Below are 57,202 nucleotides of genomic sequence, written 5' to 3' on the forward strand. Positions count from 1 at the left end.
GCTAACTATAATAGCTCACAGTTAGGGTTCACGGAACATTGTCTTGCAGTAGAATCAAGAGTTCATTAGTGAGACAAGTCGTTGTATGAATCTTTCCATAAATGTCAAGTCTTCATAGTGACCAGCATGGACTCTGACCCACAGTCTTTAGTAACTCCACTCCCTGAAGAAGTTAAGCAACAGTGATGGACAGACCAGGAGGGTGAGGCTAGGATGGGCTCATCGAAGGCCAAGACCCAGGATTATTGTCAAGTAGGAGGGAGGAAAGGAGCCCAGATGAACACATTATTATCTGTACAGAGGGAAGGGCAGTCAAGAGCAACGAGACAGAAATGAAGCCAGAAACAACCATACCAGGCAAGGAACTAAGGAAAGAGGAAACGGAAATGAGAAAATCAACGACAGAAAGAAAAGAGCACCTGTTTCTGTGCTTCACTGGGATTATCTCAGGCATGGGCTCTTCACACTGTCGGACTCAACAGCCCTTCTCTTGGCAGAAAAAAGGAAAATGGTGGACAGGATGTGAGAGCCCAGCCTGAAGCCACTGCCACAACCCTCACTTGCTTATTTGTTAAAGTTTATCCATGTTACCTTCTTCTCCATGATATATGCATTTATTAAACAGAAAATTACTTTTTCTTCCCAGATCTTCAAATGGATGTCATTCCAGTCATAGTGTCAGGGAGCTAAATGTATCCCAGTCTGGAAAGCACAGTATAACGGAAAACCTCATTAACAATGAACAACTGGGACTCTCCTGGTGGTCCAGTGGTTAGGACTCCACATTTCCACTGCAGGGGGCATGGGTTCGATCTCTGGTAGGGCAAATAAGATCCTGCATGCCACAAAAAAAAAACAAATGAAACAATGACCAACAAAATAGATCTCAATTCCACTGTAGATGGTATCATTTAATCAGTGTAATACACATGTGTATTAGTCGCTCAGTTGTAACCATCTCTTAGCGACCCCATGGACTGTAGTGTGCCGGACTCCTTTGTTGATGGAATTCTCCAGGCAAGAATACTGGAGTGGGTTGCCATTTTCTTCTCTGGGGAATCTACCTGACCCAGGGACTGAACCCAGGTCTCCTGCATTGCAGGCAGATTCTTTACCACCTGGACCACAAGGGAAGCCCTTAATACACATATGTAATATAAAATAGAAAAATTTAATCTATCTGTATATCCCTTCTTTGTCCTGGAAAGCACCGTTTAACCAAAATTAAGTGAGCCAACCTCGTCTTTCTCATCCTTTAATTGTCCACAGCCCTGTTTCTCCGCATTCTGCTCCTGGGGCCTGCTCCAAGCCATGCCTCCACCCAAGCCTTCTAAGACTGAATATCCTTCATTCCCTTATGACTCAACATGGGGTCTGGTTTCCAGCAGCATCAGCATTACCTGGGAGCTCGTTAGGATTGAAAACCTTCCCTGCACTCTCTGTCCAGATTTGCTAACTTAGAACCTGCCTCATCCGGAGAAGGCAATGGCACCCCACTCCAGTACTCCTGCCTGGAAAATCCCATGGATGGAGGAGCCTGGTAGGCTGCAGTCCAAGGGGTCACTAAGAGTTGGATACGGCTGAGCGACTTCACTTTGACTTTTCACTTTCACGCATTGGAGAAGGAAATGGCAACCCACTCCAGTGTTCTTGCCTGGAGAATCCTAGGGACTGGGGAGCCTGGTGGGCTGCCGTCTATGGGGTCGCAGAGAGTCGGACATGACTGAAGCGACTTAGCAGCAGCAGTAGCAGCAGTCACTTGCCTCATCACAAGCTCTCCAGGTGCTTCCTGTGCTCATCCGTGCTGGGGGCGGGCAGCTCCAGCTGTCTCCCCCAAGTTCCTTTCATGGCTCTTCGTCTGTAGTCATTCCCTCTCAGCTGTCTCAGAGGAAAAACTTTCTGATAAAAGCGTTGTTCCTAAGGTGTTTCTGATAATGACCTAACCTGACATGGAAATCTGACCTACCTGCTTATCCTAAAAGCCCCAATCCAAAGATAAGAATAACTCATTGTGGGGCTTTACCACAAATTGCTGAAGAAGGAATTTTTGAGGAAGGAGATTCCCTCCAATGCTCCTCAGATCATACCATGGAAAACATTTTAAAGCAGTGGGATGAGAACTCAGAAAACAATCATAAATAAAAAACAGTTAAAGGATATAAATAGGACAGACCGCTAAGAACTGTGTCTCTGAGGAAAATCAGTTTCCAACCATAAATTGCTTTCGAAATATCAGATAAAAAACACAATTACAACATCTCAGGGATTCTATTGTGAAATTTGCTTTTCTGATCTTGATCCAGAAATTAAGCATTTCTAGAGAAGAGAGCAAATGTTTTTGTCAATCTATTATTGGACACTTTATGTCCACTCATGTATTTTGTAAGGCGCCATGGTTCTATAAGTTGGACTTTAGAGTCACAAAGTACAGAGCTATAAAAACAAATTAAACCAGACCACGTAAATGAGAAAAGGCAAGGATTTACACCACAGAACTATACTAATCTTCATAAATACTCCAGCCTGTGGGTCCAAAGCTCTAAACTTACACACAAAGCTTGACTCTCTGAAAGATAAAATTCTGCTACACTGAAAATCTAGCCAGGTGATTTTTTTATTGCAACACGTGCCTTTCCAAACCAATGAAATTTAGGGGCTTTTTGAAGCAGTTATTTTACACTTAATCTGGCTACATGAGACCAGAACATTTTGTGAAAAGTTGATCTAGATGCTGAGGAAGAAGATTTGAAATATGATTGCAAGTTACACAAAAAGAACTGGTAGTTAAACCAAGATAAACCACCAAATAAAAACTTATGGATGTCTCTTGTACTTAGGATAATGTAAGACATTACTACTGGGAAAGCCTGGCTGAAGAGTACAAGGAATCTCTCTGTACTATTTTTGCAACTTTCTGTGACTCTATTATTTCAAAACAAAAAAGTTTTAAATGTATGGATATCTACTCAGTACCAAGGACTGAGGAACACACTCAGTGCAGGGATACAACCCTTGTACTCCGAGCTGGACAAGAAGGAGATCAGTACATAAACAAGTGCCTCAAGGCAGACTGGATTACAAGGTATAAGAGACTCTGTGTAGAAGCAGGAGAGATCAAACTGGAAGAATATGAGAGGCCTTTCAGAGAAGGCAGAATTTAAGCTGAACCTTGACCAATGAGCAATGTTGTGGGGGTGATGAGAGATGGAGGGTACTCTCCAAGCCCAGGAAGCCAAGTGGGGCATGAGGAAGTGCTGTGTGTACTTGGGAATACCTAATGCATCCATGAAGCTGGAGCATCAGATTAGGGAGAGGAGTGAGGGAAGAGACACCCGGGAAATAAGACTGGGAAAAGAAGACTGGGCTTTCGAATGCCAAGCTAGGGAGGTTGGACTTTACCAAAGTCTTCATGCCAAGAGAATCCATCATTGATTTTAGTAAATTTAGTAAGATAATTTTTTTTAAGAAAGAACTTTGGGGTATAGGAAATGTGTTTATTTTTTAAAATAGCTTTTGGCTGCACTGCACAGCATGTGGGCTCTTAGTTCCATGACCAGGGATCAAACTTGAGCCCTCTGCATTGAAGGCACAGAGTCCCAACCACTGGACCACCCGGAAATTCCTTATATGATCTGGGTACTATTCAGTCTGGATTTTATTCGAGGGAAATACCTTTTCCCAGCTTGCCCTTTCATTCTCGCTATGATGTTTTTTGATCTATAGTTAAAATTATCTGTAACATAGTTAAATTTATTAAACTGAAAAAGGATTTTTCCTTGACTCACTTGTGACCCTGCCAAGTTAAAAGACAGATATCTCCAAGTTTACTGTACAAAAACCCCAACAGAGTTAAGAATGAATCTCTATCATTCTGATTTCTTTCCTGCATTTGTATCATTTTTCACATAAGAGACTAGGAAATGGATATTCCATGCATGGTTTGGTCTACAGACACCCTCCTATTCCTCCAAAGAAGGGATTGCCAAACTTTTTTCAGTAAAATGCTAGACGGTCAATATTGCAGTCTTTTCAGGTTATATGGTGTCTGTCACAACCACTAAAATTTGCCCTTGGAGCATGAAAGCAGTCATAAATAGTATGTAAGGCATAAACATGGCTTTATTAGTGGCACTGAAATATGAATTTCATGTTATTTTGCATCACAGAAAAAAATTCTTTTTTTAATTTTTTAAAGTCTAAAAACCAACCGTAGTTTATAAGCTGTATGGGAACAGGTGGTGGGCTGGGTAGTAGTTTGTTAGCCCATCTGCAAGGTGTTGTGGTGGCATCTGTCCTACCCGCTGATAACCACTGCCCAACATGACTGTCACTAAGCAGCTTCTGAGTTAGTTCACTTAGAGAAGTGCCTACTGCTAAGAACTCTGAGGTGAAGAAAAGGCAAGTGGCAGGCTTGTCGCCGGTTGTGCAAAATGATATGTTTATGATAGGCTGTCCCTGGGTCTAAACAGTGCATTGTGAGGTAAGGGGCTGGTGAACTGCCATTGTGTGGCGGGCAGTGGAAGGAAGGTACCACCTGGATCCTTGTCTTTGGGGGGAACGGTGTGTGTAAAAACAACAACATGGTTATCCGTATGGGCTGCTCTGAAAAACAGGCATTTGAGTTCTAACCATTCAGTCCCCTTGTTAGACGGTGTTTCTAAATCCTGATTGGTAGTTCCCATACCTTGGACTCTGAACCCTGAACCTTGATCCTTGAACCGGAAAGTGAAGGTTCTCTAGAGCTAATACACGGCCAGGGCCCCCAGTCCTGGGGGTTGGAAGGAAGACCTATCCTATCCCCGTACGTTTATCAAACAGGACCTCTCTATGGGCCAACGGATGGGGCCTTCAAACCGGTGACCCAAGATGGGCAAAAATCATGTTCTCACACAGTATCCTGCCGACCCCAGGTCTGCAGGCAGCGGCGTCCTTCAGTGTGGCTGAAGACCAGGGCGTTCACCAAAGAGGAGAGCCGAGCTATGCACACCGTAAGAGTTAGAGGAACCGCTACTAACTGTCCCGCGGGCGAGACTTCCCTCCGGGGAGCGTCACCAGCGGTCCCGGGAGAAGAATCGGACCTTAGAGGCAGGTGCATCGGGATCTTGGGGTAGTCTGGACCCTTTGTGCGCCAATTAAAAAGTGACGGTCGGTGGAGCCCCAAGAGGTGACCCGGAGGCCTGGGCGGACAGGTCGCGCCGGCCGGACCCCTCACGAGGCGGCCCCGCCCCCTCCCCGCGCACCCCGTCAGGCCCCGCCCCCTGCGGCCGGCGGCTCTAGGGGCGGGGGCCCCCGGACCAGGGGCGGCCCGGCCTGACCTCGACCTCGGCCGCGGGCCGGACCGGCGAGTCCCACCCGGCCGGCGCAGGCCCGGGCCCGCGAGCCCCTCCTTCCACCTGTCCCCGCCCTGGAGCCCCGCGCGGGCGGCGCTCGCTCGCAGCGGCGGGGCCCGCAGGCGGCCATGGCGGCGGGCGCCGGGGCCAGGCCGGCGCCGCGCTGGCTGAAGGCGCTGACCGAGCCGCTGAGCGCGGCGCAGCTGCGGCGGCTGGAGGAGCACCGCTATACCGCGGCGGGCGTCTCGCTGCTCGAGCCGCCGCTGCAGCTCTACTGGACGTGGCTGCTCCAGTGGATCCCGCTGTGGATGGCCCCCAACTCCATCACCCTCCTGGGCCTCGCCATCAACATGCTCACCACGCTCGTGCTCATCTCCTACTGCCCCACGGTCACCGAGGAGGTAGGGCCCGCCGACCGCCCGCCGCCCGCGGGCCCCCAACTGCTGCCCACCTTGAGCCGAGCCCCGGCGCAGGTGCAGCCCTGGAGGCTCCCGGAGCGCCCCACCTCCCCAACCCGCGCACGCGGCAGAGCCGCCCGGGACCGCGGAGGGGTGGACACCGCCTCTGCCCCCGCGCCGCGGCCGCCGCGAGCCTTCTCCGCTCTGCCTGGAGGCTGTCACGCCGCTACCCAGTCCCGCGTGTACCCCGAGCCTCCTCCGGACGGCGGAGGGGCTCTCAAGGTCACTGTCCAGTCCCGTCCACCCCCGGGGCGGCGGACGGGCTGTCTCGGCCACTGTGAGCGAGGGGCCTGCCTGTCTGGCCGCCGCCTCCTTCTGCGCCAAGTTGGGGGTGGGGGTGGACAAGCAGTCGGTGACTTTGCACACTGGTCACTGAACACCCCCAGGTCCCTCCCTCCTGGCCTTAGGGCTTGTGGTTGGGTTGGCCAAGCCCGAAATGCCCTTTGGACACTTTTGTACTTAACCGTCTGTTTCTCAAAGGTTGTGCTAGTGATTCTGTAATTACTGATAGCGCTGATCAAAGATAAGTTACTTTTAAGAGATTAACTACTTCCTCTTTCTTCCTTGACTTATTCGTGGAAAGCAAAAGTATTAGCAAGGTGTAAATGCTTATCATCATGACCCAGGGATCGTAAAAGCCAACGGCTTTTATTAACCATATTTAACCTGTGTCAGAAATAAGAGTAAATAACGTGGGCTTTTGACACCTGTTAATCAGAAGCGTCACTTGGACTGAGTGTGATGGGGGGAGGAGGCAGAGGGGGCCACTCCCATCTATGGCTTTTTAGAATACCTGGAATAAAGACTACATTGCACGTTCTGTGACACTGCTTTCTTTTCTTTGCCCTCCACATAGAGATTCCGTTTATAACCATATTTGAGTATATGGTTCGTTGGTTGGTTCGTTGGTTGGTTTAGTGGCTAAGTCGTCTCCGACTCTTGAGACCCCATAGACTGCAGCCTGCCAGGCTCCTCTGTCCATGGGATTCTCCAGGCAAGAATACTGGAGTGGTTGCCATTTCCTTCTCCAGGGAGTATAGGTCCTGTGGAGAACTAATTTGACTTGAGGTTGGATAGGAATACAGTGCCCTCCATACATGGATCCTTTTTTTTTTTTAAGTATTTGATGAAGCCTATATTTTAAACATAGATTGATGGATATTTTAGTTATATTAATATTGGATTTTTCGGCAGGCGTTCCCATTGTCAATTCATTTACATATTGTTTAAAAAGTGTGAGTGGAAGCCTGTTTGCAGAATTCCCCAGAGGCAGGGTGCCAGAATGGAAGGTGCACTGGGCCAGAAGGGAAGGCCTGGTTCTAATGTGGCTTTGCCACACCATGGAATGACAGACAACATAGGCCTGCTTTCCTCATGTAAAATAGAAATAATACTTGCCAAACCAATTTCACAAGAATGCACTGAGGACTAAATGATATATTACATGCAGATAAATGTAGAAAATTAGAATTTGTTCAACCTGTTAAAAATATTACTGTTAGGAAAATGTCCTGCAAACTTATAATAAAGTTTAGCTTTTATTGGGCCTTGGTTTGGCTAACAACATTTGAATGTTTCTATTTGCCAGTTAAATCACGAACTCTTCAATATTAATTTAATAACCATCTGTTGAGCACTTCCAAAGAGCAGGACATGCAGAAAAGTCCAGGAGATTCTGTTCAGGGATGACAGGGGGTGGGGCCTGATGGAACAGGTTAAATTAATTTTTAGGCTATGCCTCGTTCATTCAAAAAAAAAAAAGGAAAAAAGGAAAAAGGTGGCAGACAGGGAGGATCTGAGGGACTTAAAAAAAAGAAATCAGAATGACCCAAAAGCAGGAAGTAAAGTTTGAAAAAACAAGATGAAACTGAGAAGTATTTCTGAAGTGTAATTAGATCCTACACATGCTTCTAAGTGGCTGTAGCAGTGAGGAGAAACACCATTACAGGAGTCATGCTGCCTATCTGATAATAGCTCAGCAAGACCACAAAAGGAGCGTCGCAGTTCACAGGCCACAGAGACAGGATCTGACAAGGTTCAGCTCTAAGAAGGCCTGACTACCAAGCCCGATTCTTTTTACCACATATCACCACTGTCTCATCTGCAGTTCTTTCCTTTCTGGGTGATCTGCAGGAAAAATACCTTGTGTTTTATGTAATGCATATCAGGTGTGTAATATGCTTTCATATTCATTGTTGCATGTTCCTATATCAAGGGTATTTCTTGGGACTTCTTCTGGCGGTCCAGTGGTTAAGACTCCATGCTTCTAATGCAGGCTGGGGCTGGAGAGAGGGGTTCAATCCTGGTTGAGAAATTAAGATCCCACATGCCATGCAGTGCAGCCAAAAAAAATTTTTTTTTAAGATTTCTTTACTTCTTGTCCCTCTCTTTTCTCCTTCATCTTTCTTCCTCCTGTCCCACTTCATCTCTCAGTGTCCATTCCTAACACTATCTCCTTAGGAAATTTTTCTTCCTTCTCTGAAGTCAAATCAACTACTTAATCCTATGAACTTCCATAATAATAGCAATGATAACTAACATTCTGGAGAAGGAAATGGCAACCCACTCCAGGACTCTTCCTTGGAAAATCCCATGGACAGAGAGGAGCCTGGCAGGCTACAGTCCATGGGGGTTGCAAAGAGTCGGACACGACGGAGTGACTTCACTTTTTAACTAACATTGACAGGGAATTACTCACGTACTTGGGGCTTCCCAGATGGTGCTGGTCTCTTACACCTGCCTGCCAGTGCAGGAGATGTAAGAGACATGGGTTCGATCCCTGTCGGGAAGATTCCCCTGAAGGAGGGCCTGGCAACCCACTCCGTTATTCTTGCCTGGAAAATCCCATGGACAGAGGAACCATGTAGGCTGCAGCCCAGAGTGCTGCACAGAATCAGGCATGACTGAAGGAACTTAGCACTCACTTGCACACTCTTATGTGCTAGGCATTCATTTAAACTGCTTTTGTCTATTATCTCATTTAATCCTCTCTACAACTTTATGAAAAGGTACTACTATTATCCTCATTTTATAGATACGGAAACTAAAGGGAAATAAATTAACCTCTTTAAACTGAGTCCAGGATTCCAAACTGGAAAACTATACTTCTGCTACAGGTCTTTGTAGCCCTCCTGTGGAACTTCTCCATTTTATTTTGGTTATGTGTGTGATGTGTTGTTTGGTTATATATGTCCTTATTGAGTAAGACAGTCTACCATATTTTAACTTCAGACAGCAATTGCCCATTTATTTGAACATTCTCCACAGCACAGTGCCTTGTGTAAAGTAGACGCTTGGTAAATATTTGCTAAACTTTTGACTGCTTGCAGGAAATAGCAGTTTATAATCTTGGGAGATTATGTTTTTCCATCCACATTCAGTTTTAGCTTGTTTCAGATTAAATACTTATCAAATTGGTCCAGGGAGTTTTGACATGAGTATGCAAGAGTCAGGGCAAACAGAAAACAAGAACTGAACTGCTGAGAAAATTTGGTGATTCGAGTCTGGTTCTTCGGGCTCCAGCTTCGTAGCATCCTCTACCACAAAACACTCCTATGCTTATTTTTGACTGGCATAAACTGTGGCTCCATTCCCTTTTCGGTTTTCTTGAGTAAATGTTTTTGCTCTGCCCTCTTGCCATCTGTATATAAATCCAGGTGACTGCTATTAAGAGTGTGTTTATAGCAGATTGGTGCCCAGCATCGGGCTGGGTCAAAGGGCCTTGAATAATTTCTTTCCTTTATGATATGAATCGAAAGCAAGTGTATCTGAGGAGATATTTATAACCTTAAGAAATGGTTTGTTCCCTGTCTAAATAATTCAGATTCAAGTGGCCTTTGGATTATAAAGAATTATTTGTTGGAGGAATAGTAAGAAAAGGCAATAACCTAGTCAAATTCTGTTACAGGTTTGGTTTCTTTGAAATCTAGAATATTTCTTTCCAGTTCAGTAACTTATGAAGCGTCGTTTATGAAGGCAGGACTCTTGTGAGAGAGTGGCCTCTCGTACTAAAACAGGCTACCTCGCAGGAGGTGAAAGTTCTAGAAGCAGGGCAGGGAGTAGAGTGAGGCAGGCAGGCACAGACGACCCTGAGAGTCGAAAATGCCTCCTTCACTTCTGCAGCCACTGTGCCTTGCTGGCCTCACTCTAATCCCGTGCTGTCCAGAAGGAGCCTCTGCCGGTGATGTAGAAGTAGCTCTGATGCCTGGCTCTCCTGTACTTGATTCCCAAGGAACAAACTGTGTCCCCTTTAGAATTCTGGTTCAAGTGTGGATAAAACATGGCCTTGTGAGTACGGAAGGAGCTTTCAATCCTGCTCCTGGTGGGTTTGGCCTGGGCAGAAGCTCCAACCACCTGGGTTCTGTGAAGTTACAGAGCGAAACAGGTGTGAAGGTACCCAAAGGAGTTGATGGTGACGGTAGATCTGTCCAGGGGTTCTCTTCGCTCCCCTCCCTGCCTGTTTCCCTTTGCCTAGGGAGAGGCTGGCATTGTCAACAAGAATTCTAGTAAATGCTCCAAGAGGCTTTTAAAAAGAATACAACTGCTTACACTAAGCTTAAAAGAAGGAATGCTGTCTTTCAAGTACAGATTTCTGAAGTCCTGAGAAAGCCCCCCTGGCCCTGGAGTTGGTTGAACGCTGTGGGGTGTTTGTGTCCTGCCTGGTTTCCACCCCCAGCTGGTGACCTGCCTCGTTTTATGAAGGTGGGTGTGCTCCTCTCAAGCGCTGGCCCCTGCCCTGAGCTGAGGCCACAGGTTGGGGTAAACCAGTGAGCTGCCAGGGCCTTCCTGCTGGGAGGGATGGAGAGGGACTCTTGGCTTCCTGTCCACCAAGCCTCTGGAGCCTCCCCAGCCTCGGTTCCAGTGGGAACCCTCCCTCTGTAAACAACGAAGTGCCTCTGGTCACAGGCTCAGCTGTGTCACAGGCACATAATACAGGTTAGAGCAGTCAGATTAGCAGTCTATTAAAATTCCGTGAGTTTTCTCTCAAAAATCACTAGACTCGGGTATACCTGTGGCTGATTCATGTGGATGTTTGGCAGAAACCAACACAGTACTATAAAGCAATTCTCTTTCAATTAAAAATAAATAAATTTAATTATATTTTAAAAAATCACTAGATTCACCCAACTGGGTACAAAGTCCACCTTCTAACGCTGTACCAGCATTACAGTTTTTCACACATGCCTGATCTTTGTCTAAATGCAGTTTTTATTTTTTATGGAGAGAGAAGTCAACTGATGTTTGGATAATTGAAGTCTCTCCATTACCAGCTGACCCAGTGGTTACTGGTTATGTAATATCTTTTGCATCTGTATCAACTTACACCCAAGGCCATTTAAAGCAAAGAGGACTTTTTAAGTGTGAAAATTCATATAAGCAAGTATGTATAGTTTCAGTATTTCCTAAATTTTAATTTGGGAACATTTTTGCTTTTGTGTATTACCTATACTGTTTTTCTTCACATAAACTTTAAATCTACTCCTTAAAAACTTAGACTCAAAGCCTTAATAGCTGTACAATTATAGGTTTGATAGCTATGCTAGCTAGTTTTTAAATTATTATTGTTAAAATAGATTAAAGATATAAGTATTAAAATGAAAAGTTTACCTAAGAATCACTCAAAAAGTATCTTATATAGTATCAGAAATAATAATAACTAAAATTTACTGAGCTCTTCCCATATGCCAGGCACTTTTCTAAGCACTTGACATGTAATAATTCCTTTAATTCTCACAATGAGCTGAGAACAGTGATTATTCCCATTTTTCGTAAATGGAAGCTGAAGCACTGAGAGGTAAAATAGCTCATTCAAGGATCATTTGCAGGTGGAGTACAGAGTATATACGCCTATCCAGTCTGCACAAAAGCCCCAAGACGTGTATTCTTAAATTTGGCAACCATTTTACTGAATAGTTATGAGGTAACCTGTTACTTAATCATCAGTTGATTTTAATTATCTAGTTATATAGTTCCCATGGTATATATAGCAGGTTTTAAAACCAGAGAACACACCTCCTACCCTGGAGAGGATTCTATTCTCATATTAAAGATGGGGCCTTGGAGACTACCTAGGTTAGCCTTTTCATTTACAGAAAAACCTAAGAATGTGTTCCTCCAAAATCCAGTATTCTAGGGTCTGAGCTATAAGTTAAATTTGTCCAGTGTGCCGAAATGTGTTCACTGATCACTTTCTAAGTCTCTTTTTCCTTTTCCTGATGTGTGTGCTCATTCAAACACACAAATAAAAAGGAGTACAATACCCGGAATAAATAATTGATCTATATATGAGTGTTCTCTGATCCAGAGTTATTTTGAACAAAACAGTTGCCACATGTTCTAGTTCAAATCCCTGATTTCTCTAATCCTTTAATTCAAGTAGCTACAAAAAGTAAAATTTCCCAAATACTTAAGTTTTATATAGTTCTTTTTTAGTGATGTAACTGACAAGCAATTTAAATTTATTAGTGTTTTTTTAATGACATGAACTTATAATTATTTCTTAGTAATTATTTTATTTTCTAGAATAAACTTATAATCTTCCATACAGTCATGTAAGATTCATCATTAGTAAGATTGAGATTGAGTGAAGTCACTCAGTCATATCCGACTCGTAGCAACCCCATGGACTGCAGCCTACCAGGCTCCTCCGTCCATGGGATTTTCCAGGCAAGAGTACTGGAGTGGGTTGCCATTTCCTTCTCCAGGGGATTTTCCCGACCCAGGGATCGAACCCCGGTCTCCGGCTTTGTAGACAGACGCTTTACCACCTGAGCCACCAGGGAAGTCGGTATTATTTAAAATTGTGGTTTACCCACATCATTGAATACCATGCAGTCATGTAAGCAAATGGAATACATCTTTATGCTTGACTTGGAAAGATTTCTATGATGTATTATAAAGTTCTGATCTGAAAAAATACAGTAGATATTTTTTTTTTTCTGGCCACACCACATGGCATGTGGGATCTTAGTTTCCTGACCAAGGATCAAACCCATGGCCCCTGCAGTGGAAGCATGGAGTCTTAACTGAACCATCAGGGAATTCCCAGATACAGTAGATACTATAAAGATAATATAATTTAAAACCTAAATGTTAAGGAGCTCATCTGATCTGGAGAAGTTCCACTTTTTGTAATAGCCTCCTTCTATAGAAGTATTCTGATATTAACATATTGCTTATGACTTTATAATTTGTAATCCGTGCCCTGATTTTCCTGGGTTTACATTTGAAAATTTTGAAAATAAGTTTTGTTTTGTTTTTAAACTGGAATTGAGTTGGGATGGCTCTGGAAATCCTGTGTCCACCTGGAGAACTTTCTGGAGTGACCCGCATTTAAAGCAGACTCCTGGAAGGAAGAGGCCCACTGTTCCTGGCAAGAGGATCTCCCGCCTGGGGCCTGTTTTGCAGAGATAACATAATCTGCAAACTATTTCATAGCTCCCAGGTGGAAATGGAGGTGATGACTGCAGGGAATAGAAAAGATAGGTCCAGCCCCTGCGGCCTTGGGAAGACTGGAAAGGGAATGAACTGGCAGCTAGTGGACTAGTGTGCCTTCGTGGGTTTAAAAGGAAGGAAGTCTTCTCTCAGCTTGCAGCCAATTTCCCACTGCTCTGGTTCACTGAACTTGAAATAGTATTTGTGGGGGCAGGAAAGTGCTTCTCAGCAGGTTTGAAAGAATAGATAAGAATCCAGGTGGGAAGCTGCACCTAGTCTGTGTAGCCTGCAGGGCAGTAAATCTGATAGATCTCATCTCATGGGCCAGGTCATAAAACTAGGGTTTGCTTCCTGGATCCAGTCTAACTCTTCTTGATGGAACTTTATCACCCCTCCCTAAGTTTCACTTTTATCTGTAATAAAAAGAACATAATAGCTGCCTTGTCTCTGTGGATTGCTGTTTCAAACAAGATAATGCATTTTTGAAAGTCCTTTGTTGTACTGTTTAAGATAACATTACTACCTTTCCAGTCTCTCTTGTAATGACCTGTGGATATCTGTTCCAGAAACATGAGCTGGTCATGGACTCATGAATAAACCTTTCACTTTCAGGCCTCTACTTTCATTCCTGCTTAGCCCTCCTCTCTGTCTTTCCTGTTGAAATTCCCCTGCCCCTCTTTCCCTATTTAAACTCTAAATCTTAACTCCATTGATATCCTAGTGAAGTCATGTTAGGCCAGTGAGCCAGTTTTCATTTCCTTTCTCCAAATAAGGGGCAGAGTCCACCCCCAACCGTGGTATCCACGAGTAGCCAAATTTATTTTGGCATGGATTTCTGTTAACACCTTGACCTTTAGACTTGTCTGTTAGATTAGAAGATAGAATCAGGAACTTTTTAATGTGGACCTTTGGGAGCTGCTTCTTGAGAAGCTCCAAATTTTCCATATAAGAAGGTTCTGTATAAGAAGGGAGAATTGGAACATCCTCAAGTAGATGATTTACTTTCTGTCATTTAGGGGGAAAAGGATTCAGTGGAAAGGAGCTTCCCAGGTGGCACTGTGGTAAAGAATCCACCTGCCAGTGCAGAAGATGCAAGAGACATGGATTCAATTCCTGGATTGGAAAGATCCCCTGGAGGAGGGCATGGCAACCCATGCCAGTATTCTTGCCTGGAGAATCCCACGGGCAGAGGAACCTGGCGGGCTACATTCCGTGGGGTGGCAAAAGAGTTGGACACGGCTTAGTGACTAAACAACAACAGCAATGTAGCTATTAATACTGGAAATCTAATATTAACAAATGATGAAATGTTTGTTAAAGTTCAAAGTAAACTTTACTTTGAAAGATTGAGGAATGAGGTAGCAAGTTGATTGGTTATTTGCAGAATTACCACATAAGCCATACCCACATTGATATGTCAAATATCATTTTAGAGTGTTTAATGACAATAGCTAAACTAAGATCCCCTGGAGAAGGTAATGACATCCCACTCCAGTACTCTTGCCTGGAAAATTCCGTGGACAGAGGAGGCTTATAGGCTACAGTCCATGGGGTCGAAAAGAGTCAGACACGACTGAGCAACTTCACTTCACTTCAAACTTCTTTGAGCACTTATTACATGCCTGGTGTGTGTAAAGAACTATCTTAATAATTTTTTCATTGTGTACAACTACAAGTTTTATTTGTATCTTACAAATGAGATAACCAAAGTTTAGAAAGTTTAAATGACTTGCCCAGGGTCACTTGGCTATTAAATAACAGAGCCAAGAACTCAAACACAGATCTAACTTTGAAACCCTAGGTCTCAACACTTTTGCTATACTTCATTTCTGAGACAGAATTCTGGGTTGGCCATTGCTTTCATCACATGGGTCCCTGGGGAAGCAGAATACATTTTTAAAGAAAGAAAAGAACAGTTGTTTTAAAATCTTTTTTTCTCAAAATAAGTAAATAAAATCCTTTTTCTCTCTTTTGTTGAAATTGCATCATTTCTACTGACCTACCTTCAAGTTCACTGACTCTTTGCTCTGTCATTTTTATCCATGCTTCTGTATGTAATATGTCTTTTTCTTCTGGCTTCTTAAATGATTTTCTCTTCATCACTGGTCTTCAGTGATTTGATTATGATGCGCCTCGGTGGGTTTGGGTTTGCTGAGCTTCGTGGATATGGGAGTTTATAGGCTTTATCAAATGTGGACATTTCCAGCCATTATTTTTTCTTGTATTTTCCATGTCCAACCCTTTCTCTTTTCTCCTTCTGAGACTGTAATTACATACATCCCACAGGTTACTGAGGCCCAGTTCAATTATTTTTAGCCTTTTTTCTTTCTATGCACAGTATTGGATATTTTCCTCTAATAGTCTGTAAATTCACTGATATTTTCTTCTGCAATATCTAAAATGTTGTTAATCTCATATAGTATATTTTACATTTGAAATATTGTACTTTTCATTCTAGAAATTTCACTGGAGTCTATCATGCTTTTCTTCTACCTTCTTGAACATATGAGGCATATTTATCAGAACTTTCAATGTCCTCTTCTGCACATTTCACTCTCTCTGTCATTCCTGGGTCTGATTGTTTTGATTGATTTTACTTCTAGTTATTTTTCTGCTTCTTTGAGTGACTAGTAATTTTTTAATTGGATGCCAAACATTGTGAATTTTATATTCAGGGGTACTAGGTTTGATGGGGTTTTCCTTTAAGATGTACTTTGCCTTGGCTATAGGTAAGTTACCTGGAATCAGTCAGATCCCTTTGAGGCTGGATTTTACATCTGTTAAGGCTATCAGAGAAACCTTTAGTCTAAGGCTAATTTATCCCCACTGCTAAAGCATTACACTTCTGAGAACTCTACCCAGTGCCACAAGTATTACAAGGTCTTTCTGCTGTGCCTGGTGGGAATGTGGTTCTTTCCCTGGCCTTCATTAGTAGTTTTTTCTCACTAGGCACAGGTCACTTCTCAGCCAAAGACTCAAAGATCCCCTCTGTAGATCTCCACAACATGTGCCCCTCTCCTTACAAGTGCTCTGAGCCTTGACCTTCCTGAGTTCTGCTCTGTTGCTCCTCAGCACAGCAGGATCACTGGGCTCTTCCAGGTCCCCACTCCTGCCCTGCGGGCTGGACACTGCCCATCGGCACTAAGCTGGAGTACTCAGGGGGCTCATGTCACTTATTTCCCTTCTGTCAGGGATCACAGTGCTGCGCCGGCTGCAATGTCCGAACGTGGTTGTTCTGTTTATTTGATCGCGTTTCTAGCTATCCAAGGTGGGAGGGTAAATCCAGTCCCTGATATTCCATCATAAATGGAAGCAGGGGTCTGTGGTTTGTCTTAAAGTTCTTTTTTCACAGTGGAGACTTACCGAATAATTTCAAATCCAGTGCCATATATGAATAGTATTATATTAAAGGAGCTGTGGACTAAGAATCAAAATCAGGGTCCTAATCCTCATTCAGTCATTTAACTTTCTGCTTCCCACAGTATAGTCTGTGACCTCCTACCCAATCTAGAGCAATTCATTTGTTAGTTTAATTCATATCTGTAGAAAGAGGATTATGAATGTTCTTTATATCATGCTGAGGTGCTATAAAGTGAGAACATAAGAAAATGTGTTGGTTGGCTTGAGTTGAGCTGTTTTCAAACAGAAGCTGGCTTATTGTCACTCACCAGTCTTCACTGTTAACATTTCATGTTAGGCACCATACTGGACATACCTTTTATGTGCATTAGGACTCTTCATCTACCAGTCACTGGATGCTATTGATGGGAAACAAGCCAGAAGAACAAATTCTTGTTCTCCTTTAGGGGAACTTTTTGACCATGGTTGCGACTCTCTTTCCACAGGTAAGTTAGTGGAGATTTTTTCCTACAGTTGTTTTTTGTTCGTTTGTTTTTTAACGATGGCTTAAAAAATTAAATGAACTGAGCTGTTTGGTTTGTTTTGGTTTACATTTGGGAGCAATTTTGCATAGTGTATTTTTTTGTAAATACACTAAAAATGTATGTTCAGTAATTTATTCTTGCCTAATTTTAATGCCAAGATTATGCACCTTAAAATTCTATATTTTTAAACATTCAGTGCCAATTATTTAACATATTTTAAATACTTAATGGTTTTTAAACCTTATTTCTTTCAGTTTTCATGGCAGTTGGAGCTTCAATTGCTGTTCGCTTAGGAACTCATCCTGACTGGTTGTTTTTCTGCTCTTTTATTGGGATGTTCATGTTTTATTGTGCTCACTGGCAGACTTATGTTTCAGGCGTGTTGAGGTTTGGAAAGTAAGTATGTATTTTAAGTTGTATATTTTATAAGATATAATCAAATTCATTTTCACTGTCATACTTCATTTATTCATAATAAAGGGAACAAACTGTCAATCATGAATTTAAATTACCTTTTAATTTATTGAAGCATCCATAAATGTTATATCTTAGGTTTAGTCTTTTAGGTGTTCTTCTTGTTATAGTTACATACTTGATAATTTTATTTTTTCTTCCTCTCCAACTTACTAGCCCAAGTTCACATTGACAGGAGGAAAAGAAAAATAAGGGATGTGAATAAAGTAGAAAAAGGATATAAGTACCTAAAAAAGAAGCATTTGGCTAAAAGATAAAATAATGAGATATGAAATCTAAAGGTGTGTCCATAAAGGGGAACCCCTTTACAGCAGTCCCGAACAACAGTAGTCGTGAGAATCTCAGCTGTGGTATACAGTTGGTGAGATAGTGTAAAAGCCTCTTGTAATATTTGCCCCTGATGCTTAGACACCAGGAAACAGTGCACAAGACTGGAGCTCTGTTCTCTCTCTTTCTCATCAGCTCCCTCTTTGCCTGATCCTTTAGTAGCCATCTCCCTTTGGCTCATTCTCAGCTTTGGCTTCCCCCGTCTTCAGATTCTTTCCTGCAGCACTTTAGTGCTTCCTGGGAGAAGCAGTAGCTCTGCGGGGGGCGGGGGGGGGGGGGGACAAGAAAACAACTTCTGACAATGATAACTGAAAGGAGAAGCTCAAAACAATGGATCATTTAGCAGAGTGAAAACCACTGGCAGTTTTACACATTGACTTTACAGAATAGTCACAGCCATCAGAGGTTGAGCACTTGCGTGGTTCTGGTGGTGTACTCAGTGCTTTTCATGCCTTTTCTCATTTATTCCTCACATTGACCCTGTTGAGGCTATTACTGCCACTGTACCAGCGAGGCGGAGAAGTTCTGTAACTTCTTATACTGCTAGAAAAAAGTGTGGAGCCAGGGTTAAACTCAACTCTCCAAACCCCACACTCTTAACGACTGTTGTTCAGTAGCAGCAGTTATTTAATGACTTAGACTTTATCTCTTTGACTTTCAACTTCATTAAAAATCTTTCTGAAATGAATTATTTTACATTCCTGACCTAGTTGTACACTTTATACTCATTTACTGTTGGCTCAGAGCTTAATGTGTGCCTAGAATTGGACATAGAAAGATGAGTCACTTGTGAGTGGAATATGCCAGACAGATTGGGCTAAAAGCATTGTAGGCAGGAGGATGAGGAGAGGAAGTACTCAGAATATTAGGGAAGTGGTTGCTGTGACTGAGCACCAGACATGTGAGGGACTGGAGGAGATCCTGCACTGCTCAGGGTTTCAAGCGTGTAAAATGCTTACTCTCCATGGCACAGATCCTCCTCTGTATGATTTCACTTTATCAAAGTAAAAGCATCACTGAGCATTGAATAGGATACACATGGATAGTCCAGTTTAACACTATAAGAAGGATCTATATGTGGGACATCAGCCAAGCTTCTGTAAGTACTTACAAAGTCAGTCAGTATCAACTGTCAATTGGCTAGGATGGATGTCCTGAAAAATCTGTCAATAAACAATAATAAATTCCCCCCCCCCAAATTAGTCATTTATATAGTTTATCCTTAAAAGAGGAAGAATGAAGCTTTCTGTGGTATGAATGATGCATGTGTGAAACCAAGGTTCCTAGCTCGATCCCTGTATATGTCGTTCAGTTCACTGAAAGTTTGTCCTGTAATTTCTGTCAGCTTTCCTAGTCGCTTCTGGTCACTAGTCATACCCTGGAAAAATTATGGATTAACTTAATGGAATTCTGCACTGTTACTTGAAAAAGAGTACAAAATTCTGATAATAAATCATAGGTGTAGGGGAAAGAATGTTGTCTCTGAAGTCATTTTTCCATAGCAGTATCCAGCTGTTTTCAGTATAAGCATGGAAAAATCACTTCACTTTCTCTTTCCCAAAAAGCAGGTATAATGTATATATAGCTCATAAGACTCATAATAGATGCTCAGTAAATGTCAGTACTTTTCCTCTTTTTTCTTCACAAAATACCATACATTATATTACTTAGTTTACCTTTTTCAACTAACTTGACTATTTCTCCATGCAGTCTGGAGGCCTTGATTTGCCTGTCACTGATCTTACAAATACTGGGTGTCATTACATTTTCCTTTTTTTTGTGCATTAATGTTCCAGTCACCTTTTCCCTCTAAATGCCCTCAAAATAACTCAGCTGAGAAGTCTTTCCTTCCATGCTACTGCTAAGTCACTTCAGTCATGTCCAACTCTGTGCGACCCCATAGACGGCAGCCCATCAGGCTCCCCCATCCCTGGGATTCTCCAGGCAAGAACACTTGAGTGGGTTGCCATTTCCTTCTCCAATGCGTGAAAGTGAAGAGTGAAAGTGAAGTCGCTCAGTCGTGTTCTACTCTTAGCGACCCCATGGACTGCAGCCTACCAGGCTCCTCCATCCATGGGATTTTCCAGGCAAGAGTACTGGAGTGGAGTGCCATTGCCTTCTCCAATAGCTGGATCTATTTGATCATCTAATGCCTACATTTCTTGTATTTGCAGAGCAGTAAGTATTGCTCTAGCAGGGCATCTAAGAGATGCAAAGGAGGTAGACACATAAAATCTGAAGCTCAGAAAAAAATATATGGATTTGGAGAAATGGATTTAGAGGTCATTGGCATATAGATGGTACTCTTAAGTATAGATATAATATTCAGAGAATCTAAAAAGAGAAAAGAGGAATTCTGAAAACAGTAGCATTTAAGATGTGAAGGAAGGAGCCTGGGAAGCTCTTCCAGAAAGGTAGGAGAATCACAAGAGAACATGGCATAAAAACAGTAAAGCTTTTCAAGAAAGAGGGTGTGATCAGCGATCTAACTATTGGGAGGAGTTATGTGAGATAGTAACCAAAATGTATCCCTTACGTTCAACAAATTGAAAGTCACTGTTTACCTTAAACAATTTTAATAGAATGGGGCCAAAAACTGGACTGTAGTGGATTATGCAGCAATATGAAGAGGAGGAAATTACAAATGTGGACTACTTGCTAGCCTGTTTATGGAGCAAAGGAGAGAGGAATTGGTAGCTTCAGAGGATGCAGATTAGAGACTGATGTTGCTTGGTTTAGTGGGTTTTTAAAAGAAGTTTATGTTTAGGGCTTCCCTGTTCACTCAAACAGTAAAGAATTGCCTGCAGTGTAGGAGACCTTGGTTTAATCCCTGGGTCAGGAAGATCTCCTGGAGACGGGAATGGCTACCCACTCCAGTATTCTTGCCTGGAGAACTCCATAGCCAGAAGAGCCTGGCAGGCTACAGTTCATAGGGTCGCAAAGAGTCAGACAAAACTGAGTGGCTAACACTTTTACGAGTATGTTTATATATAGAGGGGAAATGTCTGTGGAAACCAAAAATTATAATGACTATTAGCAACATAATGAGAAAAACTATTGGAATTTTCCCTACTTTTTAGTGAAATTGACTTGAGAGTGTTTATGAATTTGCCTTAAATCATCTGGTTGTTTTTATGTTACTATTAAGTTTTCCTTATTACAAGAGTAATACATAATTGTTATTAAAAATTCAAACTTTGCAGAAGTATATAAAGTAGAAGATAAAAGCCTTCTGTAATCTCAGCGGTAACTGTTACTAGCAATTGTATATATGCTATACAAGTTTTTTACCTATATGTGAGCACATTGTTCCTGTAGGCTTTTTCACTTAACAGTGTAGTTAATTGATAATTCAGTGATGGAACTAAAGGTAAAAATAAGCCTATGGAGATTTTTACATCTTTGATTTCAGTATATGGTTAATGAACCTTCATATTCAGGAATTTGATTTACAAACCTCTATTCTTTATCTTTCCTTTTTAGAGTGGATGTAACTGAAATTCAGATAGCTTTGGTGATCGTCTTTGTGTTGTCTACATTTGGAGGAGCAACAATGTGGGACTATACGGTAAATCTAAGTGTTTAAATTTGTATTTAAGTACTTTTTAAACATTTGGGGAAAATATTGTATTGTTAATTTTCTTCAGATAGTCTTAGAGCTATATTTAATATTCATTCAATTTCTTAACCTTTTTTCTTCATTTTATAATATTACTATTCTATATACCTTATTACAGCATGAATATACTACCCTATTCATGAATATACTACTACATAAAAGACAATGACTCCATTTCCCAAATACACAATTAGACTCGCTAGTTGAACTACCTTTTCAGGCCAAAATTTATTTCATAAAAGAGATTTATAAAAAGTAAAAAAAAAAAAGTAAATTCAGTCAAATACTTTATGTTTGAAACTTGCCCCTCAATATTAGGAAAGTTGCTAATTTGTATTTTTTATAATTTACTATGAGTGAAGTTTCTCATGTTGAATGTTTTTTATTTTCTGCTTGGTTGGAGACCTCAGATAAAAGTTGGCTCTCAAGGAGGCCATTGTTACAAATTCATGCTTTCCAGAGGAAGGAAATTTATGAAGAAACAAATTATTTTCTCACTACAACCTAAGTTTACACTATTGGCTGACTCAAAACTTCATGTCCATAGTTAAGAAGAATAATAAGGATAATATCAGCTGTCAGCAACTAATGCTTATTCAGTACTTACTATGTTCTTAAATATTTTACTGTCACTCTTTTCATCTGACCCCCAGAACAACGCTATGAAGTAGATACTGTCATTATTCTGATTTATTAATAAGTCTTAGAATGATTGAGTAATTTGTACAAGGACACATAGCTAGTAAGTACTGGAGCTGGAAATTAAACAGACTAATTCCAGACTCTGTTTTTAATCACAAAGCAATATACCCCTGGTAGTACAAACAGTAAGAAATGCAAAGCTAAACATACTCTTACCGTAGGCTCTAGTGACTGTGCTCTTTAGTGTTTACCCAAATACATTAAAAATTAAGTCTATTCAGGGAATTCCCTGGTGGTCCAGTGGTTAGGATTCAGTACTTTCACTGCTGTGGGCCCAGGCTCAAACCCTGAGCAGCGAACTAAGATCCCACAAGCCACATGGCATAGCCAGAAAAAAATTATGTCTATATAAAAACCTGATTATGGATCTTTATTGCAGCTTTATTCATAATTACCAGAACTTGGAAGCAAGTAAATGGATTAACTGTGGTACATCTAGGCAATGGAATATTATTCAGTGTTAAAAAGAAAGAGCTATCAAACCATGAAGAGACATGGAGGAAACCTAAATGCATATTATTTAGTGAAAGAATCTAGTCTGAAAAGGCTCCATATTGTATGATCCCAATTATATGATATTTTAGAAAAGGCAAAATGATGGAAACACTGAAAAGATCTGCTATTGCCAGAGGTTATGGGGTTAAGGGAGAATGAATATTTTAAGGGATGTGAACCCATTCCGTGTGATACTATAATGGTGGATACCTGTCCACCTGTCAATATACATTTGTCATTTATACATTACGTATTATCACAGAATGTACAACACCAAGAGCAAACTATAATATAAACTAGGGTGATTATAAGTGATAATGACGTCAGTGTCAGTTCATGGATTGTAACACATGGATTCTATCGCTCTGGTGGAGAATGTTGATAGGGAAGCATGTGTGAGGGCAGGGAGTATATGGGAATTCTGTGTACTTTCTGTACAGTTGCTTTGAACCTAAAATTGCTTTAAAAATTATATCTATTTTTAAAAACTGGGGGAAATTTCTCTGTGGCATTTAGTTTCAGAATTGCCAACTGTAATTCATATTACTAGGCTCAGAAATAGACTTTGAGCATATTTTTAAGTAGTGGAACATTCTCTGTGATATTCACATTCCTTCTTATCATCTAAGAATAAATAATAGAATCAAGGATGTGCTACACAGGCCTCTAAAATATTATAGATGTGTCTTTCATGGTAGCTGCTCTGCCAATACCCATTAGAAGGTAAATGTGGACTTAGAGGCAGTTAGGCAACTCTGGTCATTGTCAGATGTGGTTGTTTTAGTTTGGAATTCTGATTTAGTTATACTGTGGAAGAATTTAATCTTAAAATCATTTCATTCAATATTTTGGCAATACCATAGGAAGAAAGCATACCTATTTATTCCCATCAATAAGAATACTTGTTTTAGATATAGATTTTCTAAATTGAATTGTTATTGTAGTTTTCACAAATTTTGGTACAGTATTTCAAAGTATATTTTCAAACACAATAGCCTATAGCTTTTGGCAATTCATTGTTACTGTTTTTTAAATCCTTTGCTGCCTTTGGAAGTTTTCTTGAACAGCAATTGACCAACAGGTAAATATATATTGCTAAAGAGATTTAATCCTGGATGTTAACTACACAAAATTTTTGCATGCACACACATTGTGATATTTGTCACATTCGTGATACAGATCACAGATCACAGTGTCTGACTCCTAAGATGCTGCCTTTTAGAGGTACTAGAGTCAAGCGAACATCCTTTTTCATGTTTCCTTTAAGCAGATGAAGGCTTGCAAGATGAAATGCTTCATCACAGTTATTTAAGAAGACTTAGCTAAATTTGGTGCATTCATTTAAAAGATAAAACCATTAGAAGAAAAATTAACACTTGAGGTTACATTCGAGAAGTTAGGGTTTGATTATAAGAAAATGGGTAGCTTATTATATAGGGTTCTATTGTAATGTTGGAGAAGGAAATGGCAACCCACTCCAGTGTTGTTGCCTGGAGAATCCCAGGGGCAGGGGAGCCTGGTGGGCTGCCGTCTATAGGGTCGCGCAGAGTCGGACACGACTGACGTGACTTAGCAGACTTAGCAGCATTGTAATGTTGCTTTACTGTTTAATAGGAAAATACCTTTTGTTTTCTTAATGAAGTGTTTCTTTCTTCTACCCTAAAGATACCCATCCTAGAAATAAAATTGAAGATCTTACCAGTTCTTGGCGTAGTAGGTGGAGCAATATTTTCCTGTTCAAATTATTTCCATGTTATCCTCCATGGTGGTGTTGGCAAGAATGGATCCACTATAGCAGTAAGACATAAATTTCATCATCATTCAGTATTAATTTTATGATAAATTTTCTTAACACCCAGCTATAGAGATACTAAAAATATGATGATTTTAAAAATAGGGAAGGAAACTAAATATCTTAAAAGAATCCTTTTTAGGCACATAATACAAAAAGGCATTTTTGAAACAGTTTAAACTGATTTTACAGCATTTTTCCTCTTTCTTTACAGCCTTTCTTAGAGTAGGCTTTGGTGGCATTCCATGTAATCATCTGCTGTTTATTGTACATAATTAAGAGCTGCCATTTGTTTTCTTCCTTGTTGTGCCTGGCCCTGATATAGGAGAGGAGGAGGAAGGAATGAGTTCCTGATTGAATGTCAGGAAAGCAGTCCAAAGTCATGGTTTCACATATGGGACAATTTATTATGCATGAAGTAAATTTAATTGAAATTCCATCACTGAAATACATTTTTAAAACTACCCTAATATTTTAAAAGGTAAAAACTTCAGCCTCAGTTCTTGAGTGGGTACACCTTGTATTTGTTGTGTTATTTACACTTTGCTCATCTATAATTCTTCTGTATTTATTTGTTTTTAAAAACTCTTTCAGTACTTTTGCAGAGAAAAGAGGCAGAAAGAATTCTGCTCAGTTTTTAAACAAATATAATATCTATGTTTTTTTTTAAATGTCATCTTCAAGGTAGTTGAACATTATGAACTTCTTCCAGTGATGCCATCTTCTATCAAAACATTGCATGCCTTTAAGCTATAGTTCATTCTCTTTAATTTGCTGTAGTTCAGAATTTCTGTCCTGTAAGGATGGGTTTGATTTTGAGAAAAATTAAAGTCACTTGAAGCCAGACCTAATAAATAAGAGGAGTAAAAACCTGAAATATAGCATTTTTACTTAAAAAAAAAAAAACACCTCATTCCTTTAAATGACATATACTGGCTCTTAAGACAATTTGAAAGGAATCCACATAATTCATATATTATTGATTTTTATGAATATATTTTATATACATAATTCAAAGGCAAAGTATAGAACCCAGATATATAAGTTCTGATATATTTGGAAAAATTAATTGGTTGTTTTTTGAGGTGTTTTGTCAGTTGACTTCAGAATTGTTTTAGAAATGTTAGAATACTCTACATAAAGGGTTTAAGAGTACTTGTTGCTTGACCATGGATGATAAAATATAGCACTAGCTGGAAAGTGAGTTCTACTAAAAATGATAAAACTTAGCGAGGATCAGTGTCCATTTTAGAGAATATTTTACTAAGAAATAATTGATTAAATGTTTGAAGGGAGACAAGAAATCAAACACTATTTCTAAGAAGTGGTTGATTTCAAATTCTTGAACCAGTGGTTTTTCAATGTTTTTTTAGCAGCAGATTTCCCTGAATAAAATTAACAGATAAAAGCACCATTTTAAGGGCTTCCCCTGGTGGCTCAGTGGTCACGAATCTGCCTGCCAATGCAGGAGACACATGTTCGATCCCTGGTCCAGGAAGATCCCATGTGCTGAGGTACAGCTAAGTCCATGTGCCACAATGGTTGACCCTGTGCTCTAGAGCACGGGAGCTACAACTACTGAAGCCCACACTCTAGAGCCCATGCTCTGCAACAGAAGCCACTACAATGACAAGCCTGTACACCACAGCCAGAGAGTAGCCCCCGCTCCCCACAACTAGAGAAAAGCCCGCACAGCAACAAAGAACCCAGCACAGTCAAAGTAAATAATTTAAAGCAGCATTTTAATAGCATAAATATTTACGACATTACTATATAGTGTTTTATTGACATGACTTTAAAATATTTGTAATATTAGTGTAAGTTCTAACTTATTACATATAAACTTAATAGACAAGAATAAGGCAGTTTTAATAGGTACATTTAAATTGATGGTTATGTATTTAGTAAGCCTTAATATCAAATTTATTGCAGTATTTTGTTCAGAATAAGCAATCCTAACAGAATCCCAATTCATATAGATAAAAATATAATGGGTTCAGTTGTACAGTGCTACATAAGAGGGCACTTGTGGTCTAAATGTAAAAGGCAAAAAAAATTAAAAAAAAAATGTAAAAGGCAGGGCAGGGTAGGATGTTGGTATAGAGAGTGACTAGAATTAAACTCCTCCTAATCAATGATTAAGATATTGTATAAAAGTGGCAGGTTAAGCTTTATTTCAATATCTCACAAAAATATGTTAACTTGGCAACTGGACTGTTGATGGCCTTTAACAGGGTAAAATTTAGTATAAGATAAAAGATGTCAATTTTTAGTGATTATTAGCTTAAAATGTATATTCAATAAAATTGGAATGAAACATCTGTAGCACCGTATTACCTCTCTGTAACCCTTGGAAGTGTTCTGTAGAAGTTTGAAAAGCACAGCTAAGGTCTATATACTCCTTTAGGCCATATACTGTCATACTCTTCTCTAGGTCTCTAGTTCCTAACACAAAGTAGATGCTCAGAAAATATCTGCATTGTAATAAATGCATTGTTAAAATGTGGTGCTGATTTTTCTGCTTTATCCCTTAGGGTACCAGTGTCTTATCACCTGGACTCCACATAGGAATAATTATTATACTGGCAATAATGATTTATAAAAAGTCAGCAACTAATTTGTTTGAAAAGCATCCTTGTCTTTATACCCTAATGTTTGGATGTGTCTTTGCTAAAGTCTCACAGAAATTGGTGGTAAGAAATTCTTTTAATTTATGATTCATGGTATAAATAATGTATTTGTTCCTCAAACACAAAACTGGAAACTCTTTCATATAATGGGTAGGTTTTTTATGGTGTTATCACAATAAATAGCTATTTGTGCTCCAAGTAATATTGTAAATGAATGTTTTATTCAGAGACAAGACTCCTTAGTGTAAGTTTTCTTAATTATTTAACAATGATTATCAGTTATAACCTTCTGATACCAAGGAATTTAAATATTGGAAACTTTAACAAGCTACCTAGTCCTGAATTTGAGAGATTTTAGATTCAATATTCCCATATCAAACGTGAGAGTAAATGGTCTCTTTGGTGGTGGTGGTGGTAGTGGTAGTGGTAGTTTAGTTACTAAGTTGTGTCCAACTCTTGTTGATACCATGGACTGTAGCCTATCAGGCTCCCCTCTGTCCATGAAATTTCCCAGGAAAGAATACTGGAGTGGGTAGCCATTCCCTCTCCAGGGGATCTTTCAGACCCAGGAATCAAACCTAGGTCTCCTGCATTGCAGGCAGATTCTTTACTGACTGAGCTATGAGGGAACCCCAAATTACCTTTTTATCCTTATCTTAACAGCAAATTAAAGATTTAGTTATTTCTATCCTGAAAATAAAACATTTAAAATTTAATAGTGAAATTATTTTGTTTACTTTTTTATAGATAGCTCACATGACCAAAAGTGAACTGTATCTTCAAGACACTGTCTTTATTGGCCCAGGTCTTTTATTTTTAGACCAGTACTTTAATAATTTTGTAGACGAATATATTGTTCTATGGATAGCAATGGTAAGTACCTTTTTGCTAAGACTTTTTATTTATTTTTAACAAATGTCAGATAATACTATGCTTAAGAGTCATTTCAGTGAGGTATTAGGTAGCCTTACCTTTCTAATCTATTAAGCATTTCTGAACATTTAAAATTATTTCTTTAAAGTTCTTTTATATTGTGTTTGAATATGGCCCACATATACATCGAGATACAGTTCCAACAATGTAAATCCTTAAAAACAAAACTATGTGCCTTAAAAAAAAAATAGTACCAGAAAACAGTACAAGTGGCCTGAGGTGACCTCTAAAAATGGTACACTATTCACTCGACCTAGAAAACCCCACAAAATCATGCAGATCAAGAGGTTCAAATCTTCGTGTTCACTTTAAGAACACTCTTGAAACTGCCCAGGCCATAAAGGGTATGCATATCCAAAAAGCCACCAAGTATCTGACGAATGTCACTTTAAAGAGGCAATGTGTGCCATTCTGTCATTACAGTGGTGGAGTTGGTAGGTGTGTACAGGCGAAACAGTGGGGCTGGACGCAGGGTCGGTGGCCCAGAAAGAGTGCTGAATTTTTACTGCACATGCTTAAAAATGCAGAGAGTAATAATGCTGAACTTAAGGGCTTAGATGTAGATTCTCTGGTCATTGAGCACATCCAGGTGAACAAAGTCCCCAAGATGCAGCGCAGGACTTACAAGAGCTCACGGTTGGATCAATCCTTACATGAGCTCTCCCTGCCACATTGAGATGATCCTTACTGAAAAAGAACAGATTGTTCCTAGACCAGAAGAGGAGGCTGCACAGGAGAAAAAGATATCCCAGAAGAAACTGAAGAAATAAAAACTTATGGCTGGGAATAATTGCCGCAAAAAATAAATGCAAATAAAAGTAAAAAAAAAAAAAGTACAAAAATGTCAAAAATCACTCTCTGGCAAAGCTTTACAAACATGAATTAGTGTCTTATTTAATCCAGGTTATTAAAATTACTCTGAACTTATAGCAGATAACAGGTAAATTAAATGGAATTTGTGTTAGCAGAGGGCACTACTGCATCAAGAAATGTCAGCCAATACTGAGGAAACAGAACAGACAGTACAACCAAGTACAGGATTCCAGGACCATTTGTGCTAGAAGTAAGCAACCATATGTATGCGTATGGCCCTTGAGGATAGTACAAAATTTATATTAATAATGATGATTCTTATCAAGCAAATTCAATTCTCATAGCTTGCATCCTGCTTAAGAAGTGATATAGATAATATATAAGTTCTATTCAAAAATTATAAAATGTAGAATTATGGCGCATAAGAAAGCAGCTTTAGCCATCTAAGGAAAAGAAAATCATTGTTTCTAACATTTTAATCACAAGTAAATAAAGGAGGCAATATTAACTTTTAAAAAAATTTTACTGAGACATTTATGGCTAGGCTTCAATTTGTGCTATTTCTGGACATTTTTGCCTCATTTTCCCCTACCTCCAGACCTCACTAGACTCCACCAAATTATTAGAGATATACAAAAATTAATATTAAAGTGAGCTAAAAGAAACATTGAACTTTTTGATAATTTGAATAATCTCACACTATTTACTAGAGATAGGTGTTTTTTAAAACCGATCTGTTCTGTGCATGGACCAATGGGGTACATGTGATCATCCTTTGTTCTAGGTTTTATAGTATTATACTTTTTTGGAGTAAATTAATAATATCTATTCAGAAGTCTTCCATTCTTCAAATGCTGGTGAGATATAAATCTTAATCCTTGAAATGTTCTCATGCAATATTCTAAAAAATGTTTAAAAGTCAGAATGATTTAAGTTACTATCCACTATAAATATTATTAGTGCTACAAAACAATCTAAATTTAAGAAATACGGGGTGATTTTTCAAAGTATCTGAAAATTCAATGTAGGGTTCCTTTGGGTGAACTTAAATAAGTATTACCAAATAGAATGAGTGTAATTAAAATATCAGGTGTTAAAAATTCAAGCACCTAACTTGTAAATGAGTGAGTTGGCCTGGTTTTACATCAGTGGTGGAGATTATGGTAAGGAAGTTAAATTCAGTTTTTCTTTAAAACACTTTGTTAATAACCACAATTAAAAACAAGCAAACAAAAAAACACCAGATGGACCAAAACCAACATATTGTGCCCTTTGGCATCCTTAGAGAAAAGGTTCTTGCTTCAGAGAGAAAAGTCAGATGGACTTTTTCAAGTAAATAAGATTTTCCTCTTATCAGTGAGAATTTTCTACCAACAGAGCCACGAGGCTCCTTTCTATGAAAGGAAGCATTTGCTCCCAGTCTCTGGGAAAGTTCTTAAATAGTGTGCCTTCCTCCTTAATTTTGTAAAGAACATAATTTTTGTATGCCTTTTCTCAACTATGGTGTCTTTTCCAGGCCTTTACTTTCTTACAACTACTTTCACAGGAATAAGGAATAAGAAAAATATATGATGGAGTGATTTCAATTCTAATGACCGACAGCCCCTTCTAGTAGAAAATTGGTGGCTTTGTTGCACAGCATAAAACTGAAAGAATGTGGAGTCAGAAGACTTGAGTTCTGTTGCTTTTCAGCTTTTGTAATTTAGTCTAGACCTTTTATCACTCTGAGCTCAGTTTCTGAATCTGTGAAATACCCTGCATATTCCAGAGGACTACAGTGAGGGCCAAATACAAACTATAAAATGTAGTATTTTTGATGAAGAATTTTTGGCTAAGGTTTGAGATTAGGGGGTGGAGGACAGCAAAGAATAGCTGCTACTTCAGAAAAGATAGACCATAATCCATTTTATATTTTCTTTTTTGCTTTTAAAGGTCATTTCTTCACTTGATATGATGAGGTACTTTAGTGCTTTGTGCCTGCAAATTTCAAGACACCTTCATCTAAGTATCTTCAAGACTTCATGTCATCAAGCACCTGAACAGGTTCACAAGCATATTGACTAATATCCCAAGGAAAAGAGGAGAAGCAGTTAGGGGAACCTATGAGTGAAGGAAATCCCTCTTTGCAGGAGGCCAGTATATTATCAAATAAGGTTATATTTTAGTATAAAAATTAAGTCCTATAGATCCATTGTATCTGTCTTAGTTGCAAATCTCTCATTATCAACATTTTTTTATCAAGGTATCAGAGTAATACAAACCTATAAATTAATTCTAAACAAAACCAAAGAAAGAAATTTCAATCTTCTAAGTATAAAACAGTTCTAAAGAGCAATCTGTTTGTCTCATAAATCCTTTTCAGACAGTTGTGGTTTTCTCTGCCAAAGGATTACATAAAAATTCAGGACAAAGGATTTTAGGCATCTTGAGAGAGATGCTTACTTTGATTGCTAAACACTGATAAATGAGTTCATAATATTGCATAAGTGCATAGACTTATAATTATTGAGTGAAATGTAAGCATCTTTACAGTGAGAGCCAATTATTCCTTGATATTCTAAGTTTCATTGTCACCAAAAAGTGGATATTAAACATTTCCATTTGTGAAAAATAAAAACAGTAGCCTAAGCACAATTGACATATAAGAAAATCAGTAATTTATGAAACCATGACAAAAGTATCTTTCCTTTAGAATATCAGCTAAAGCTACCTCAAGTACACTTTCACTCATTTGAGATAAAATGGGGATAAAATAAGTATCTTCTATTCAGTCACTAAGTACATTATATATTGATTCTTATCTTTCCACTCTCAAAATGTTTCTATTGCTCATTATGAATAATAGAACTGTCATATGGTTCTTCGGTGACCCAGATCCTCAATTCTCATCTTACCTGTTTATAATTTTTATCTAACAGTTCTGTAGACCATAAGCCATATGTTGAAAACATTTCTTTAAAAAAGAAATAATGAACATGTATTCTATCTTATGGAGAAGGAAATGGCAACCCACTCCAGTACTCTTGCCTGGAAAATCCCATGGATGGAGGAGCTTGGTGCAGGCTACTGTCCATGGGGTCGCAAGGAGTCGGGCACGACTGAGCGACTTCACTTAACTATATCTTAAGCAAGAAAAAGGCATATTGTAAAAAGAGCAGAAGTTGATATTTCTTAAAAGGAAATATGTTACTTAAGTACAATGAAAATACTTTGGAGTACTTATTTTGCTTCTAAAACAATTTGTAAATTCAGTAAGAACAGCTTATTGAATAATTTGAATAGTACTTAAACAATTTGAATAGTACTTAAAATGTATATTCCAACATGTACTTTGGCTTAAAAGGGAAATCCTTTACAAAATACAAAAACTTAGGAAGTAAACTCCTAAATTTTGTCAGATATTTATTAACAATGGAGGACTAATTTCTTCCAATATAACTGATCACAGAAGAAGATAATCAGTATGTATTTGTTTTTTAAAATTTGGAGAACCTAAAATAAAGGTGGATTATGAGACAAAAATTAAATTTAAAATATGGAGAAACAAGACAAAGTCACTCTTCTCTCCTTCTATCGGGCATATTGTTTTGAATGACTCAGGGAAAGTATTTTCAGCAAAAAATAGTAAGTTTAACTCAAATATTTCAAATTTATTTTGCTGAAACAATATTTATTAAGTGTTCAATATATTTTTCTCTGCTTAAAGAGTGTACATTTTAAAATACCAGGTATAAGAATTAACTGTTAGTTTGGAAATGAATATAAAAACTTCCATATATTTACTGAATATTGAAACTGGAAAACAAAACATTCTGTGTAATTTATAGTTAAAGACAGATGTGAAGTACTTAAACCATAGTAATTAGGTATGTTGATGAAATGTTCTTAATATTTACTAAGAGCATGTGTCATTTAATTATGGACTGAGCCAAGTTAAATGGCATTTTGATGTCATTGTAGAAGTAACATTCACAAATCCATGCCTTAAAACAGTATTTATATATCCTGTTTGGTTTTTTAAAATGGATTTTAGCAGTTTAATTTATTCCAGAAGGGAAACTTAAGTTGCCTTTAGTAAGTTTTATAAGTCAATAGAATGTATTTTTTGAAATCTTATTTTCATTAGAATTGGCAGTGTAACTTCCTGAGTATGCATGAAAGGATGTACATATAATAGATTTTGGGTTTTTTTTTCCTTAAATAAGAACATTAACCATCTATACTTGTGTTTTCTACCTTTTAGAAGTGATACAAATACACGAAGCCAAAACTTGCAATTAAATCATTTTTATTGCTAAAAGTTAAATGACAAATGTTAGAAAAATTCACTATTGCTATATTATCACTAGTACTATTAAAGAGCTGAAGCACAATGGTACATATAATTTAGGTATTGCTGCTCCTCACAGAAGTTCATATTTGGAGGTGAACAAAAAAAAAGAATGGTCTTGCAATGATTAATACTATATAATATTTTAAACCAGAATCTTAAATCACTCTAACGACTTATTAGCTAACGTTATAATTGTATCATATTACTTAGGTTCAAGTTCTTCCTTCAAAGAGTCATCAGAATAACATGGATTGAAGAGACTTTCGGACACTTGCCATCTCTTGCTGCTGCTGTTACATGAAAGGAGATATTAAACACTGGTTTAATTTTTAGATAAGTGTTAATACATATTTCAGCAAATAAAATATTTCAGTGCTTACATTAATACTTTTTTTTCAGTTCTGAATAACAACTTACAGTTTCCATCATAATTTTTTTTTGCAACAAAGCCATTTCTTTTTTAAGTTCATTTTGTGCGCCAGTAAGTAGATTTTCATGATTCTTCTCCAAGTCCTCCATACTCTAAAACACAAAAAGCTAGGTCAGTTACAAACCACTACTTTTCATCTCAGTTTCAAAACTTAGGCAGTTAATTTTCAAAAGTAGGAACTTTTTAATATTCAACAATGCACATTATTTATCTCAAATAAAAATATTCTAATACATGAAAACCAAAATATCCACTAAAGGAATAGAAAACATCATCATAAATCAAATATTATTAAAGGAGTTACAACAGTAATATACCTTCTCACTGGAAGAAACAAAAAATAACAGAATTTTATAAAAGGAATAGAAGCACAACTTGCTGTAGCTATGTAGTAGAAAATGGGGATTAATTCCAATTTAGTTGCCAAAAGAATAAGATTGAAAACGTAAGGGAAAAGGAGTTAAAAGTATTCTAGGGCAAGCGCATAAACAACAGCATGAAAGTGCAGAGTTCAGAGAAAGCAATTATGTGGAAGGGTGGAAGTAAAGTATGAATGTAGTAACTGAAGCATAAAAAAAGGATCATATTATTGGGGGGTGGGGGTAAATCTTGAATACCTAAGAATTCAGAATGAGAATCTACTGACAGTTTTTCAGGAGGGAAAAGATAATGTTTTCAGAAGATAGTATGGCAAACCCATGAAGGATAGGTTGGTCAACAGAAAAATCAGTTAAGAGTTTTTATAGTATAAGCAAAGAATAACAAGGTTCTGAACTAGGGCAGTAGCAGTGGTGAAGAATAAGGGAAATGGAGGTGTCAAATATAGTACTAAAGTTCCTACCCCAAGTGATAATAATGTCCAGTGATAGCATTTAGCACTTAAATAAAATATAATGAATTCAGAATGGAAAATAGCTAAGAATTTAAAATGTGTAAGCAAAATGTTTTCCCCTTAAACTGAGAAAAAAATTATATTCTACTTCCACATATAAACTATATTTTATAAGAATGTATTATGTTACCAAATACAACAAACCTTTATGAACTGCTCATACAACTGTCTAATTGTTTTCAGTCTCTGGCTCTGAACAATTCTAGATTGTTGGAAAACCTTTTGTTGCTGTCGAAACAGATTCTGCAAATGTAAAAGAAAAAATTATGTAATAACTATTCGGGTAAATTTTAGGAAAAAAATAAGTCTATGTTAAACTTAAAAGGAATAGTTTTCTAATCAGTATTTTTAAGATTTTTTCTTAACGTTTACTATGAGTTTAGATAATGTGTTTACCACTTACATACAATAATATAATAATCCAGCTAGTCACTGAATAGGAAATCTCAACAGTGCTCAAAACATGTCTTAATTTTTCTTGCTTTCTAAGTCAACACAGATGATCCTTCCAATACTGCTGATCTTTCAATTTCTTGACCTGTTTTCAACCAATGGTTTTTGCCCTTCACCCTACTTTATCTATTACTTACATACTCATAACCTAGATTTTGTCATTACCAATAACTATAACCTCTACACAGTATTAATAATAGCAAACTTCATATTAACAAAGTGTTAGGTAGGAAGCAAACACCAACAGCTTGTATATATGGTATGTGCCTGTACTTACAGTTTACCATTCAGCAGAACCAAACTCACAGCCAGCAATAGGTAATGGAACCTGGCTGAGTTCCATGAGTGTACTACAAGGCCAGGCTCTCCACTTCTACTTGAAACTTGGTTATAATAGATTAATTATAAAGCTACAAAGCTAAACATAATACTAACAGCAAGTTTTTCTTCTTGTTCCTCAGCTTTCTGCATATCCATATCCCACTGCTGGAACAAAGTCAGAAACTGCTGAGAATATTCTTGGTTAAGCTTTTGCCTGTAAAACATAATATTATTATACTTCATATCAGCATGGAACAACTATCAAAACAAAATTGACTTGATGTAATTATGCTATAATAAAAGAGAAAGTATCAAATTTCCAGATGTGAAATCAAGAAGTATGACTTACGCTGATTCCAGAAATATTTATTTTCCTAACCAACTAACAGAAAAACCCTCAAAATCCTCTCACGCACTTTAGCTCTTGAAAACTAGTGGTGTTTTATTATATATATACATTTTCCCAGAAAAGCCCATTTTATCTCCAAGCAATTTACTTTTCATTTTCTTCTATTGAATATAGGTTATGATATGATAGATTCACTGAAGTTACTGTAGAAGATTTTCAAATAGAAATATTTCACTTAATTTTCCCCCATTTTGGTACAATGATTTTGTACAAAAGAATAGTTAATTCAGCTAAAATATACAAATTGTTTATAATATATAAGGTTGATCATTTTATACACTGTTAAATAGTTAATTGTTATAAGACCAATGGTTTATATGACACTGACTTTTTATTCAGCTAGCATATTTTAAAATGAAAATAAATTACTTTTATTGTTTAAAAAAAGCCTCAATCATTATTTAAAAGGGGGAAAGAGGTCATTTTTATTGATTTCTAGGAAATGTATCTGAAGTCTGTGAAGAAATAAAGTTATAGGACTAAAAGACATAGAGGAAAATAAAATCAAATATAATTTTTACTAGAGATCCCAATAAATTGAAGATGATAATATTTCTCATAATTTGTACCCATGAGTAGTAAGGAATGATACAAATGTTGTGGCAGTGAAAAAACCAACAACTTTACCTTTGCTCTTGTTGGATTTTCCAAACATTTTCAAGTTTCTGGTTACTGGTTTTGAGAGAAGCCTTGGTATACATTTCTAGTCTCTTTCTCTTGGCAAGAAGAGACTTGTTAATATCAGCTATAATGAAAATATATATTCATTACATTTAATGTGAAAGTAAGTTATTTATTCCCACATATTCAAATAAATATGGATAAAGCTGGTTCAAGAATTTTGAAGATATTTTAAAACTACACATACTATCAAAAAGCATGATTAGTTGCTTTTTTTCTGAGAAAAATTTTAGTTATTGCTATCTCAATTCTTATTTTCTTAACTAGAGATAATTTTAATTTAGAGATGATTAGAAAGAGCTAATGACAAAAAAAAGGTCTCAAGGACAGACTTTAATTTTTTTCATAAGAAGACACTAATAAAGACTAAATTTAGAACTCATTATATAAAACACAGAACTTTTTTAAAAGCCTAAAAATAAAAACAAAATGTTTTTAAAAATATAGTGATACTATTAAATATATTTTTTACTAAGAGACAAAGCATAGGAAAATCTTAATTTAAGTAGGTATCTAAATAAGTTCATTCAGGAACTCTTTTAAATATGTTCATGAAGCTTTTTACAGGCCATTTTTTACCAATAAGTACTGCATTTCATAAAAATTTTAATACTTCTAATAATTCTTTGCTAGGCACATGCATATGGATCTACTGTCAATGGTCATTTTCAGCAACCATGATGAGGTTACCTATACTATTGGATATTTGGTATTTCCAAGTGAAAGTGAAAGTCAGTCAGTCGTGTCCAACTCTTTGTGACCCTGTGGACTATACAGTCCATGGAATCATGGAATTCTCTAAGCCAGAATGCTGGAGTGGGTAGCCTTTCCCTTCAGGGGATCTTCCCAACCCAAGGATCGAACCCAGGTCTCCTGCATGACAGGTGAATTCTTTACTAGCTGAGCCACAAGGGATTTCCAATATCTATCTCCAATGATACATTTAAAAGGTCAAGTATTTTGCTACTACCAAATAGGACAAAGCTTTCAAAAAATATTTGATTATATGAATGATCTATAGAGAAGAGCCAAATATTTACTCTTTTTCCAGAATACTCTCCCCAATACAGTTAATGTAACTAATATTTGACATACAATTTAATGATTTTTTTTTCAATTTAATGATCTTTTTATCTGACTATACATCTCTTTGGAGAAGGAAATGTCAAACCACTCCAGTATCCTTGCCTAGAAAATCCCATGGACAGAGGAGCCTGGCGGGCTGCAGTCCATGGGGTCACAGAGTTGGGAGTGATTGAGCGATTAACACTTTCACAGTTTCATACATCTCTTACTAGCAACACTGTCTTTAATTCTCAATTACATAGTTTGATAATGTAAAAATAATAATAAAGTTATTTTAAAGGTTTCAGTTTATAATACATTTAGTAAAGAACACAAGAATGTCATAGAAAATAACCAAAGAGAGAAAATGAAAAACTGACACATATACAGATATGCGTGTGTTTGCATCACTTAGTCCATGAAAGTCATACAAAGAGGGATAGATATTTTTCCCATCCATTTTTGTTCTAAAATTCCATAATCTATTAAACCCACACATGTATAAAGTAACAGGACCATTCTTAACCCACCATTGTTGGTACCATTCTCTTTTTCACATCAACAACTGGAAAAGGTTAATAAGGAAATCTATGAAGCTGAGTCACATATATCTGTGCAAAATCTTACATATAAAAACAAAGCATTAAAAAAGCCTTACAGTCCACTGATTATTATTTACTATTATACAAGTTATATGGTTTAAAACAATGTTAAACACAAATATCTCCTAAAACATACCTCCAAATCTTTCCAGCATATTCTGTACTTCACCCCTATGAAAAAATTACATCAGAAAAGTTTTAAGGATCCATAAAATATTTATTGTTTTGGAAGGAATATCACATACCCAGTATTTTACATGCAATACTCATTGGACAACCAAATAGCTGCTTCTTAACAGGTGAAAATTGTTTGACCATATTACCCCATATCTTCAACTACTGCAGAAGTCCTTTTCTTCCCATGTTTCTCAAGTGTTGAGGTCTTCTCTGCATGACAATAAAAAAAATTTTGAAATTAAGTGTGTTATTTTGGTAGTTTTTTAATGGTATCATATCTTAATTTTGAGGGTTTGTGTTTTTAAGCTTTCTGCCAAGACAAGTTTTTAAAGCAGATTTATAAATGCAATACTTTGTCTGCAGGTTTGTTGTGTTGTTGTTTAGCTGCTAAGTCATGTCTCTTTTGCGATCCCATGGACTGCAGCCCACCAGGCTCCTCTGTCCATGGTATTTCCCAGGAAAGAATTATGGAGTGGGTTACCATTTCCTTCTCCAGGGGATATTCTCCTGACCCAGGGATCAAGCCCTAGTCTCCTACATTGGCAGGCAGATTCTTCACCACTGAGCCACCAGGGGGAGCCGCCTCTATGTAGGTTGCTGCTAAGTCGCTTCAGTCGTGTCCAACTCTGTGCGACCCCAGAGACGGCAGCCCACCAGGCTCCCCCGTCCCTAGGATTCTCCAGGCAAGAACACTGGAGTGGGCTGCCATTTCCTTCTCCAATGCATGAAAGTGAAAATCAAAGTGAAGTCGCTCAGTCGTGTCCGACTCTTAGCGACCCCATGGACTGCAGAGGAATTAAATCAGGATCAAAGACCATTTTATACGAACAATTTTGCAAGTCTTCCTATGTTAATGTCATAATAATCTCTGTACTATTTATCAGACATCAGGTGAAAGATACTATAGAAGCTTCACTAGCCCCAAAACAGAAACATGAAATACACGAAAATGCAGGACGTCAGTAAACGTCAGGTCTGTACCTTCAATGGCATCCTCCTCTGAACCACTCAGATCTTTTTTGTCTTCTTGCTCAAATTCATAGGCTCTTATAGCCTGATCCCCCACGGATGGTTTCGCAGACTTCCCGGAATGTTTTCTTCCAGAAGGCACCATTTTTCAATGTTTTCTGATTGGGAAAAAAAAAAAAAAAAACACGAAAAAAACCCTTCTGAATCCAAAGACACGATTTAAATAGACTGGCAAATTTCAAAATGAGAATATCAAAGATAAGTTTAATTGAATTACACTTTAGGAGTCTCTTCATTTACTTTGGTGGACCAAAATTTAACAAGATAATGACAGCACTGCCCCTGACTCCTGGGGTGCCTTAATGGAGAGTTCTCCTCTGAGGATGGGGAGGGCGGCAGAATTCTAGATCCGCTTTTGCCAGCTTCTGGATAAATAAATTGAGGCCAATCTAGATTTTGCATTTCAGTCACAGAGTGAAATCAGCGACTGACAGGATCAATCACGACCCCACCCCAAAGAAACTGCTAGGGACAGAAATACAAAATAAAATCCGCAGAAAAAGACATCCAGTAAGAATTCCACGACCCAGGCCTCGAGAACCAGTGAAGGGGAGCCCTGAGTTAATCTAAATGGTTTCCGTGGATTAGCGGCGAGGGGTGGGGGAGGCGCGCGCGCGCGGAGACTAAAACCCACCCTCTTCCCCTGCGGTCAACCTGTCCACCCGCCACATTCAGCCCCAGTTGCCCAACCTGGGCCTTCCCGCCCGCTCCCCGCCACTCACAGCTCTGCCCACTAAGAGCTTTACGGCCTTCAACTTCCTGTCAGAGGCTCCCGGGAGAGCCAGCAGGAAAACTTTACCTGGTCAAGAGGAGCCACTGGCTCAGACTCCCACGCAGGACAAACACTTCCCTCGTCACGCCCGAAAAGCACCTCAATGGCCGAGGACCGCAGTTAATGTCTCCGGACAGGCGTGCCCTCCACTCCCGCTGCCCGCAGCCCAAGTACCTTACCTGAAAGGTCCACTTCGCAGGCCCGACACTCCTCTGAGGAAACTCCGAATTCCGGCGGGAGAAAAGCCAGCCTCGCCTCCCGGGAGCGTCGCTGATTGGCTGGCTGGAAAGCGCACGCCTACAGTGGTCCGAGGGCTCCGCCCCTTCAGACGACGGACTGTGTGAGGCTGCTGATCCTGAGTGCGTTTTGGGCAGCAATTTGTGGCTAGTATAAATGAGGCATGGCGCTTTCCAGTAGCTTTTTCTAATTTAAGTTAAAATTTTTCAGAATATTTTAATAAAATGGCGAAGTTCAGTTCAGTCGCTCAGTCGTGTCCAACTCTTTGTGACCCCATGAATCGCAGCACGCCAGGCCTCCCTGTCTATCACCAAGTCCCGGAGTTCACTCAGACTCACGTCCATCGAGTCGGTGATGCCATCCAGCCATCTCATCCTCTGTCGTCCCCTTCTCCTCCTGCCCCCAATCCCTCCCAGCATCACAGTCTTTTCCAATGAGTCATCTCTTCCCATCAGGTGGCCAAAGTACTGGAGTTTCACCTTCAGCATCATTCCTTCCAAAGAAATCCCAGGGCTGATCTCCTTCAGAATGGACTGGTTGGATCTCCTTGCAGTCCAAGGGACTCTTAAGAGTCTTCTCCAACATCACACTTCAAAAGCATCAATTCTTCGGCGCTTAGCTTTCTTCACAGTCCAACTCCCACATCCATACATGACCACTGGAAAAACAATAGCCTTGACTAGACGGACCTTTGTTGGCAAAGTAATGTCTCTGCTTTTGAATATGCTATCTAGGTTGGTCATAACTTTCCTTCCAAGGAGTAAGCGTCTTTTAATTTCATGGCTGCAAGGCACCATCTGCAGTGATTTTGGAGCCCAAAAAAATAAAGTCTGACACTGTTTCCACTGTTTCCCCATTTTTTTTCCATGAAGTGATGGGACCAGATGCCATAATCTTCGTTTTCTGAATGTTGAGCTTTAAGCCAACATTTTCCCTCTCCACTTTCACTTTCATCAAGAGGCTTTTTAGTTACTCTTCACTTTCTGGCATAAGGGTGGTGTCATCTGCATATCTGAAGTTATTGATATTTCTCCCGACAATCTTGATTCCAGCTTGTGCTTCTTCCAGCCCAGCGTTTCCCATGATGTACTCTGCATTTAAGTTAAATAAGCAGGGTGACAATATACAGCCTTGACATACTCCTTTTCCTATTTGGAACCAGTCTGTTGTTCCATGTCCAGTTCTAACTGTTGCTTCTTGACCTGCATACAGATTTCTCAAGAGGCAGGTTAGGTGGTCTGGTCTTCCCATCTCTTTCAGAATTTTCCACAGTTTATTGTGATCCACAGTCAAAGGCTTTGGCATAGTCAATAAAGCAGAAATAGATGTTTTTCTGGAACTCTCTTGCTTTTTCCATGATCCAGCAGATGTTGGCAATTTGATCTCTGGTTCCTCTGCCTTTTCTAAAACCAGCTTGAACATCAGGGAGTTCATGGTTCACATATTGCTGAAGCCTGGCTTGGAGAATTTTGAGCATTACTTTACTAGCATGTGAGATGAGTGCAATTGTGCAGTAGTTTGAGCATTCTTTGGCATTGCCTTTCTTTGGAATTGGAATGAAAACTGACCTTTTCCAGTCCGGCGGCCACTGCTGAGTTTTCCAAAGTTGCTGGCATATTGAGTGTAGCACTTTCACAGCATCATCTTTCAGGATTTGAAACAGCTCTACTGGAATTCCATCACCTCCACTAGCTTTGTTCATAGTGATGCTTTCTAAGGCCCACTTGACTTCACATTCCAAGATGTCTGGCTCTAGATTAGTGATCACATCATCATGATTATCTTGGTCGTGAAGATCTTTCTTGTACAGTTCTTTAGTGTATTCTTGCCACCTCTTCTTAATATCTTCTGCTTCTGTTAGGTCCAGACCATTTCTGTCCTTTATTGAGCCCATCTTTGCATGAAATGTTCCCTTGGTATCTCTAATTTTCTTGAAGAGATCTCCAGTCTTTCCCATTCTGTTGTTTTCCTCTATTTCTTTGTATTGATTACTGAGGAAGGCTTTCTTATCTCTCTTTGCTATTCTTTGGAACTCTGCATTCAGATGCTTATATCTTGCCTTTTCTCCTTTGCTTTTCACCTCTCTTCTTTTCACAGCTATTTTTAAGGCCTCCTCAGACAGCCATCTTGCTTTTTTGCATTTCTTTTCCATGGGGATGGTCTTGATCCCTGTCTCCTGTACAATGTCATGAACCTCATTCCATAGTTCATCAGGCACTCTATTGATCAGATCTAGGCCCTTAAATCTATTTCTCACTTCCACTGTATAATCATAAGGGATTTGATTGAGGTCATACCTGAATGGTCAAGTGGTTTTCCCTACTTTCTTCAATTTGAGTCTGAATTTGGTAATAAGGAGTTCAGGATCTGAGCCACAGTCAGCTCCTGGTCTTGTTTTTGTTGCCTGTATAGAGCTTCTCCATTTTGGCTGCAAAGAATATAATCAATCTGATTTTGGTGTTGACCATCTGGTGATGTCCATGTGTAGAGTCTTCTCTTGTGTTGTTGGAAGAGGGTGTTTGCTATGACCAGTGCATTTTCTTGGCAAAACTCTATTAGTCTTTGCCGTGCTTCATTCTGCATTCCAAGGCCAAATTTGCCTGTTACTCCAGGTGTTTCTTGACTTTCTACTTTTGCATTCCAGTCCCCTATAATGAAAAGGACATTTTTGGGCGTTAGTTCTAAAAGGTCTTGTAGGTCTTCATAAAACCATTCAACTTCAGTTTCTTCAGTTTTACTGGTTGGGGCATAGACTTGGATAACTGTGATATTGAATGGTTTGCCTTGGAGATGAACAGAGATCATTCTGTCATTTTTGAGATTGCATCCAAGTACTGCATTTTGGACTCTTTTGTTGACCATGATGGCTACTCCATTTCTTCTGAGAGATTTCTGCCCACAGTAGTAGATATAATGGTCATCTGAGTTAAATTCACCCATTCCAGTCCATTTTAGTTCGCTGATTCCTAGAATGTCGACGTTCACCCTTGCCATCTCTTGTTTGACCACTGCAAATTTGCCTTGATTCATGGACCTGACATTCCAGGTTCCTATGCAATATTGCTGTTTACAGCATCAGACCTTGCTTCTATCACCAGGCACATCCACAACTGGGTATTGTTTTTGCTTTGGCTCCATCCCTTCATTCTTTCTGGAGTTATTTCTCCACTGATCTCCAGTAGAATATTGGGCACCTAATGACCTGGGAAGTTCCTGTTTCAGTATCCTATCATTTTGGCTTTTCATACTGTTCATGGCGTTCTCAAGGCAAGAATACTGAAGTGGCTTGCCATTCCCTTCTCCATTGGACCACATTCTGTCAGACCTCTCCACCATGACCCACCCGTCTTGGGTTGCCCCGCAGGCATGGCTTGGTTCCATTGGGTTAGACAAGGCTGTGGCCCTAGTGTGATTAGATTGACTAGTTTTCTGTGAGTACGGTTTCAGTGTGTCTGCCCTCTGATGCCCTCTGGCAACACCTACCATCTTACTTGGGTTTCTCTTACATTGGGCGTGGGGTATCTCTTCATGGCTGCTCCAGCAAAGCACAGCTGCTGCTCCTTACCTTGGACCAGGTGTATCTCCTTACCACCTCCGTTCCTGACCTTCAACGTGGGATAGCTCCTCTAGGCCCTCCTGTACCTGCTCAGCCACCTCTCCTCCGGTTGCTCCTCCTGGCCACCGGCCCTGACCTCGGGCTTGGGTGGCTCCTCCCAGCTGCTGCCCCTGGCCTCAGGCGCGAGGTGGCTTCTCCCGGCTGCCCCTGATCTCGGATGTGGGGTGTCTCCTCCCGGCCGCCACTGACCTCGGATGCAGGGTAGCTCCTCTCGGCCGCCGCCCCTGACCTCGGGCTCAGGGTGGCTCCTCCTGGCCGTTCCTGCCCCGTCGCAGCCTGGCACTCTGGGCCGCTGTCCCTGACTTTGGACGTGGGGTAGCTCTCAGCTGCGCTTAGTGTGGTGGCCCGCCGCCACCGCCTGTGCTTAGTCCTAATCTATAGTCCTTAGTCCTATAGACTAGATGAAATAAGGCAAAATTGGTTTCCAATTTATACTCCCACCAACAGAATGAGTTTCCATTGTTCAATGTACTCATCATGAGCTGGTATAGTCAGATTTCTTAATTTTGCCATTCTCAGAGGTGTAAAATGATATTTCTTTAGGCTCTTCTTTTGTATTTCTCCAATCACTCATAAGATTAAGCTCTTGTTATGCTTATTGGCCATTTGCATTTCCTTTATCCTAAAATATCTATTTGAGTTTCCTGCTCATTTTTCAATTGGATTATGTGTTTCTTATTGATTTGTAACTTTTTATTTATTGGTGAGTGTTAATAAATATTTGTGACTGCTTTCTGTATCTTTTATCCTGAAGCCATAAAAAAACAAAAGTTTGAAGGTTTTATTTTTCTTTTTTAAGCCTTTATTCATATAGAATTTTTGTGCCTGACAGGTAGGATCCAATTACTTTGCTTCACTCCTCACTGTGGAAACCAATTTACTGAATGGTGCATCCTTTCCCTTTAACAACTTCATCATCTGTCAAGTTTCCATATGTCCTTGAGTCTGCTTCTCTAGCCTGTTCCACTGGATCAGTTTGCCTATCTCTGTGCCATCATTCCATCTTTATTAAAGTTTTGGCATCTAATAGGGCAAGTCACACCTAATCTTTTTCTTCAGGAGAATCCTGTGTATTCTTGAACTTTGCTTTTCAAGCAAATTTTATAGTCAGTTTTCCAAGTTCCAGGAAAAAACAAAACCAAACAACTTCTTGGATTTTAACTGGAATGGCAATAAATCTATAAATTTAGAGAGAACTGAATCTTTCTACTCTTGAATGTAGCATATTTTCCATTTATTTATAACATCTTAATATAATTCAATAAAGTTAAATTTTTTTCTCTGTGCAGAGTTTTCACTTTTATTGAATTTTTTATAAATAACTTATTTGTCTCTATTTTGCTCTAATTGTTCAGTTGCTCAGTCGTGTCTGACTCTTAGCGACCCCATGGACTGCAGCCTGCCAAGCTTCCCTGTTTTTTTTACCATCTTCCAGAGCTTGCTCAAACTCATGTCCATTGAGTCAGTGATGCCATCCAACCATCTTGTCCTCTGTTGTCCCCTTCTCCTCCTACCTTCAGTATTTCCCAGCATCTAATATTGAATTGATTTCTGATATGGGTCTTATTTCTTTTAAAATCTGCATTTTTAAAAGTTTATTTATCTGTTTATACACAACATTGTTCCAGAAAGGGATTAAGGTGGCTTAAAAGACTCTATAAAATACACGAAGGAATTAGTAATAGAAGAACCAGGAATGAAGCATATGCAAAATGCATATACAATCCTACTCCTTTACTCTGGGTGAACCGACCACAGATTTGGCTCTAAGGTTTTTAGCAGGCAGTCAGAAAAAGAAACTTAATTACATCATTTGCAGTATCCAAAAAACAAAAACAAATCAATTACCCATGCAAAGCAGTGTTATTCCTAATATTAAGACAGAGAAAAATTTCTCTTGAGAGGCTTTATAAAGAGGTCAGTGAATGATGTAATTAATAATCAGTGTTCTCAGTAGCAACCTAATGGGAGACCAAAATTTAATTTCATAGGGTTCTTTCTTCAATACAGGCTGATGGCATCACATCACATCAACTTTTTCTTTTTTCTTCAGGGAAAGCAATTTTATCATGACTCCATAGGAGTCTTGAAACTCTAAAATTCTATTCAACACTTTCTGAATAGTTGTGTTTATTCTTCTTGGCAGAGCAAACATAGTTTATCAGATGCACGCACGGTATGAATCATTTCTTTAGACAATTGAGAGAATTAGACTACAAATCATTCATGCTATTCGGATACTTACGGTTTTTTCTTAACAGCCAAGCATTTCCCCCCCCCCCCCCCCCCGCCCCGCCCCGCCCCGCCCCCTTTTGCAAAAGGAACCTTTCGTGTTTCCATTTGGTGCCATGGCTTGGGTGAAGGTTTCAGAGTGGTTAAAAAGTTGCCTCCTGGCTGGAGGCAGCGGCTCTGGCAGAGATCTTGGGACCAGGGAAAGCAGAGGGGTCCAGCCAAGGCCACCAGATTCCGGAGATGCCTAGTCGCGCTGGCAGGAGAGCCTTGGAAAGAGATACTCGCCCAGCCCGGCCTGGGGGCGGCCAGCCTGCACAGGTTGGTCAAGTGGACGCCCATCTTGACACGCTTCTTGACGAGCTCCTCCTCCAGGAAGTGGTGCTCCAGGAACTCGGAGAGCTGGGCATCTGCGTTCGCAGAACCCAGGACGTGTAGATCCTAGAGAGAGCCTGGTTTGGGCTCTTCTCGGGGGGCCGTGGCGGCCTCCGTGGCTTCCAGGGCGGTGCTCCACTCCTCCGGGGCCAGCACCTGCCGGTCCTGGACCAGGGCGCGGCCACCCCACTGCTTCCGCGCCTTAAGGAAAAGCTCAGCACCCTTGCACTTCTCTTCGGCCAATGTCCAGAGGAAGCGGCCCACACCTTCCAGAGCCACCTCGTTGCCTTCGAAGTAGAAGTTCCAAGAGGTAGGTGGAGGAGGCCCAGAGGTGTGGCTGATGGCGGCCTCCTCCTTGGTGGAAGAATTGCGCCGGATCTGGGTGCTCACAGGTAGCAGTGAGGACTTCTCTCCACTGTACGCTGTGAGGCTGGTCCTGGAAGCAGGGGATATGGGGCTTATTTTTCTATCCAGCATCTTGCTAACCGCCTGTGTTACTTTTAATGATTTGTCTGTAGAGTCGGGGCTCATATCTGTGAATGGTGACTTTTTTGTTTCTTTCTAGTTCTTAAGCTTTTTTTTTTTCCCTCTCACTTTCTGCTTGTATTGATTAGGCTCTTCAGTAGAAAGATGAATAAAAGTATCACTATTAGACACCCTTTCTAATTTTAAAGGGCATGTTTCTAAAGTTTCTATTAACAATAATGCTACCAAAACCTACGTTAAATCCATTTCACCTGCCATCACTAATCAAAGTCGTTTTGAGACTCGAAGGTCTTCTTGGCTACACTTATACCAAACAGTAAGGTGTCTGCCCAAGTTGTTTTCAGGAATTTGGAGTCAGCTGGTATAGTTTGAGCTAAGCTGGATAAGTCTGGACCACTGACCCGTCAACTAGGCATTCAAGAGTGGTTGCTTGGTGACATTTTTGACACCAGAGGAGTGAAAACTCTACCCTTAAAACTTGCAGAGGCCTGTAGCCTAGTTAACAGATGCTCAGAATGGCAGATTCTATACCTCTTTCCAGTCATCTTTCTCCACACTCCCCATGCCTTGGACCGCCCTGTGTTTTTATTCTTTATCCCATAAATAACTGAGCTCCTTGCCTTGGGGAGGCAGAGCTGAGACTGGTTTTCCTGTCTCGTAGCTTGGCTATCTTGTGTATAAATTCTCTCTTGGCTGCAAACCTCGGCATCTCAGTGTTTTGTCCTGCTGGACTTCAGGCAAGACAAACCTTGTTCAGTAACAGTACTGTTTGTGTGACTTTGGTATTTGCCCTTTTTGAAAGCTTACTTTCTATTTTCAGTTGCTAAGAGCTTTCTTGCTTGTCTATCACTTTGTTTTTTAAAATCATGAGTAAGTGTTGGATTTTATTAAATTATTTTTCTATATCTATTAAAATGATCTTTTTAATTGGTAATGTGATGAACAAAATGTATATATAGTTTTCTAAGGTTAAACCAAATTTACATTCCTGTGATAAACCCAAGTTGATCACAAGGTGCTAACTTTTTTAAGCACATTACTATATTTGGGTTGTTCAGTGTTTTGTGTACATTTTCATGACTAAGGTTGGCTTGTGATTTTCTTTTGTCCATGCTTCTGCTCAGTCGTGTCTGACTCTGTGACCCTTTGGACTGTAGCTTGCCAGTCTCCTCTGTCCATGAGATTTTCCAGGCAAGAATACTGGAGTGGGTTGCTATTTCCTCCTCCAGGGGATCTTCCCTACCCAGGGATCAAATCCACATCTCCTATGTTTCCTGCATTGCAGGCAGATTCTTTACCACTGAGCCATCCGGGAAGTTTGTAATTAAGACTATGCACAAAGCTTGCTGCCTCTTCAGGTCTTTGCTTAAATGTCACTGTTCATCTTAATAAGGCCTCTCTGCCCCCATTTTTCGGAGAAGGCAATGGCACCCCACTCCAGTACTCTTGCCAGGAAAATCCCATGGACCGAGGAGCCTGGTAGGCTGCAGCCCATGGGGTCGCTAAGAGTCGGACACGACTGAGCGACTTCACTTTCACTTTTCACTTTCCTGCATTGGAGAAGGAAATGGCAGACCACTCCAGTGTTCTTGCCTGGAGAATCCCAGGGACGGGGGAGCCTGGTGGGCTGCCGTCTATGGGGTCGCACAGAGTCGGACACGACTGAAGTGACTTAGCAGCAGCAGCCCCCATTTTTAGATATTGTAATTGTAAACTCTGCACTGTAATTCCTCTTCTTTCCCTAGACCTCTTTCCCAGGTACTTTTGTTAGGCACTTACCTCTTTTTAATGTAATAGTATATAGTTTGATAATTTACTAATTCTTGGCATCTGGTCCCATCACTTCATGGCAAATAGAAGAGGAAACAGTGGAAACAGTGGCTGACTTTATTTTGGGGGCTCCAAAATCACTGCAGATGGTGATTGTAGCCATGAAATTAAAAGACGCTTACTCCTTGGAAGGAAAGTTATGACCAACATAGACAGTATACTGGGAGAAGGCAATGGCACCCCACTCCAGTACTCTTGCCTGGAAAATCCCATGGACCGAGGAGCCTGGTGGGGTGCAGTCCATGGGGTCGCGAAGAGTCGGACACGACTCAGCGACTTCCATTTCACTTTTCACGCGTTGGAGAAGGAAATGGCAGACCACTCCAGTGTTCTTGCCTGGAGAATCCCAGGGATGGGGGAGCCTGGTGGGCTGCCGTCTATGGGCTCACACAGAGTCGGACACGACTGAAGTGACTTAGCAGCAGCAGCAGACAGTATATTAAAAAGCAGAGGCATTACTTTGTCAACAAAGGTCCATCTAGTCAAGGCTATGGTTTTTCCAGTGGTCAGGTATGGATGTGAGTTGGACTATAAAAAAGCTGAGTGCCGAAGAATTGATGCTTTTGAACTGTGGTGTTGGAGAAGACTCTTGAGAGTCCCTTGGACTGCAAGGAGATCCAAGCAGTCCATCCTAAAGGAGATCAGTCCTGAGTGTTCACTGGGAGGACTGATGTTGAAGCTGAAACTACGATACTTTGGCCACCTGATGCGAAGAGCTGACTTATTTGAAAAGACCCTGATGCTGGGAAAGATTGAGGGCAGGAGGAGAAGAGGATGACAGAGAATGAGATGGCTTGGTGGCATCACCAACTCAATGGACATGGGTTTGGGTGAACTCCGGGAGTGGTGATGGACAGGGAGGACTGGCGTGCTGCAGTCCATGGGCTCACCAAGAGTTGGACACAACTGAGCGACTGAACTGAACTCCCATTAGAATATAAATTCCAAAGGACCAACAGAATTGTCTATAGTGTGAGGAAGAGATCTAATTTCATCTTTTTGCAGATGCCTATCCAGTTATCCCAAAATCATTGACTAAAAAGTCAGTCTTTGTCCCCAGTGACTAGTAACACTTCCTTTATTAAACACACTAGATTTCCGTAGAGTTGGGTCTATTTCTGGATATTTTGTTACTGGTTTATCTGTTCATGTATCAGTACCACACTGGATTATACAAATTTATGAGTTTATTTTCGTATCTTTTAGGCTACTTTCTTCCCCTCAGAGCTATTCTTTTTCAGGGTTTTTTCTAACTAGTATTGGGTTGTTTTAAAAACATGAATTTTAGCATCATCTTGTCTCTCTCCAAAAGAGAGGGGAAACCAGATATTTTATTGGGATTGCATTAAAATTTGTAAATTAAGGAAAAATGACATTTTGGTGATGTTGAAATGTCCTAAAAAGGAAAAGGGATGTCTTTCCACTAGTTCAAGTTTGCTTTTGCATCTTGACGAAGCATTTACAGTGTTTTGAATATAGATTTTGAATGTTTCTTATTTAGGTTATTCCTAAATATTTCATCATTTTTGTAGCTAGTATAACTCAGGTTTGTTTCCATTTCCATTATATCTTCTAACTTGTAATCATTTGTGTGTATGAAGACTTGAGGTTTTTTAATTTTTTATTCTTAATTTTTATTGGAGTATAGTTGCTTTACAGTGTGTTAGTTTCTGCTGTGCAGCAATCTATATTATTTTTTGTTTTATTTCTTTTTTTGAAAACTTTTGAGTTTCGTGTGTTACTTTCATGTCCTGCTACCTTAATAAAATTAATGTTTGAGTTTATTCACTGAGTCTGTAGAGTTCTCCAGATGTATTTTCATGTCATCTGTAAATAGAGATAATTTTACTTCTTTCTGATTCCTATGTCTCTGTTTTCTCATCTAAATTTCATTGGCTAAAGCCTTCTGTACAATGTTAAATAGTAGTGAAGGTGGTGGTCAATTTTTCTTTGTTGTTTTACTTAGTAGGAATACCTCAGGCATTTCTCCATTATTTTTTTTAAATTTTAATTTCTTTTAACACCAAAAACATTTCTTACTGGGGTATAGCCGATTAACAATGTTATGGTAGTTTCAGGTGAACAATGAAGGGACTCAGTCATATGATGACTTTACGGTTGAATGTTGTAAATGATTATTAGATTTCTTTCAAAAGTTTTTTTTAAACATCCATAGAGATAACAATACATTTTTTCCCTTACACCATTATTTTGGTAAACTATATTAAAATGTTAATATTAATCTATCTTTGCATTTCTGGAATGAATTCTACTTGGCTATAGTGTATTATTTTCTTGTAGTATTGGAGTTCAGAATTTTTGCATTAACATTTATAAGGGATGAAAGTGAAAGTCTCTCAATCATGTCCGACTCTTTGCGACCCCATGGACAATACAGACTGTTGTATTCTGCAGGCCAGAATACTGGAGTGGGTAGCCTTCCCCTTCTCCAGCAAATCTTCCTGACCCAGGAATCGAACCGGGGTCTCCTGCATCGCAGGTGGATTCTTTATCAACTGAGCTATCCGGGAAGCCCAATGGCCCGTAATTGTCTTTTATGTGTGCCCCTAACAAGTTTTGAGAATAATGTTATACTTGCTTTATAAAAAGAATTTAAAATTTTTGTTTTTCATTTTCTGTTCTCTGAAACAACTTATTAGTATTGGAAATCTTTGGTGCCAAATGTTTGAAATTGTTTTGTGAAACTTTGTGAATCTGATGATATCATGTATATAATGACTCAAAAAAAATTATTTCTTTTGTAACAGTACTGGGCAAGTGAACAGGTCCTTGGGGCAGTTTCCATAGGACCACAGTTCCAGTGTAGTCAGGGGCTCATGCTGGTGGAAACCGCAGTGTTCAACATGTGACTTACAAGTTTGCCCTGGAAGTGGTCGCCATCCCAGACATCTAGAAGGGGAAAAGAATATGGAGGTTGTTATGAGAAAGGCTTGGAAGTGACACAGATTATTTCTGCTCACATTTTATTGGTTAGAGCTCAGTCACCTGGTCAACACCTAGCAGCTGGGAAGGCTGGCAAATGCTGCCAAGCTGAGGACCCAGGAAAGGACGAATGAGTATTTAGGTGAGTAGCAATCACTGCTTCCTATTAAGAGGAATTCCAAAAAGAATCTTAGAAGTTAAGTATATTCAAGAAGTTATAAGTTATAATAAGAAGTTATTCAAGGAGAAACTCCATAAAAATGTTTTAAGATGTGACATGAAAATCTAGGACAAAATTAAATTTGGCTCTGCCACTTATTTGGAGGAAATGGCAACCACACTCCAGTATTCTTGCCTGGAGAATCCCATGGACAGAGGAGCATGGCAGGCTACAGTCCATGGGGTCACAAGAGTTTGACACGACTTAGTGAATAAACCACTGCCACTTATCAACTGTGATACCATGGTCAAATGACTTTAAGCCTCCATTTATTTCTTCGCTAACATAATGGCCTTAAGAATAGTATTTATCTCATAGAATTTTTTATTTTAAAAAGTGAAGTAGGGGGACTTCCCTAGTGGTCCAGTGGTTAAGATTCCATGCTTCTGCTGTCTCTGGTCAGGGAAGCTCCACATGCCACAGGCTGCGGCAAAAAAAAAAAAAGGGGGGGGTGGGAATGATGCATAAAAAATCTTAGTAGGCACTCAGCATATAGCAAATAGTAGATATAAGATATCAACACTGATAATATAATGGGTACTTGAGTCTCTGGTATACTGTTTCCTGAATATTAAACACCAACACCAGAAATATTTAACATAAAAAATAAAATTTTTATTTTAAAAATTTGAATATTTTATCAACAAATGGAGATTTCTTTTAGATGTAAAATATAACAGTTCTTTCAATATCAGTTACTTAGATTATATAGAATGTCACAAGGAATTTCAGTCTTTGAGGAAGTATTTCTCAAAAAAGATCGAAAAGTTGGCAGCTATTTAATGAAAAGGAAAATTGCGTGCATAGTCTGGTTTGGAAGAACCCTATGGTAGTCACCCTGCTCTCACAGTCTTAAAACTAGTCTCGCACACGTTGTCCCATCCAGTTCCACCTATGATTGGCAAGTTTATGTTGATTTGTATTAAGTTTAGTGAACTGACTCTTTGCACATCAAAGAGAACAGCTTCCTAGATATCCCTTTAACTGGAGAGTCCTTCTCCTCTAAGGCCCCCTGGGAGAGCTTCAGGACAGCTGCCGGGCCCCTCCCACTGTGTCTCTTCCTTGCTCGCCTTCCCACTATACCTCAGGTTTTCCGTTTCCCCACTACCCTGGTTCTTCCCTTTCCAGTCCTTCTATCACTTTCTTTCGTAAACAACATAACTTTCTCATGCTTTTGCTGCATCCCCCCAATAACTCCACTCACCAAAACAAAGGAGCCTCCTAAGAAGGTTTGAAAAGGACAAGATTATATATAACTAGTTGATATTTTTGCAATCACAGTTTAAAAGAAAGCTTAATTTGGAAAATTGAACTTGGCAGACATTCCAGTCAGCCTTGATAATTGGCCTCTTGGTCACCCCTGTTCATTCACTGAGTACTATGACATCTGGCACAGTCTTCTCAGCTTGACTCTTTCCCTCTTCCTTTAGCCTCTGAGTTCTTTAAATGGCCCTCTACCCCTGCACTCCACGCAAAGTCCTCCAACTCCTATGGACGCACCTGAAGCAGTTCCACCTTCAACATTCCTTTCAGATATCCTGCTGCTGCTGCTAAGTCACTTCAGTCGTGTCCGACTCTGTGTGACCCCATAGACGGCAGCCCACCAGGCTTCCCCGTCCCTGGGATTCTCCAGGCAAGAACACTGGAGTGGGTTGCCATTTCTTTCTCCAATGTGTGAAAGTGAAAAGTGAAAGTGAAGTTGCTCAGTCATGTCCGACTCTTCATGACCCCATGGGCTGCAGCCTACCAGGCTCCTCTGTCCATGGGATTTTCCAGGCAAGAGTACTGGAGTGGGGTGCCATCACCTTCTCCTCTTCAGATATCCTACCCTCAGACCAATTCCTCCTACCTTGCCAGCTCATTCAGTTTCATCTGTTCCCACTGTAACCATTTGCCAGATTCACCAGAACTTCCCATCCTTTACCTTTTTACTTTTCCTCTCTTCATGTCTTAGATTCAGAGTCCATCATTTCACTCAGTTTCTTGCTAATAACTACCTCTGCTGCCACTGCATTTGTCTGGCAAAGTGTTGCTTCTGTAGAAATTCAGTTATCTTTTCTCTGTGCCTACCCTCAACTTGGGCATCTCAGAATAAACTTACCCAATGGGGCAAATGTGTAACATATAAATTTACGAGTCCTAGCTTCAACTGAGCCCTCAGCATTGCCCCCAGACTGTTCCATTTCCCTCTAGCTTATTCATTCTCTCCAGTAAGCCTTTTCTACCCTATTTCATGTTCAACCCTGTCACCTCCCTTCATGCTTAGTATTTGATCCTCTTCATATTTTTTTCCTGAGGAAATAGTTCAGACTGAAACCTCCAAAACTCCTGCCACCCAGCTACAACCTCCCTGCATCTTGGCCATCCATTCTTCCTCTTAGAATTTTCTGTGATCTGGGACTTCCTCGATGGCTCAGGGGTGAAGAATCCACCTGCAATGCAGGAGACACAGGAGTTGTGCGGTCAGTCCCTGGGTTAGGGAGATCCCCTGGAGGCAGAAATGGCACCCCACTCCAGTACTCTTTCCTGGAGAATCCCATGGACAGAGGAGCCTCGCAGCTACAGTCCATAGGGTCGCAAAGAGTCAGACAAGACTGAAGCGACTTAGCATGCATGCCTGCCTGTGATCTGAATTTTATGGCATCTTGTCTTCCAAGAATCTTACTTTATCCATTATTTCTCTTTTTCTCAGCTCAGTCCCTCCTATTAACATTTGTTGTTGTTCAGTTGCTAAGTCATGTCTGACACTTTGTGACCCCACAGGCTATAGCACACCAGGCTCCTCTGTCCTCGATTATCTCCTGGAGTTTGCTCAGATTCATATCCATTGAGTTGGTAATGCTATCTAACCATTTCATCCTCTGCTGCCCCCTTCTCCTTTTGCCTTCAGTATTTCCCAGCATCAAGGTCTTTTCCAGTGAGCTGACTCTTCGTATCAGGTGGCCAAAGTATTGGAGCTTTAGCTTCAGCATCAGTCCTTCCAATGAATATTCAGGGTTGATTTTAGAATTGGCTGGTTTGATCTCCTTGCTGTCCAAGAGATTCTCAAGAGTATTCTCCAGCACCACAGTTCAAAACCATCAGTTCTTTGGTTCTCAGCCACCAACTCTCACATCCGTACATGATTACTGGAAAAACCGTAGCATTGACTATATGGACCTTTGTTGGCAAAGTGATGTCTCTGCTTTTAATATGCTGTCTAGGTTTGTCATAGCTTTTCTTCCAAGAAGCAAATGTCTTTTTATTTCATGGGCTGCAGTCACTGTCTGCAGTGATTGAGCCCAAGAAAATAAAGTCTATCTCTGCTTCCATTTTTTCCCCATCTATTTGCCACGAAGTGAGGGGACCAGATGCCCTGATCTTCATTTTTCAATGTTGAGTTTCAAGTCAGCTTTTTCACTCTCCTCTTTCACCTTCACCAAGAGGCTCTTCAGTTCCTCTTAACATTTACAAATACTCAAATCTCTCATCTTAAAAAATTCCTGAACCTTATTTCCAAGCAAACTGCTGTGCTCCTATCTCTTTCTCTTATCTGCCAAAATTCTAGAAAGAATTATGTAAGCTTGTTGCCTCAATTTCTTTTCCTCCCATGTGTGCTTTAAGCCACTTTAAGCCAACTTTGACCCCTCCTACTAATTTGAAATGGTGTTCACTCAAATGACCTCCACGTTGCTGAATCCAGTGGGCATCCTCTGGTCCTCACTCACTTGACTGTTAACAACAGTCAAAGTAAACTTCCACTCCTTTCTTCCCTTATGCTGTCTTTCTTTGATTTCCATAGTTATACATTCTCTTGTTACTCCTCTTTTGGAAACTTCTCAGGACGTTACTAACTCTTCCTCCTCTAATGGACCTTTAGATGTTGGAGTTCCCCAGGAATTGGTTTTACTTGTTTTTTTCCTCTCAGTTTGCACTAGGCTAAATGTTTTCATATATACATATGAGTTCAAATACCAGTTTTTCAAAGTATGGTTCATAGGCCACCCTGTATCAGGAACACTTGCGGAAGACGAAGTGGGGCACGTGCTGGAGTGGGAGAAAGGAATGTTGAAGTTCAGATTCCCAGGCCCCATCCACAGGCTACTAAACTGTGTGGGTGGAGACTGGGAATCTGCATTTTAAATTCATTCTCCAGGTTATTACCATGCTAACTAAAGTTTGGAACCACTAATTTGATTTGTCACACTAACAAGGGCAGCTCAACATCTCCATCTGCTGACTTATTAAAACCATTACCTATTTTCTCAAATGTTAGGAAACTTAAAAATGTGGGGAGAAAAGAAACAAGAACAAAGGAGATGAAAGAATTGTCTGCTTTGTGAATAGTCAAGATTGGGTTATGTCATCTTTTGACTTTCCTAGCTCCAAATGAGATCTCGTCTATATTTGGGTTTCAATTTTTAATCCATATCCCACTGTTAATAAATACGTAAGCACTAGAATGACTGTTTCATCATATAGTCTCCTAAAATGGAGCTAGGCATTTAAAGGATTTTCAAAATTAGCTTTCCTGGAATTGGCTGATAAAAAGCATTGTACTTTCCATGAAAAAATTTAACATGGGTTATTATAATTCTACCTAATATTTACTGTTAAATTATTCTAGTTACAAAGTATTCATTCTAAAACAACTTTTAGAAAATAAATAATTTATGAAGGAAATGAAATTCACTCATAATCTCATTACCAAGAGACAATACACAATTTTAAATTTGGGGTATTATTTCCTTTCTTCTCTACGTGTATGCATTTTCCCCCAAATAAATTAAAAGAATGTTTTGACTTTTGTACCTACCAGTTCTCCAACAATTTTTCCTGGTTTTAATCATGTATTTTTACCTCTTTAAGATTTGGCAAAGACTTCAGGATTTTATTGACTGATCACACTTAACTAACAAGTTCAAGTCTCAGGGCTAGTAAGACTGCATTGTTAATACTTCTCCATATATGTTGTTGTTGTTGTTCAGTTGCTGATTTGTGTCTGACTCTTTGTGACCCCATGGACTACAGCAGACCAGGCTTCCTCCTTCACTATCTCCCTGAATATGATTGCCCAGTTATTCCCTCTAATTACCTGGATTCCTGACAAAATGTTTCCTCATTTTCTTTTTTCTAATTGTTGCAAATTTTATTATTGAAGTATAGATTTGTGATATTGTGTTAGTTTCAGGTGTGTAGCATAGTGATTCAGTGTTTTTGCAGCTTATATTC

General features: G+C 39.6%; 2 protein-coding genes across 2 annotated transcripts; one reads left to right on the top strand and one right to left on the bottom strand.

Moving 5' to 3' along the window:
* The first annotated feature begins 5,458 nt into the window (after positions 1–5,458).
* Positions 5,459–33,609, top strand: CHPT1 (choline phosphotransferase 1). The gene is made up of 9 exons (XM_052639703.1): positions 5,459–5,731; positions 16,920–17,067; positions 17,361–17,502; positions 21,391–21,475; positions 24,389–24,520; positions 27,050–27,208; positions 27,893–28,018; positions 30,824–30,934; positions 33,435–33,609. Exons 1-9 carry the CDS (start codon positions 5,459–5,461, stop codon positions 33,477–33,479), a joined length of 1,221 nt encoding a protein of 406 aa, XP_052495663.1. The 3' UTR covers positions 33,480–33,609.
* SYCP3 (synaptonemal complex protein 3) lies at positions 33,461–39,368 on the bottom strand. Its single transcript, XM_052639704.1, has 8 exons — positions 39,236–39,368; positions 38,401–38,464; positions 38,214–38,248; positions 36,357–36,474; positions 35,435–35,534; positions 34,691–34,789; positions 33,642–33,746; positions 33,461–33,514 (listed from the first exon to the last, which is right to left on the bottom strand). The coding sequence occupies exons 1-8, from the start codon at positions 39,366–39,368 to the stop codon at positions 33,461–33,463; spliced, it is 708 nt and encodes a 235-aa protein (XP_052495664.1).
* Between the last annotated feature and the right edge of the window lie 17,834 nt (positions 39,369–57,202).

The sequence above is a fragment of the Budorcas taxicolor genome, chromosome 5 (assembly GCF_023091745.1).
Source record: "Budorcas taxicolor isolate Tak-1 chromosome 5, Takin1.1, whole genome shotgun sequence".
NCBI lineage: Eukaryota > Metazoa > Chordata > Mammalia > Artiodactyla > Bovidae > Budorcas > Budorcas taxicolor.

What these genes read in the sequence shown, in the direction of transcription:
- SYCP3 (XM_052639704.1), bottom strand. Translation starts at nt 39,368, where the DNA reads ATGGTGCCTTCTGGAAGAAAACATTCCGGGAAGTCTGCGAAACCATCC. An exon ending in TATGCTGGAAAGATTTGGAG is followed by an intron (nt 36,475 to 38,213) that starts GTATGTTTTAGG and finishes TTTTCATTATAG; the next exon opens with CTGATATTAACAAGTCTCTT. An exon ending in TGTATGAGCAGTTCATAAAG is followed by an intron (nt 33,747 to 34,690) that starts GTTTGTTGTATT and finishes TTTGTGTTTTAG; the next exon opens with AGTATGGAGGACTTGGAGAA.
- CHPT1 (XM_052639703.1), top strand. Translation starts at nt 5,459, where the DNA reads ATGGCGGCGGGCGCCGGGGCCAGGCCGGCGCCGCGCTGGCTGAAGGCG. An exon ending in TTGCGACTCTCTTTCCACAG is followed by an intron (nt 17,068 to 17,360) that starts GTAAGTTAGTGG and finishes TATTTCTTTCAG; the next exon opens with TTTTCATGGCAGTTGGAGCT. An exon ending in TTGTTCTATGGATAGCAATG is followed by an intron (nt 28,019 to 30,823) that starts GTAAGTACCTTT and finishes TTGCTTTTAAAG; the next exon opens with GTCATTTCTTCACTTGATAT.